Source organism: Lycium ferocissimum, chromosome 5 (assembly GCF_029784015.1).
Source record: "Lycium ferocissimum isolate CSIRO_LF1 chromosome 5, AGI_CSIRO_Lferr_CH_V1, whole genome shotgun sequence".
Classification (NCBI taxonomy): domain Eukaryota; kingdom Viridiplantae; phylum Streptophyta; class Magnoliopsida; order Solanales; family Solanaceae; genus Lycium; species Lycium ferocissimum.
This window is the reverse complement of record NC_081346.1, coordinates 61,689,920-61,762,008: the sequence shown is the minus strand read 5'-3', so window position 1 is coordinate 61,762,008 and position 72,089 is coordinate 61,689,920. Positions and strand designations below refer to the sequence as shown.

General features: G+C 35.9%; 2 protein-coding genes across 2 annotated transcripts; one reads left to right on the top strand and one right to left on the bottom strand.

Moving 5' to 3' along the window:
* The first annotated feature begins 58,563 nt into the window (after window positions 1-58,563).
* On the top strand, window positions 58,564-62,445 carry LOC132057007 (laccase-4-like). Its single transcript, XM_059449437.1, has 6 exons — window positions 58,564-58,756; window positions 59,373-59,524; window positions 60,044-60,288; window positions 60,396-60,524; window positions 60,762-61,706; window positions 62,076-62,445. The coding sequence occupies exons 1-6, from the start codon at window positions 58,667-58,669 to the stop codon at window positions 62,204-62,206; spliced, it is 1,692 nt and encodes a 563-aa protein (XP_059305420.1). The 5' UTR covers window positions 58,564-58,666; the 3' UTR covers window positions 62,207-62,445.
* A 7,545-nt stretch (window positions 62,446-69,990) lies between these two features.
* Window positions 69,991-71,537, bottom strand: LOC132057893 (uncharacterized). The gene is made up of 3 exons (XM_059450482.1): window positions 71,108-71,537; window positions 70,576-70,955; window positions 69,991-70,233 (listed from the first exon to the last, which is right to left on the bottom strand). The coding sequence occupies exons 1-3, from the start codon at window positions 71,535-71,537 to the stop codon at window positions 69,991-69,993; spliced, it is 1,053 nt and encodes a 350-aa protein (XP_059306465.1).
* Between the last annotated feature and the right edge of the window lie 552 nt (window positions 71,538-72,089).

Below are 72,089 nucleotides of genomic sequence, written 5' to 3'. Positions count from 1 at the left end.
AGAGTGTCTTTAAGAGCTAACCTTAGTATGATCCTTTTGATGTAGATCTTGTGAACGTGGAAGAAGAGCGTTAAACGATTAAGGCGACGTTAAGGTATGCTAAGGCTATTCCTTCTTCTTTTGGCATACTCCTATATTATGAGCCAACAAGCGATCAAATGAGCTTCCATATTACTCCACTCTTAGAAGCATTAGGAGTGTGTCAGTCTTTGATGCTCCTATACCCTGTATGATTGTTCCTTCTGTTCATAGGTCTTAAGATTTCCTATATTGATGATGTTAGCTCAAAATATGTTCATCGGAGATAGTACGACCATGCGTCACTCCGAGAGTTTTATGCACTCAGTTTATTCATACATTGCATTCATAAATTCATATACATATTAACCCGTGACCAGAAGGCGTTATATACACGTATATTATATGTACATGGGGTATAGGAAAATGGATAGGCGTTATATACGCATTACCACCTGATCAGCTGGTGCACCTTGATGATGATATATGGATCGGGCCCTACGTTCCTCGGCGTTATGATATGATATATAGATCGGGCCGTACGTTATATCGCACTATTATATGATATGGATCAGGTTGAACGTTCCTCAGCACTATGACCTATATTTATATACATGAGCATGATTATCATTGAGAGTATGCAGATTATGCGCCCACAGAGGCATTGTCAGTACTATGACCTATATTTATATACATGAGCATGATTATCATTGAGAGTATGCAGATTATGCGCCCACAGAGGCATTGTCAGTTATACAGATACTTGTTCATACAAATCTATGCAGACAGTCAGTTTAGCTTTGAGCTCCAGATTTCGTTCATGATTCCCATGTTTATACTTATGTTGCTCTTATGCCTTACATACTCAGTACATTATCCGTACTGACTCCCCTATTGCTCGGGGGGCTGCGTTCATGCCCGCAGGTTCAGGTAGACAGACAGGTGGTCCAGCTCCGTAGGCACTTCACTCAGCAGTAGTTGGTGCGCTCCATCTCATTCCGGAGCTGCAGTCTATTTTGGTATGCCATTCTTTTGGATATGTATATGCACACGGGTATGATGGGACCCTGTCCCGTCCTTTCTACAGTTTTCTATTCCACTAGAGGTTTGTAGACAGATGTATGTGTACGTCAGATGATGTGGCCTTGTCGGCTCCTATTCTTTTGTGTACGATATATGTAGCAGCCTAGTTGGCTTGCACTGTTCTTTCAGCATGTTTATCTATATACAGGTTGTCTAGAGTTCATGATGTCTCCTGTTTATGAGGCAGTATGAGATCAATTTAAGTCACTTTTGGGCCCTTAATATTCAGTAAGGTTCAGATATGAGTACAGGGGTGTTTGGTCGCTAGAGGTCAGACACTCGCGTCACGACTCATCGGGTGCTGACAATTTTGTCTTGCACAATGAATGTTGTAGCACCTAATTTGCTTAGTGGTGTAGTTTATGCCACTGATGCTTGTGATGTATGGGAAGAGTTAAAAGAGAGGTCTGATAAGGTAAATGGTTCAAAAACCATTCAGCTACACAAAGAAATTGCAACCTTGTCACAAGGCACTGCTTCTGTATCTGAGTATTTCACTAGGCTTAAGGGATTGTGGAATGAATTTGAGTCACTTGTACCACCTCCAGCTTGTAATTGTGATAAATCTAAGGAGATTGTTCAGTATCCACAAAGACAGAAGTTGTATTAATTCTTGATGGGGTTAAACGACTCTTATTCATAAGGAAGAAGTTAGATTTTACTGATGTTCCATTATCATCTGTAGGAAAAGCATATGCTACGGTGGTCAATGATAAGGGACAAAAATCTGCCTCATCTTTTACTGGTTTACTTGGGCTGCTCCTCAAGGTCAATATGATCCTGGAGTAGCTTTGTACTCAAAATCATGTTATCATCAACCACAAGGTTATCAGAATCACCAACAACAAGGCTTTCAAAACCAGAAGTTCAAAAAGGACTATAATCTTCAGTGTGATTTCTGTAAACTCAAAGGACGCACTGAGGAAAATTGCTACAAACTAGTGTTGGGTTTTTGGATTTTTCCTTCCTATGTGGATTTGGATTAATAAAACCCAATCCAATTTGGACCAGCCCACTTTTGTCCTAAAATCCACTATATATGTGACCAACTTAGGTCTTATTTTCATAATACAAGAGTGAATTCATAGCAGCCATATAGAGAGAAAAATTAAGAGAGAAGAGGTGATTCTCGGACCAATGAAAATCAGCTATAACAATCCGCTTCAAATTGCATTTTCCGATTCATTAACTGTTGGATCATGCTGAAATTTGAACTGGGGGTTCTCAACATCTGGTTCTTCGATTTCAATGGAGATTGGATTTCGTGGTCTGTAACTCCAGTTATTGAGTGCAAATATTCTCTCGTTTTTTGAGGTGATTTCTCTCTTTACTTCACTTGTTTTGGTGCTATCTTTTATGTATTATTTCTCCGTGTTTGGCGTTGATGTTGTAGCCACTTGGAGAACATTGTTATAACTCTTTTTTTATTATTAGTGGAGCTTTTATGGGCCGGAGGTCCCATGCATTTTTCCTCTTCACCTTGAAGGGTTTTACCACGTAAATTTCGTGTCTCTTGCATTCGATTTATTTTTACTTGATTTGCTATTTTATTATTGGTATAGTTGTTGCCCGATTTTCCATTTGTGGTAGTGTTTATTATCTTCTCTTGGTCCAAATAGTGTGGAAAGTTTTGACTTGGGTATTTCTTCCGCTGTTACCTCATCGTACAATTTGATTGTTGCTTGTTTCTTACCAACAAAGTGGTATCAGAGCTTGTGGTTGTATTTGGTTGTGTTAATTGTCTATTGAATGATGGAGGCAAATATGAGCAAGATGGTTTATTTAAATTGAAGTAATTACCATATTTGGAAAAGTAAGATGAAAGATCTTCTATTTGTCAAGAAATTGCATTTACCTGTGTTTGCTTCTAAGAAACTCGAGTCTATTGAAGATGAGCATTAAGAATTTGAGCACTTACAGTTTTGTGGCTATATTAGGAAATGGGTTGAAGATAATGTTCGAAATCATATTGTGAATGAAACAAATGCTAAAAGCTTGTGGGAAAATCTCGAGACATTTTATGCTTCAAAGACTGGCAATAATAAGTTGTTCTTACTGAAACAATTGATGACTATTAGATACTGTTGATTTGTGAATATCTGATTATGATCATATCTGATTTTGTAAGATCTTAATTAATTTGATAAAATCAGATCTAATATGCTATCAGATGTTTTAGGAAATTAGATCAAATAAAATCATCCCTTGATTATCAAATCTCCTAGAATCAAGGGATTAGATAGCTGTTTGTTTCTACTATAAACTAGTTTCACAAGGCCCGTGCTAAGCCCGGGCCCAAACTCAAAATCTAAAATACATATTTTAATTAAAAAATGATTTATATAACACCTTTTTACTGTATAATAATTAAAATTTCAAATAAGAGTATTTTCAATATATAAAAACAAAACGTTCATTTCACTCCTTTAACATCTTAACCTTTATTTTTAATGAAATTATTTACTTCAAATTAGATGCGAAGCCAAAATACTAAGTTTATGGATCCTGAATTCTAACTTTTTGAGTTACTTTTTCTAAATTAATAATATATACATACTTAATGAACTCTTAAGACAAATAAAGAGTTTAAACCAAAATGCTACCGAATCCAATAAACATGTAACCGACACTTAATTCTGCCCTGCTTCAAACTCATTTTGTGTTTAGCTTGAACTCATTTAAGATTTAATGATATATTCTATTTTCATCCGTATTAGACACTCATATTTCATCTTCTAGAATCATCTAACGCAACAAATTTTTTCAATAACTCTAAATTTATACTCCCTCCGTTTCAATTTATGTGAACTCATTTGACTGAGCACAATATTTAAGAAAGAGTGAAGACTTTTGAAACTTGTGGTTTAAAATAAGTCTTGAATATTTGTGTGGCTGTAAATCATTTCATAAAGTGAATTTGTTTCCAAATTAGGAAAGAGGTCATTCATTTTGGCACGGACTAAAAAGGAAATAGGTTCATATAAATTGAAACAGAGGGAGTACTACAATATATAACCTTAATTTTGAGTTTTTACACAGATTAACCTAATTAATGATCTCACAAAAATATCAACAAATAATAATTTCAATACATTAATAAATTAAAAGATTGTAACATTATACCAAAATATAATTTTAGGAAAAATCTTTATAAGCACATATAAGCTCAGTAAAGAAGTAAAATATTGGAGGTTTAATAAAAATTATAGTATGACCTAATGAATGCTCCAGTTGTAAAAGAAAATTTGGCTTTAAAATTGCATAAATTTTATCATAATGTATAAGCACAAATGATATATTCCCTCCATCCCAAAACATTTGTCACGTTTTCAAAAGACAATTTGACTGATCTTTATAACTAAATTGGATTAGATTAATTCAATATTTTAAAATTAAAATTTTGAAATATTTAAAAACTATATGAAAAATTCTATAAATTGCAATTCTGCTATTAATATAGTGAATTTTTTGGAAAATTATTGATTACTCCCACCGTCCCAATTTAAATGTCATACTTTCCATTCCGATCTGTTCTAAAAAGACTGCCTTTTTCTATATTTAGTAAGTTTTTCAATTCCAAAATCCTACATGACAAGTTTAAGACCACAAGGTTTAAAGGACTACACACATTTTAAATTTAATACTAAAAGATTAAAACGTCTCTTTATTTCTTAAACTTCGGGTCCAGTCAAACTAAGACAATTAAATTGGGACTGAAAGAGTAATACTCCCTCCGGATAAAAAAAAAAGTCCACTTAGCCTTTTTTTCTTGGGTCAAAAAAAGTGTCCACTTAGTAAATCAAGAAACAATTAACATTATCTTTCCAGATTTGCCCTATTAAGTGTTATGTGATCAAATCCCAATGCCTATTTAATTAGGGGTAGTTTGTCAATTTACATATTTTTTTCTTGGAGTGAGTAGTTTCTTAATGGGTGTGCAAAAGGTTAAGTGGACTCTTTTTTTGATCCGGAGGGAGTATTTATTTAGTTTGACCCTCTGGAAGTGAAATTTGATAAATATTTTGAGATAAAGGATTAAAAAATAATTTAATAAGGAGAAAGAGATTTATAAAAAATATTACTATGATATTAATATAGACCAAATACAGGCCCATGTGAAAATGCTTTAAGAAAGAGAAATTTGTATTGTTAAAAAAAACAAAGAAGACAAATTTGTAAGCAAAAAGTAATAGCAACTACGCTTGTGTATTGGTATTACCCAACAACTACCCTTGTGTATTACCCAAAAAAAAAAAAAACTAGCCCTGTGGGGCCCTTTGAGCTGTGAGGACTACAAATTTTGTGGATCCTTGCTTTTATATATATATTTGTACCTCTACAGATGAATAAAGTGTGCAACTTTGGTACCAAAACTTTCACGGTATCATAGCAGTTTTATTCTTGTGTTGCTCATGACTAAAATTGTATTTACTGGGCAACGTCACCCAGCGGCATCAACAGAAGCCGAGAGTTCTGTTAACAAAGTTCCGACTGAGACAACTATGAACCAAGGCGGAGATTCCTCCCATTTTTCTTTTCAGCTTGCTTTTCACAAGCTGAATGGCAAGAATTATTTGGAATGGGTGCAATTTGTTCGTTTGGCTATTGATGGTCAACGAAAACTTGGGCACCTAACTGGAGAGATGAAAAAGCCTGAACCAGGAGACCCGAAAATGAATGCCTGAAGATCAGAAAACTCAATGGTAATTTCTTGTCTACTAAACTCCATGGAACCTACCATAGGTAAACCATATTTGTTTCTTCCCACTGCTGAGGATGTTTGGGAGTCAGTTAGAGAGACTTATTCTGATGTAGAAAATGTTTCTCAGATTTTTGAATTAAAAATTAAATTATGGAAAGCTAGGCAGGGGGAGAGGGGTGTTACTATTTACTATAATGAGATGGTTTCCTTATGTCAAGAATTAGATCAATGCTATAATGATGAATGGGGGTGTCCTAAGGATTATATCTATTTCTAGCAGGATTGAACCAAGAATTTGATAAACTTTGTTCACTAATTCTTGGAAAAAATCCACTGCCCACTTTGAGGGAAACTTTTTCTGAGATTAGGCGAGAAGAAACAAGGAGAATGTTATGCTAAAAATATATTCTAATGTGGAAGGAAAAAATATAGATTCCTCTGCTCTAGTTGCTGCGAAAAATGAAAATGACAAGAAAAAGAAGTTGTGGTGTGATCTTTGCAAAAAATAACTGGCACACTCGTGAGACCTGCTGGAAAATCCATGGGAAAACAGCTAACTGGAAGAAAAAGGGGGCAGACAACTGTGGCAGCCAGGCCTTTCAGAGTTCCAGTGAGGAATCAGGGCTGCAACCTTCTCCAAAAGTGCCACTATTCACCAAGGAGCAATTAGAGCTACTGCACAAACTTCTCCGATCTCAAATCCAAACTAGTAAACCCGATCCTTCCACTCCCACTTATTCTTTTTTCCAAACAGGTACTGTACCATCTATTTTTATGAGTATAAATTCAACAGGTATAAGTTTTTGGATTATAGATTCAGGGGCTAATGATCACATGACATGGAATTCCCATTTTTTCTCGACTTACACTCCTTCTGCAGGAAATAAAAAAGTCAGGGTTGCTGATGGTTCCTTCTCAGCAATTGCTGGAAAAGGTAAAATCAAATTAACCCCTCATTTGACTGTTTTTTATGTCCTTCATGTTCCAAAACTATCCTGCTATCTTGTGTCCATCAGCAAATTGACTCGAAACCTTAATTGTCGTGCTATCTTTGACTCTACTTCATGTATATTTCAGGACAAGATCTCGGGGAGGACGATTGGCAGTGCTAGAGAGTCTGAAGGTCTTTATTTTCTTGAAGATGGTGACAAATCAACAAATTTTAGTTCAACTTGTTTGAATTCTGTTCTAGTTGATAATAAAGTCATGTTATGGCACTATAGACTTGGTCATCCTAGTTTTCATTATTTGAAACTCTTGTTACCTCAGGTATTTATGAATAAAAGTCCATATTCTTTCCAGTGTGAATTTTGTGAAATGGCTAAACACCGACGTTCATCTTTTTCTTCCAAAAAACATCATGCCACAAAACCCTTCGGTTCGTGAGTTTCATAGATGATCACACTAAACTAAGTTGGGTGATTGAAAGACAAAGGGGAAGTAAAACATATGTTTGAGGCCTTTTATGTTATGGTTGAGACACAATTTAATGAGAAGATTCAAATATTTTAGAGTGATAATGGGAGAGAGTTTTTCAATGATCAGCTAGGTGATTTTTCCACTTCCAAGGGAATAGTACACCAAAGTTCTTTTCCTGATACACCCCAACAAAATGGAATAGCCGAGAGAAAAAATAAGCACCTTATGGAAGTAACTAGAGCCTTATTATTCACAAGTGGAGTCCCTAAATTTCTTTGGGGAGAAGCTATTTTGACAGCCAACTATCTTATTGATAGGATGTCTTCCCGTGTTCTAGATTTTAAAACCCCTTTCAATATGTTCACGGCATACTTTCCTACTTCTAGATTGACTGCTGATCTAGCTTTGAGAGTTTTTAGGTGTAGTGTATTTGTTCATGTTCATGATCATAATAGGAGTAAACTTGATCCACGTGCTAAAAAATGTGTTTTCGTTGGCTATGCTCCTAGTCAAAAGGGATACAAGTGTTATGACCCAAATACTAGGAAGATCATTGTCAGAATGGATGGATGTCACCTTTTTTGAATCTCAATTGTTTTTTGGAACTCATTTTCATGGGGAGAAACATAGAAGATTCGAGGGATAATATGGAACCTCTTGACCTTACGTGTGAGAAACAAAATGATCCAGGTTTTATGATAGACACTGGAAATAGTACTTTTGGTAATAACAACCTTGAGAAGGTAAGCGATCACAGCTTAAATAATGAAAATGAAAAAACTGAGACAATAGAGCCTTTTCATGATACAGTTAATGATGAGAACAGGGAACAAACAAGGGAATTACAGGTTTACTCGAGGAGAAACCGGAACTAAGAAAAAGAGATTAAGGATTCTCATCAGAACTAAACGTCCGCCCCACAAGATCTCACTGATATACAAGGTAATTCTGCGGTGTCACGACCCAACCCCGTAGGCCGTGACTAGTGTCCGAGTTGGACACTCATACGCACCTGTCACCCAGAACTAGCATACTAACTCGCATAAATATAAATAATCACATATGATCTCAGATTAGCGCATAATAGCCAACATATGTCACAAAAGCCGGCGAGGCTGTCGTAATGTACATAGCATATCAGAATAAGCATATGCGTGACAAGGCTACCACGGCGGGTAAGACCGCCCCAACATAAAACGTACGAACATATACGTACGGAACAACCATAACCCACATACATGTCTACGGACCTCTAAACGAGTAACGAGAATCATATGACGGGACGGGGCCCGTCGTACCCCCGAATGAATATATACATGTGCAACGAGAAAAGTATATATACCAAAATACGAACTCACGGGCGAAGGAGCACTCCCGGAAAACGAGAATAGTGTGTGTCCTTGGGGTGGATCACCAAGGCGAGAGTCCGTACTGCGGGCATGCACGCAGCCCCCGAAAAAAAGGGGTCAGTACGGAATATGTACTGAGTATGCAAAGCAAGAAATATAGTAACAGAATCATAATCGAACAGAAGATACAGAAAATAAGTACAATATGCATAATGTCAAAAAATATAGTTTAAAAAAAAAACATAATCATGCATAGGCTCTTAGAACGATGGTCGCCAGCCTGTCGATGGCGCCATACCACATCATACTCCAGAAGATTTCATATCTCCGACACCCGACATATCATATCACATCATAACGCCGTAACACCCCATAACGCCAAATATACACGGTACCGGCCAAGGGACTCGGCGTGCCGACACATCATACTCCGGAATATATCAAAGTGCGCACGAACATAACCGGCCCGGGATCCGGCCAAGGAAGTACTAACCATATGCACGAGCGGAGTCGTGAGTAGCAATATGCATAAAATCATAATCATAATCTCATGCACGGCCAACCCTATATACACGGCCTCATCTTCAACTTGGTTTCTATCATGAATTTCTTCCATTTTAGCATACTACAACACATATAAACCATTCATAACACATAAAACAAGATCAAAACTCACCTTTCTTCTTCAACTTCTCACTTGCCTAAAGTTGGTAGATAGAGGAAACGAGTAAGCTATTGAAACGGAAGCTATTGCTCGAAACAACGACTCCACGTTACTAAGCACCCTCCAATTAGCAAGTTTGCTTGAAGAAATTATTTTTTTGATGGCTTGATTTTTGTCTTGAAATTCCAAGCCTTGGCAAAACCCTCTTGTTTTTCTCCTCTCCTTGTTTTCTTAATTTTTCTAGAATTTTTCTAAGTGTTGAAATGGTGTATAAGATGACTAAGTCATCTTTTAAGTAGCCCTACATTGATCATCCATGTGGCCATGGCCCACACCTAAGGTGGCCGGCCACATGGTGCCTTATTTTCTTTTTCTTTTTTGAATTTTCAACTTTCCAAAAATAGAATACTTACTAAAAATGGAATTTGTTCCCAAATGTTTCCTTAACATTTTCATGCCAATAAAATCATACACAACTTAAGCCTTTAAAATATACAAAAGTCTCTACTTCGTCTCTTGGGATAGTCTAGTCCTCAACTTATCGTAATTCACTCATGTTGTCCCATTGTTCAAAATACGGGATATAACATCCTCCCCCCTTTAGAACATTCGTCCTCGAATGTTAAACTAACCTTACGGGTCTTACAAATAATTCGGGGGAGTTCTTTTGTAGCTATTACACACAATTCATTCATTGATCAACATAATCAATTAAGGAATTTAGATTACTGTGTAGGGCACGGAAATAAATGAGGATACTTCTTCTTCATCTGCTCCTCGGCTTCCCAGGTCATTTCCTCCCGATTATTATTCCGCCACAGCACCTTAACAGAGGCCACATCCTTGTTCCGCAACCTTCTTATCTGACGATCCAATATAGCTACAGGCTGCTCTTCATAGGATAGCTCCTCCGTGACCTGGACATCATCTACAGGAAATATTCTGGAAGGGTCACCAATGCACTTACGAGCATAGAAACATGGAATACCCGGGTGCATGCTCCCAAATCGGTTAAGCGCATTCAATTCGTAAGCAACTTTGCCTATTCTCCGAATAACCTGATAAGGCCCAATATATCTTGGACTGAGCTTCCCTTTCTTGCCAAATCTCATAACACCTTTCATAGGTGATACCTTCAGGAATCCCAATCACTAACCTGGAACTCCAAGTGCCGACGTCGATTATCTGCATACGACTTCTGTCGACTCTGGGTCGCTAATAATCTTTCTCGAATAAGCTTCACTTTGTCCACCGCCTGCTGGATCATATCTGGACCAATTAATTTAGTTTCACCAACATCGAACCAGCCAATTGGTGACCTGCATTTTCTGCCATACAATGCCTCGTACGGTGCCATCTGAATACTGGAGTGGTAGCTATTATTATAAGCAAATTCAATCAATGGCAAGTGATCGTCCCAGCTACCTCTGAAATCAATAACACAGGCCCGTAACATATCTTCTAGCGTCTGGATAGTACGCTCGGCCTGTCCATCAGACTGAGGATGAAATGTTGTGCTAAGACTCACCGGGGTCCCCAATCCTTCCCGAAATGATCTCCGAAGTTGGGTCGTAACCGAGCACCTCTGTCGGAGATAATAGATATGGAAACTCCGTGAAGTCTTACTATCTCCTTAATATATAATGGCATAATCCTCAGCCGAATAAGTAGTCCTGACCGGAAGAAAATGGGCTGATTTTGTCAGCCTGTCAACGATAACCCAGATGGAATCATACCTCCGTGGAGTGCGGGGCAAACCTGTGATGAAGTCCATATTAATTATTTCCCACTTCCACGTCGGAATCTCCATTTCCTGTAATAATCCACCGGGCTTCTGGTGCTCGATCTTAACCTGCTGGCAATTTGGGCACTGAGCGACGAATTCTGCTATATCCTTTTTCATACCATCCCACCAGTACAGACATCTGAGATCATGGTACATTTTTGTAGCTCCCGGGTGAACAGAATAACGGGCATAATGTGCCTCGCCCATAACCTGCCGTCGTAACTCTGCAACCTCCGGTACGCACAACGCCCCTGTAATAATACTCCATCCGGTGTAATCTCGAACGGAGTCTTATCCTTTTCACGGGCCGTGTCTCCGTACCGCATCGAACAACAGATCTTCATATTGGCGGCGCTTTATTTCTTCCGGTATAGAAGATTCAAGAACTTCTCGAACGTAAATCCCGATTCCCAGATTCGGCCAAACGGACTCCAAGACTTGCCAGCTGATGAATTTCACGAACCATTTCTTTCTTTCCTGATGGCACGTCCGCTAGGCTGCCCATAGATTTACGGCTGAGAGCATCTGCCACAACATTAGCTTTCCCAGGATGGTATAGAATATCAACATCATAATCTTTCAGCAACTCTAACCACCTTCTCTGCCGCAAATTCAGCTCTTTCTGCTTAAAGATATATTGGAGGCTTTTGTGATCTGTATAGATATCAACATGAACACCATATAAATAGTGTCTCCATATCTTCAGAGCATGAACCACCGTTGCGAGATCCAGATCATGAGTGGGATAATTCTTTTCGTGCTTTTTGAGCTGCCGGGAAGCATAGGCTATAACTCTGCCATGCTGCATTAGTACACAACCCAGTCCCACACCGGATGCATCACAATATATAACATATCCGTCTGGTCCCTCCGGAAGTGTCAAAACTGGAGCTGTAATCAATTTCTCCTTCAAAGAATCGGTAGCTTCGTTCACAGTATCCCCACTGGAACTTGGCTCCCTTCTGAGTTAGCCTTGTTAAAGGCGCTGAAATTGAAGCAAATTTCTCCACAAATCTTCTGTAATAACCAGCCAATCCCAGGAAGCTACGTACCTCAGTAGGCGTCGTAGGTCTGGGCCAATTCTTCACGGCTTCGATCTTCTGGGTATCCACCCGGATGCCGTCAGCTCCAATAATATGTCCCAAGAATGCCACTGATGTCAGCCAGAATTCACATTTAGAAAATTTTGCATATAATTTCGATGTCGAAGTACCCCAAGTACTTGTCCTCGATGATGATCTGCGTGCTCTTCCTCTGACCGAGAATAAACCAGAATATCATCAATAAATACGATCACGAACATATCCAAGAACGGCCTGAATACCCGATTCATTAGATCCATGAATACCGCTGGAGCATTAGTCAGCCCAAAAGACATCACTCTGAATTCATAATGCCCGTACCGGGTCCTGAATGCTGTCTTGGGAATATCTGCCTCTCGTACTCGCACCTGGTGGTAACCGGACCGCAGATCTATCTTTGAAAAACATTTAGCTCCCTGCAACTGGTCAAATAAATCGTCAATCCTGGGGAGGGGGTATTTATTCTTTATAGTTATCTTATTCAGCTGCCGATAATCAATACACATCCGCAGTGAGCCGTCTTTCTTTCTCACAAATAATACCGGCGCTCCCCGTGGTGACGATCGGGTCGGATGAAGCCCTTCTCTCTATAGATCTCTCTCCGCTCTTTCAATTCTTTTAATTCTGCCGGTGCCATTCTGTACGGAGGAATAGATATGGGCTGAGTGTCTGGCAACATATCTATCGTGAATTCTATCTCCCGTTCAGGAGGAAGACTTGGAAGCTCGTCTGGGAATACATCCGGGAATTCACTAACCACTGGAACTGATTGAATAGTCGGTGTTTCAGCTTTTAAATCATGTACGCGAACCAGATGATAAATATAGCCTTTTCTGATCATTTTTCTTGCCTTGAGGTATGAAATAAACTTACCCCTCGGCGATGCTGTATTACCTGCCCACTCTATAACCGGTTCACCTGGGAATTGGAAGCGGACTACTTTCTTTTGACAATCAACATTAGCATAACACGAAGCCAGCCAGTCCATACCCATAATAATATCAAATTCGGTCATATCTAGCTCTATCAAATCTGCCTTAGTGCAATGATCACAGACAATTATCGAACAATCTCTATATACCTGTCTGGCTATAATAGAATCCCCTACCGGAGTGGCTACCTCAAATGGTTCTATTGGTTCAGATTCTATCCCAATTTTATTAGCAACAAGCGGGGAAATATATGATAAAGTAGAACCAGGATCTATCAGTGCATATACAGCTCGAGAGAAAACCAATAATGTACCTGTAACCACGTTGGCGACGCCTCCGGTCCCCGACGGCCGGCCAAAGCATATATGCGGTTCGAAGGACCGCTAGAATCGGACGCCCCGCCACGGCCTCTACCGCGGCTTCGGTGCCGCATACCCTCGCCCCGCGGGCGCACGGCCACCGACGATGACGATGAACCGGACCGAACCCGCGTAGGCCGCGCCGCACCCCCCGCACCGCCCCCCCCGAGCGGGCACTCTCATCACGTGGCCCCCGACGGCCGCGGGTAAACAGCACCGTGGCACGGTAACACTCCCCGCAGGCTTGTCTCCCACAATAAGTACATCGAGGTACGGTGGCCTCAACTTGCCGGAACCTGCCGCCCGTCTCGCGAGCCCGAAGCCCCGGGAGCTCGACCCGCTCCCCGAATATCCAAGACCGTCGGGTCTCACGCCCGTAGGGTCGCGGGGGTGTACCCGGCCGGGCCGGGAGGAACATTCGCCGTGCCGCCGCCGAGGCCGTCTCCGCCGAGAATCTCCGTAATACCCGGCCGACCTAGCCCTCGGGGTCGGCTCCTCGTCATAACTCCCCGTCGGGCTGGCGCCCCCTGTGTCGCTCCTCCATGCCCTGGGCGTACGCCTGTACTCGTGCAATGTCCATGCCGGGCTGAGAAGCCATCGCCATATAGCTGTCAATCAAATAAGTATCCAGCCCCATCACATACTGGTGCACTCGATCCGCCATATCAGCCACAATATGAGGAGCGTATCTGGCCAAAGAATCAAACTCTGTGGCGTACTCCCGACACTCCTACCGCTCTCGCCTCAAATGTAAAAACCTGTGAACCCTGGCTCGTCTAGTCTCTGGGGGTAAAAAATGGCCAAGAAAGGCCTCTGTGAACTCATCCCATACAGCTAGTGGAGCGCCCTCACCTCTGGACAGCCCTCATGACTCATACCAATTGGCTGCTATGTCGTGCAGTTGATACGACGCCAACTCTACCGACTCAGTCTCGGAGGCCCTGACAAGCCGCAGCGTACGCCGCATCCGTCCGATAAACCCCCGAGGGTCCTCCTCGGCTTTGACCCTCGAAGAACTCTGGCGGATTACAGGTCAAGAAATAGCGAGCCCTCTGACTATCACGTCCGCCCGCATGATCATCCTCTGCTCCGTGCCTCTGGACCTCGCCCCCGCGCCCCCGTCAATAATCGAACAGCGTCCCTCATAGCCCGTCCTCCGCCCCCGGCCGAGGAGCCGGAGGCTCGGCACTCGAACCTCGCAGGCGGGCGGTGGAGCCTCCTCCCTCGTCCCGCACTGCCATCGCTCCGTGCCCCTCTGGTGGTGATGGAGTGGCAGAACTGGCCGACCGGGGCACCATCTCCGGCTCGAGCTGAGCACGGGCCCTAGTGACTCTCTGGGCCCGACTGGTCTCTCCCACTGCAAAAGAGACTTGCCCTTCTAGGCAGCTGTCGCCTTTCTCAGAGGCATCGCTGAAAACATAGCAGTTCGTTAGAAAGAAGTCATCCTAATAATACCGCTCTATCGCACGATCTAAGAGCAGAAAGAAAGACAACATCCTAAATGTCCCGTAGCCTCCTATTTATAGATGTGGTGCACAATACACCGATAAACAGGACTCTACTAGACACGGTCTGTAGATATTCCGAGGACGAACCGCTCTGATACCACTTTTGTCATGACCCAACCCCGTAGGCCGTGACTAGTGTCCGAGTTGGACACTCATACGCACCTGTCACCCAGAACTAGCATACTAACTCGCATAAATATAAATAATCACATATGATCTCGCATTAGCGCATAATAGCCAACATATGTCACGAAAGCGGCGAGGTCGTCATAACGTACATAGCATATCGAAATAAGCATATGCAGCCGACAAGGCTACCACGGTGGGTAAGACCGCCCAAACATAAAACGTACGAACATATCTGTACAGGAACAACCATAACCCACATACATGTCTACAGACCTCTAAACAGAGTAACAGAATCATATGACGGGACAGGGCCCCGTCGTACCCCTGAATGAATATATACATGTGCAACAGAAAAGTATATATACCAAAATACAGGCTCCGGGCGAAGGAGCACTCCCAGAAAGCAGAATAGGTGTCCTAGGTGGGTGGATCACCAAGCTGAGCGTATGTACACACGCGGTATGAACGCAAATTTCAAAGAAAGGGGGTCAGTACGGAATATGTACTGAGTATGCAAAGCAAGAAATATAGTAACAGAATCATAATCGAACAGAAGATACAGAAAATAAGTACAATATGCATAATGTCAAAACATATAGTTTAAAAAAAAACATAATCATGCATAGGCTATTAGAACGATGGTCGCCCGCCTGTCGATGGCGCCATACCACATCATACTCCAGAAGATTTCATATCTCCGACACCCGACATATCATATCACATCATAACGCCGTAACACCCCATAACGCCAAATATACACGGTACCCGGCCAAAGGGGACTCGGCGTACCGGACACATCATACTCCGAAATATATCAAAGTGCGCACGAACATAGCCGGCCCGGGATTCGGCGAAGGAAGTACTAACCATATGCACGAGCGGAGTCGTGAGTAGCAATATGCATAAAATCATAATCATAATCTCATTAAATAAATAAGAAATCCATGCTCGGGAGTTAAAGTGAAAGTAATACTAAGTCTTTCCCGAAGGTCATTAAGAACGAACATAGAAAAGTCGCGGGACCCACGGACGGGTGTCAACCCCATCCGAGCCCGCTTATGGAAGTTAGGGGATGTTGTGCCTTATGGAATCCCCTACGAAAGTTGCGGGGCGATCCGAGCTCGTCTACGAAAGTTACGAGCGTTCGTAGTTTCGGAATCTTTAAAAGCAAAATTCTTTACAAAACCTTTGAAACTCAATCAAATGAAAACATAAAGACCTTAGTTAGGCTACATTAAGAGAGTAAATCTTCAGAAATGAATAAGACGCACATATAAGCTCGGATCTCGAGAGTGGAGTTACCCCGAGGTTCGTGTCACAACCTAATTAATTCTAGGACATGCCAAAAGAAAGAAAGAATAGGCTTCGCATACCTTGTCCGCTCTCAAACTAAGCTAGCCCTCAAGCCTCGGGCACTCCAAGACCTACATAACACTAATATACCAAACATTAGCCATAAACATTTACGCATTAGGCATTCAATTCCAAACGGACATCAAATTCTACGGAAATTTCTGCAAAAAGATTTCCCCTATAAATACAACACCCCGAGAATTCAACTCGGCCAAATTCAACAACAACCAACCCAACAACCAAGCTACAACATCAACAATCAATTCAAAAATGCATTCTACATTAAATACACTTCTTTCTACATAACTTCAACAACATTCAAACATTCCAATATACTTACTTCAACTACTTACATTCAAACTAATATCAACATTTATACATTCGATTATTAATCCAAAACCATTTAATCAACATTCAAGCACGTTTCAAACAATTCACACAATTTTCCAAACAACCCAAACAAAGCTCCAACTCACCCGAATTTCTTTCCAAACCCGAGAACAACACCAAACCCATTCTTCTCTTCCAAATTCATAACTTACACCATTAATCCGCACATTAACAATGCAATTCTCATAAATACAAAAATTACATAAAATTCACATTAACTTCCAAACCAACCCATAACCAACACAACATTATTTTGGATCATCAAACTTGCATTTTTCATCATAGGATCCACAACGACGACAACTAAAATACTAACGACGATTTATTCATTCTCAACTACACAAAGGGGACATTTTCGGCCAACACCATACAACCACCCATAGATGATTTTCATTCTTTTCTTCACACTACAACAATCAAAACATGCTAACTATAATTAATACATTGCTTCTAACACAATATACACATGCACGGCCAACCCTATATACACGGCCTCATCTTCAACTTGGTTTCTATCATGAATTTCTTCCATTTTAGCATACTACAACACATATAAACCATTCATAACACATAAAACAAGATCAAAACTCACCTTTCTTCTTCAACTTCTCACTTGCCTAAAGTTGGTAGATAGAGGAAACGAGTAAGCTATTGCTCGAAACAACGACTCCACGTTACTAAGCACCCTCCAATTAGCAAGTTTTCTTGAAGAAATTATTTTTTTGATGGCTTGATTTTTGTCTTGAAATTCCAAGCCTTGGCCGAAACCCTCTTGTTTTTCTCCTCTCCTTGTTTTCTTGATTTTTCTAGAATTTTTCTAAGTGTTGAAATGGTGTATAAGATGACTAAGTCATCTTTTAAGTAGCCCTATATTGATCATCCATGTGGCCATGGCCCACACCTAAGGTGGCCGGCCACATGGTGCCTTATTTATTTATTTTTTTTGAATTTTCAACTTTCCAAAAATAGAATACTTACTAAAAATGGAATTTGTTCCCAAATGTTTCCTTAACATTTTCATGCCAATAAAATCATACACAACTTAAGCCTTTAAAATATACAAAAGTCTCTACTTCGTCTCTTGGGATAGTCTAGTCCTCAACTTATCGTAATTCACTCATGTTGTCCCGTTGTTCAAAATACGGGATATAACATGCAAAACCTAACTCTGATTTGCCCCTTGTTACTTTAGACCTTGATCTTTCGATTGCCAAACGTAAAGGGGTAAGAAAAGTCACCAACCATCCCATGTCAAATTTTGTGTCATATAGAAACTTGTCCCCTTCATATGTAGCTTTTCTTTCTCAATTATCTGGAATGGAGATACCGAGAAATGTGCAGGATGCTTTCAACTTTCCCAAGTGGAAGAAGGCAATTCTAGAGAAGATGAATGCTCTTGAGAGAAATGAAACTTGGAAAATAGCGGAACTGCCACTTGGAAAGAAAATATTGGGCATAAGTGGGTGTTCCATCAAGTTTAAATCAGATGGGTCCCTAAAGAGGTATAAGGCGTGTTCGGTAGCAAAAAGGTTCACTCAAACCTATAGGATTGACTATCTTGAGACGTTTGCTCTAGTTGCCAAATTGAACTCAATCAGGGTTCTTCTAACCATTGCTGCCAACCATGATTGGCCACTTCAACAATTAGATGTGAAGAATGCATTCTTGAATGGAAAACTCGAAGAAGAAGTCTACATGGATCCTCCTCCGGTTTTTGAAGAAAGGTATGGAACTAGAGTGTGCAAACTAAAAAAATCTCTCTACGGGGTCAAACAATCTCCAAGAGCTTGGTTTGAGAGGTTTACTCAGTTTGTGAAAAAACAAGGATACACTCAAGGGCAAGCAAATCATACCATCTTCATTCGACATTCACTTGAGGGAAAGACAACTATCCTAATCGTGTATTGATGATATCATACTTACAGGAGATGACTTTTCAGAAATAAAGAATTTGAAAAATCAGTTGCCCATGAAGTTTGATATCAAAGATTTGGGCCAATTGAAATATTTTCTTCGCATGGAAGTAGCGAGATCAAAAGAAGGCATTATGGTGTCACAAAGGAAGTATGTGCTAGATCTTTTGAAAAAGACAGGGTGAGTAGTTGTCGTCCAAATTAAAACACCTATTGATACAAATATAAAATTTGGATACAAAGAAGGAAATTCAATTGACCAAAGTCAATATCGAGACTAGTGGGAAAGCTGATCTATTTGTCACACACTCGGCCTGATATAGCTTTTGTTGTAAGCTTAGTCAAATTCATGCACTCTTCAAAGGAAGAGCACCAAGAAGCGGTCTATAGGATTCTACGATATCTGAAAAGTTCATCAGGGAACGGATTATTTTTCAAAAAAAAAACCAACAAAGGGGCATTGAAAGCTTTACAGAGGCGGATTTGGTAGGTTCTACTACTGACAGGAGGTCTACGTTTGGATATTGTACATTTATATAGGGAAATCTCGTGACTTGAAAGAGTAAAAAGCAGAATGTCGTAGCCCGTAGCAGTGCTGAAGCTGCATACCGATTTATGGCTCATGGGATCTATGAGATGATTTGGCTCAAGAAGATGATGGAAGATCAAAAAAACTGTTTGCACTACCAATGAAGTTGTACTATGACAACAAAGCCACCATAAGTATTGCTCACAATCTAGTTCAACATGATAGAACAAAGCATGTTGAAGCGGGTAGGCACTTCGTAAAAGAGAAGATTGAAAAAGGAAGTATTTGCATGCCTTTTGTCCCAACAAATCAACAAATTGCAGATATTTTCACAAAAGGACTGTTTAAACCAAAATTTGAAATTCTTGTAAGCAAGTTAGGCATGACAGATATTTACATGCCAACTTGAGGGGGAGTGTTGATTTGTGAATATTTGATTATGATCCATCCGATTTTGTAAGAGCTTTAATTGATCCGATAAAATCAGATCCGATATGCTATTAGATGTTTTAGGAAATTAGATCAAATAAAATCATCCCTTGATTATCAAATCTCCTAGAATCAAGGGATCAGATAGCAAGTTTGTTTGTTTCGTTTCTACTATAAATTTGTACCTCTACAGATGAATAAACTGTCCAACTTTGATACCAAAACTTTCAGATACAAAGAGAGCAGTCCTATTTTGATCATATAAATGATTTTCAGGGTGTCCTTGATCAAATTTCTGGAATGGGTGTCAAGTTTGATGAAGAAATACAAGGACTTTGGCTTCTTAATACCGCGTATTTTGGGGAAACTCTTTGAGTTTTTTTGACTAATTTTGTTCCCAGTGATGGTGTAACTATGGAATATGCTAAGAGTGGTGTTTTTAATGAAGAGATGAGAAGAAGATCTCAAGCTTCGTCTTCTTCAACTTGTCGCTCCGATGTTTTGGTTACTGAAGACAGGGGGAGAAGCAATTTCCGAGGTCAAAATGACTAAGAGTGGTGTTTTGAATGAAGAGATGAGAAGAAGATCTCAAGCCTCGTCTTCTTCAACTTCACACTCCGATGTTTTGGTTGCTGAAGACAGGGGGAGAAGCAATTTCAGAGGTCAAAATGACGGAGGCAAAAGTAGAAGCAAGTCAAGATCCTCCAGGTACAAGAATCTTACATGTGACTACTGTCACTTGCAAGGGCACATCAAGAAACATTGCTACAGGTTTAAGAGAGACTAGAAAAAGCAAAAATAAAAATCTGGCGATAATGAAAATCATGTTGCTGTTGGTGCTGAAAATGAGCTTCTTGATGCTTGTGTAAAAATGATATCAATCTTGTTTATGATGAGTCTACCTGGTTTGTGGATTCAGGTGCCACTTCTCATATCACACAAAAGAAGGAATTATTTTCTTCTTATACTTCAGGTAATTTTGGAATGTTACAAATGGGCAATGATAGTGAGGTTGAGGTATTTGGCATTGGCACAGTTTGCTTGAAAAGTAAGAATGGTCCGAGATTGGTTCTTAACAATGTCAAGCATGCTCCAGATGTTCATCTGAATTTAATTTCTGTAGGAAAGCTTGATGGTGAGGGTTATGATCAAACCGTTAGTGGTGGCCAGTGGAAGATTCTTAGAGTTTCACTGATTGTGGCTCAAGGCAACAAGATATCTGACTTGTACTTATTTCAGGGCTCCATTTATAATGACTCAGTAAATTTTGGTGGAGAATGATAATTCATCAGAGTTATGGCATAGAAGGTTGAGTCAAATGAGCAAGAAGGAGATTGATAATTTGGCTAAGGAGAAGTTTCTTTCTGGAGTGAAACAAGCAAAGTTAAAGAGATGTGCTCATTACTTAGCCGGGAAACAGAAAAGAGTTTTTTTTCAGAGTCATTCGCCTTCAACAAAGCTGATTTGCTGGAGTTGATACATTCTGGTTAGTGTGATCCTTTTAAAGTAAGCTCTCGTGGTGGTGCACTTTACGTTGTGACTTTTATTGGTGATCATTCTCGCAAACTTTGGGTATTTTCTTTGAAGTCCAAGGATCAAGTACTTGATGTGTTCAAGACTTTTCAGGCCTTGGTTGAGATATCGAGAGAGAAGAAACTAAAATGTATCCGCTCAGACAACAGTGGTGAATACATTGGTCCTTTTGATAATTATTACAGACAGCAAGGTATTCGGCATTAGAAAACTCCTCCAAAGACTCCTCAGTTAAATGGTTTAGCAAAGAGGATGAACAGAACTCTAGTTGAGAGGGTTAGTTGTCTGCTTTCAGATGCTAAGTTGCCATATTCATTTTGGGCAGAAGCACTCAATACTCTTGCTGATGTGATCAATTTATCTCCTACTGTTGTTTTGGATGGTGATGTCCGTGATAGAGTTTGGTTTGATAAGGATGTCTTTTATGCTCATCTGAAAGTCTTCGGGTGTAAGGCTTTTATGCATGTTCTTAAGGATGAGAGGTCAAAGCTGGAAGTTAAAACTAGGTAATGTATCTTTATTGGTTATGGTCATGACGAATTTGGCTATCGTTTCTATGATGCAGTTGAGAAGAAACTTGTTAGAAGCCGTGATGTTGTGTTCTTTGAAGACCAGACAATTGAAGATTTTGACAAAGTTGAGAAGGTTGATTCTCAGAGCAGTGAGAGCTTAGTTGATGTTGATCTAGTTCCTGTGACTATTACACCTGAAGAAAATCTTCAAAACAATGAAGATCAAGTTGAAGATAGTGATCATATTCACAATGACCAGCATGATGTTGTTGATGCTCCAGTGAAAGATAATGTGCTTGGCCAGCAACCAGCAGCTATTGATGCTCCAGAGAGTTCTCTCAGAAGATCTACTAGAAAGAAAGTACCTTCATCTCGTTATTCTCCCAATGAGTTTGTACTCGACTTATTGGGGAGAACCTAAAAGTTTTGATAAGGCCGTGGATAGTGAAAAAAAAAGTGATTTGATGCTATGCAAGATGAGATTAAATCCTTGCATTATAACCATACATTTGATCTGGTTAAGCTTCCTAAAGACAAAAGCTTTGAAAAATAGTGGGTTTTCAAGGTGAAACATGAAGATGGTAACCCAGTTCCATGATACAAGGCTAGATTGGTTGTCAAGGGATTTAATCAAACGAATGGAGTTGATTTTTATGAAATCTTTTCTCCAGTTGTGAAGATGTCATCCATTCGAGTTGTTCTAGGCTTGGTTGTAAGTCTAGATTTAGAGGTTGAGCAAATGGATGTTAAAACTGCTTTTCTCCATGGTGACTTAGATGAAGAAATTTATATGGAGCAGCCAGAAGGTTTTGAAGTCGAGGGTATAGAGGATTATGTTTGTAAATTGAAGAAGATCTTGTATACATTTTCTCCTATAATCAAAATAGTAACTGTAAGAACTGTGCTTAGTATAGCAGCTTCAAGGCAATGGCACATCCACCAAATAAATGTGTACAATGGTTTTTTCCTAGGTGACTTGACTGATGAAATTTACATCGATTTACCAAACGAATTTGGGAGCCAGGGGGAATCTAAACCAGTATGTAGACTCATCAAATTCCTTTATGGGCTAAAACAAGCACCAAGGCAATGGAATGCCAAGTTGACAGAAGCATTGATCAATCTGATGTTTAGAAAAAGTCAATATGATCACTCATTATTTGTAAGGAAGACTGACCATGGCACTGTGATGATTTTAGTGTATGTGGATGACATGTTACCTACTGGGGACAGTCTAAAGATGATTAAGGAAGCTAAGAAATCACTCCAACAGGTGCTCAAGATGAAATATTTAGGTGACTTGAAGTATTTCCTTGGTTTAGAGTTCGCAAGATCCAATCTGGGCATCTTGATGCATCGGAGGAAATACTGTTCGGAACTGATTTCTGAACTTGGACTTTCATTATCCAAACCAGCTTCAACTCCTAGTGATACTAATATAAAGGTAACAACAAAGGAGTATGATGATCACACAATCATAATCACAAACACAAACAGCTCAGAAGATCAGCTACTTACAGATTGGACCATACCAAAGACTAATTAGGAAGTTGTTATATTTGACCATTACAAGACCAGATATAGCATCCAGTGTACAGACATTGAGTCAATACTTACAGCAACCTAAAACGTCATGTATGGAAGCAGCCTTGAGAATGGTAAAATATGTCAAGACTCAACCTGGACAAGGGATCTTAATATCAAGCAGAGACATTCAAACAGTCACAGCGATGCTGATTGGGCAGCCTGTGCTTATTCTAGAAGATTAGTATCAGCGTTCTTAATCAAACTAGGAGAATCACTAGTCTCTTGGAAATCAAAAAAGCAAACTAATATCTCAAAGAGTTCTGCAGAAGCAGAATACAGGAGTATGGAATCTACAGTTTCTGAACTGGTTTGTCTACTTGGCTTACTAGACGAATTGGAAATCAAGATTACTTTGCCTATTACTATTTTCAATGATAGCAAATCAGCTATCCAAATAGCTACAAATCCAGTCTTCCATGAGAGGACAAAGCACATTGAAATAGATTGCCATTTTATTAGGGAGAAGATTCAGCAAAGGAAAGTGAAGTCTCAATATATATCAACTAGAGATCAACCTGCAGACATTTTGACAAAAGGATTGACTAAGGTGCAACATCAATATCTCAATACCAAGTTAGGTGTTCTCAACATTTTCACCACCTAACATGAGGGGGAGTGTTGAATGATAGGTTGATTAGTAGGATTATAAGTTAGCTTAGTCAGTTAACCAAGTTGCTAATCACAATTAACAGTTTTCTAACCTAGTGGCATTTCTGTAATTACTGCATTTCACAGAATTAGTTATTTTCACAGTTAGGTAGTTATACTAAGTTAGTTGATCAGTGGTTAATGATCTGATTAGTTAAGCTTTAATCCTGGGTATATATATACACATGTATACCATTTGTATATGGTTAACACATTATTGATGAATAACATATTTCATCCTTTTTTCTTCTTCTTCTCCAAATAGTTCTTCTTACTTCTTTAATGTTGATCATATGAATTGATCTGAATTACTTGATTATGACATAGCTAATATATCAAATAAAAAATTAATAAATATTTAAAAAATTTGTATAGGTCAAATTGGCTACATATTTACTCCAAATCAGATGTGTTGACTTGAGATATGACTAGATTGACCTGTCATGAAAAAATGTGATCCAACCCAACCATAACCATCGGCCTATTACCGTATCCTAAAAGAAAAAAGTGTCCTCAACATTTAAATAGAAATTCAAATTCGAGCTTTGCGAATGATCCTAAAAGAGATTGTCTTTCTTGTTAATACACCTTATGCAATGTGAAATCAAATTAGTTAGTTCAGTAGATCTCGATTATCGGATGCATACAGAAGAAAGTAGTGCATTACTATTTCTCTTCGAAGTCACGACTATTGATTTACGTTGTTTTTACTAGAGGTAGGCGTTCGGGTAGTTCGGATTGGATATGAAACTCCGATTTGGATTTTCGATTTAAACAAGCCGGGGTTGAGTTGGATTTTAAGATCGATTTAGATTAGTCAAATTAATTATTTTGAATATTCAAGCCTATATATAAGTTGAGCTTCTTCTTATTCTTAGAAAAATGAATATCCAAATAAAGTATTCATGCCACCAATGAAATCATTATCAAAGAAATTTCTAGAAATAAAAGCACTAAAGCATGAGAATTAATGAGTCTAGATATACTAAAATCGTACCCAAATACAATAGTTCATATTCAAATCAATCTCTACTGAATTCTTATAGACTCTGCAATTTAAACAAATACGAAGATGCTTGAAGAATCTTTACCGTGTTCCTTAATTATTCCAATCATCTCACTAGTGAACCTGCAAATTTTGCATCTTAACATAGGCAACATGATAATTAACTAATCCATGATCGACGATAAGCTTATACCTCTCAAATACATTCTGAAATATAGAGCGTATTGGACTTAATATTGACTACATAGGCTAATGTTTAATGAGTAGATCAAACTTCAGGTACAAAACTTTTAAATTTTCAGATATTGGATATTTGAAATTTCAAATTTGAAATTCAACCCGAAATTTGAAATTATTAAAAATTAAAGGGCAATTTGCACAATTGCCCTTAATCTGGGGTGGTCTTTAATTTTTGCCCCTCAAATTGGTGGTCTTTAATTTTTTCCCTTCGCTAAAACCCCTTGGTTCCAGGTTCGGACCCCTGCTCAATCCAAAAAAAAAATGCAAGGTAGAGTTTGACTGCCTTCCGGCAGAATTTCAAACTCTACATGATCAGGTAGAGTTTGACTCAAACTCTGCCTGATCAGGTAGAGTTTGTCTGCAAACTCTGGTTAAGACACAGTTTTGCCTTCGGGCATAAGGCAAAACTCTACCTTAAGGTAGAGGTTTGCATTAAAACAATTTTTTTTATTATTACTCAATTGAAATTTTGTAAGACTCTGCCTCATGGCCTAACTTTAGCCCGAATAGGCCTAATTTTCTACGAAACTGTGCCTTGCAATTTTTATTTTTTTTACTGAACCAAGGTTCGAACCCCAAACCTCATGGTATTAAGCAAAGGACAAAAATTAAAGACAAGCAATTTGAGGGACAAAAATTAGAGATCAATGCATTTGAAGGCAATCCGCACAAAAAAAATGAAAATTAAATTCGAAATTTTAAAAAAAAAAAAAAAATCGATTTCAATTCGGACTTCAGGCCCAAAGTCCCAAACTATGTCCGCCTCCAGTTTTCACTCAAACATAGTGCTGTTACTATTCATTTAAAATCCATTTATTATAGAGCTTAAAGTATATATTCTGTCGGTTATAAATAATATTACATCACTAAATTATTTAAAAATATTCATAGATAATTATCTATAATAAAGATGAATTGGTGACTCAAAAATTAAGAGAAGTACGACTTGTTTCAACCAGTTAAATTGACGTAATTGTGAAAACATTTTATAAAATTTTCACAAACAGCTACCTTTTAACTCTTTCTAACAACCTATAACTACATATTCTATATTTACAATTCGTAACTAGATGACCCTATATTTATATAATAGTCGGGTATACCAAAATATAGCATAAATATAGCATAAATACGACGCGAGTTTAATCGATGTTTATATTTATGGAAACAAAATCGTTTCAATTTTAATTAGAATCGGTTATATTGTTCCCCGATTCACGCAAATATCCTCCCATTCCATATCTGATTCCATATCTCATTCAAACAGCTAACAAATTCAAAAAAAAATTGAATTCAAACACTACAATCATATTTTTAACCAAAAATAAAAAGGTTGAAAAATAAAAAATATCAAAACAGTGAACATAGCTTGATTATCATGACGGATATATATTTGATTTCATCAAGTTGAGTTCATAATTGAGGTAACGATTTTTTCACTGCAAACTTTTTTTTTTGTTCGTCTTTTCCGAAATTGTTTTAGCTAAATTGAATTTAACACATTGCTGTATTCGAAAACAACAGGATAATGACAAGCGTAACTGCGTTGATCCGTCATTCTGGTTTTTGGAATGATCAGAACTGTTTTGTGAATTACAAAATTGATGTTGTTGTGTTCATTGATAATTGCAATTACGATAAGTTAGTTTGTACGATTATAAATCAATTAGGCGTGGATACTGTTAGGAAAACTATTTCAATAAAATATCTTTGTTGAAGGCGATTTTCAACCAATTGAAATACACAACGATACGGGAGTTCGTGTGTACGTTGAGCTTAAGAGAGAAAACAGTTTTGGGGGATGTATCCAATGTGCGTTAGTATTCATGATTTGGATATTGAGGATTGTGCAACCGTAATCGTATTATTGGAGATGATGTCGCTAAAATTGGATATAGCGAGAATCGGGATGGTATGAAAGTTTGTGATTCTACCGTAAACACCGTTGTTTTGTTTGGGAATGATAACAATTTGATAATTTCGAAAACCGGAAGCGAAAGGAGTTTTTGTCGATCAAATTTACCAGGATAAGGAAACTTTGAAAATTGCGATGACGAAATACGCAATTCGTGAAAGATTCAATTTCAAAACAGAGAGATCGAATGCTATAAGGTATGATTTTCTAAATGTATTCTGGTAACAGAAAGTGCAGATGTATTTTTGTTATATTTGTACTGTATTGATATGATCTGTTAACTTATTTAGCACACTGTTAATTTTAAAAATGTTTGATGCAATATATTCTGATATATTTTTTTATATATTTATACTGTATTTAATTGATTCAATATGTACTATTTGAATTGTATTATGTAGCTACACTCGTATCTTGGTCGCCGAATGTAAATGGAAATTCGCAGCGTCGAGAATTGGGGATTCGAAATGTTCGTGGTTAGAGCTTTCGATGACGAACATACATGTCCGTTGAAGGACAAGGTGTATTCACAAAGGTAGGCAACAAGTTGGTTTATTGGAGAAGCGGTTGTGAAGGCGAAAATAACTAACCATAAAAGGAAGGTCACACACGGGGATATAATAGATGATGTTAAGAATGAATTCGGCGTAGATGTTTCTTATATGATGGCATGGAGAGCTAGAGAGAAGGCTATAAAAGATTTCGTAGGTGATCCAATTGATTCATACAAGAAGTTGCCGGCATATATATACATACTTGATAAAACGTATCTGGATCGCTCGTTAAAATGCATAAATCACCGTAAAATGAGTTTATGTATTTGTTTGTAGCACTCAAAGCATTCATAAAGGGATTCGAGTGTTGTAGACCAATAGTTGTAGTGGATGGTGCACACCTTAAATCAACGTATAATGGTACATTTGTGTCGACAAGTACTTTGGATGGAGCAGGTATGTGTAATTCTATTCTACGAATGTTTTTTTTATAAATACAACATTATGCATATTGATTTGCAAATAAAGTCGCTAAAAACATACTCTGGATGTATTCTTGGTGTAAATTTGTGAATATTATATGATGAAATACATCAGAAATATGAGGTAAATATATTGTAAATATATACCGTTGTTTTATAAATGATGGTGCTAAAAATACAAAGTGTGAGATCAAATTCGGTTGAAATATGTGTTGAATATATTATAAATATAAACTGATTTTTGTAGGTAATATCCTACCACTAGCGTATGGTGTGATAGATTAAAGAATAATAAGTTGTGGATGTGGTTCTTTGAACTTGTTCAAGTAGGCTTATGGTGTTAGGCAAAATATGTGTGTCGTGTCCGATAGACATGAAAGCATAATACACGCGATTTCTAAGGTGTATCCTCATCTGTTCCTCATTTGGCTTGTGTATGGCATTTGTGGAAAAATGTGACAAAGCAATACACAACAAACGGTGAGGTGTTGAGTCCTATATTTTATTCACTAGCGAAAGCATACGTACCCGATGAGTTCGATAAATTGATGGAGAAGATTGGGAATGTTAATATTCGGGTAAAAAGATACCTAGAAGATGTTTGGAAGAGATAAATGGTCTAGGCTTTATTCACTGTTAATAGAGGATGGACAATGACTTCGAATATAGCCGAATGTATTAATGGAAAATCAAGTTGTCGCAAGAGAGTTACATATTTTTGATTTCCTTGAAGAAGTGAGGAAGATGTTTGGTAGATGGAATTGCACAAATAGAAAAAATGGTACCTATACATTCACAACACTGATGAGGCGGTATCAAGAGATGTTGTCGATCAACGAGTACAAATCAATACGAATGAGGGTATCTTTGTTTGCAACACAAAAATTTAATCTACATTTTTACTATATGTAATGTATATTTATATATATTCCTAATATGGTAAACCGCTCGGGTAATGCTTGTTTATTTGTTAAATGGTTCTCGGGTTGAAGCGTCAACCGAATATGTTTACACAAAAGGAATGATGGACCGAGGCGTTTCATAATAGATTTGAAGAAGAAAACTTGCAAAATTTTAGGATGTTCCAACTAGACGAGATACCGTGTTCTCGGGCATGGGCGATTAAGAATAAAAATTTGATTTGTGATTTATATTGTTCGGATTTTTTCAAGCCGGAAACAAGCTTGTGAACACATATGATGTGCCAGTTGATCCTCTTCCCGATTAGACCGAGTGGAATGTTCCTAAAAGTATATTAGATGAAGTTGTTATGCCACCGATCTATAAGAGACCCCCCCGGGAGGCCAAAAAAGAAGAGGGACAAGCCATTACGGGAGTTGATGATTGGTAAACGCGTAAATTCGTCTTGTAAATGTGGACGTCTTGGTCATAATAGGCGTTCGTGTGATAATCCGCCGCTCAATAAGAAGAATAAATAAGTCCATTTTGATTTTATTTGTTAAGACAATTCTACTTTAAATTTCGATTAAAAATAAAAAATGAATTCATCTTGAATTCATATTGTTCTAGTATGATTGTATTTCACATCGTTGAACATCCGATGTTTTTCAATGTAATGCTATATTGGTGGTTAAATGGTATTTGGAAAGTCTACTCTATGTTAACCGATTAGACCTTTTGTTTTGGATTTATGATTTAATAGTTGTATTTCGTATATATTTTGGCTATATTTTAGTTGTATTTTGTATGATCCGGTAGATAATACTTATTCTCAAGCTTTCTCGTTAACTATATTTGATATATATTTTACATATATTTGAAGTGTATTTAGATGAAATTTTAAATTTTGTAACAAACTGTAATTTTAAAAATGATCTTATGGAATATATTTGAGTTATATTTTCTATATATATCGACTGTATTTAAATGGTTATATATACTACTTTGTTAAATGAATACATTTCACAGATAATGAAAAATGGAATTTATGCATTGAAAAGATAACATACTTGAAAGAAACAACAATATAAAAACCATAAGGTGGTATTCAATATTAATCATCCTAAAAAGATTCGCACATGAAACAATATGTCCAAAATGAAAAAACAGCAACAAAAGTCGCAACCAACTATGCTATTGTTCAACATGAAAATCAAAAACACAAATGAATTGGTGGCCTAATCAAGATCCTCTTTATCAACCGCATCGTAATCAACCGCCGGTCTAATTGGTCTTGAGGCCGCTCGTTATCACTTGACGCATTGTTGTTTGACTTATCCCATGCATAGTCGCATAAAAGGGCGCCGTATCTTATACGGAGTAACTTTGCATCGAATTCGGTTGGGATGACTGCACTTGAGCTCAAGTATTCAGCGAAGGCGGCCACATACACACCACAATCCCTGGAACAAAAAATGATCAAAAAATTTACTTATCAAAAAACCACGAAAAAAAAGATGTATTTATTGTGTTTTTTATTGGAAGAGATTCTTACATGCTAGATGGAGCTTGTTGCGGGAGATTGTCTACATTCACAATGTCAAAGTTGTCGGTTTGTTCTCTATTTCTCGTAAGAAGGATGTGTGGCAAAATCTATATACGCCTTCTTCTCATAGAAATCATCATTTGTAGATCGTGTGTCACTAGAGTAGCCAACATTTTCACTCCGACTCTAACGACGCATCATGCCCCGTGACTCGGTATGAGTTGTATACGTAGATGGACACGTTTGTAAAAAGAAAATATAAGAAAAAAACAAACATATAAAATTTGTAGAAAAATGAATGATCTTTTCATTGGATGAGAGCGGAACTGCGTGAATGATATCACAACCAAAATCCGGTGATTTTCCTCTTTTATGTTGACAGAATTAGTACGTTGTCAACAGTATACCATGGTACATTAGCCAACAGCCTGTGCCCGTTAATGTACTCACACAGTTCATCTTCCTTACTGGCAACACATGTGGATGAATCAGGGTTTTCCCAAGATTTGTAAATTTCAGCAACTAAAGTGTGAAAAATACAGCTGGCAGTGGTGAATCTATAGTTGCTGTTATTGTGATACTTCCCCTTCTTGCGTAGGTAGTAGAAAATAACATCAATATGCTGTAAAAACATCAATTCAAAGACTATAATCAACACTATGTTCAAAACAAATATTGCTTTGTATATATTGTAAATATAGTGCAATATACTCTTATATATAGTAAAAATACAATTTCGTATACCCGACAAGATCTGTGTCAACTAGTAAATTAATGTCTCAGATATTAAATATAGTGCAAGTATAATGATGACAATATTCTATAAATACAAGTTGTGACAATAAGTACCTCAACCTACTCCCTCAACCTAAAACAATAAAAACATGGTTCAAATGAATTTAAAGGCATCGAAAAATAGATACACATATACACATATATAGTACAAATTTTAAAAGTTAAAAGTTTCGCTTAAATATAGAGAAAATATATGGTAAATATGCAGAAATATATTTTTTACAATATATGTCAAATATTGTAAAAAATATACTCTAGATACATCACATTGTAATTCTATTATAAAACATAAAAAAATTAGATAACAAGAGAAGATATCAAAACCTCATCACCAAAGTTGTCCATCCATAGATAACAAGTAGAACCGCTTTTTTTGTCGGCTACACCGTAATGCCTAAATGAAACCGAAGTTCGGCATCCGCAAGATCGAGTCCTTCCTTGTTCTTTCGTAATGATTTTCATTTGGCTTCCGTATATCAACAATGGAAAGAACATACGTTAAGTTTATTGATAATTGAATTCGGCAAAATAAAAAACAAGTTGTGACAATAAGTACCTTTTGTCATGCGATTTCAATAGATCCTTCTCGAGCCACTTTTGATATTCTTGAAGAAACGAAGTATCTAACGGGGCATTTATAGGGTGGTCAACAAATGGGTGTTTTTTCCGATAAATGCAAGGACTGATATTTTTGCGAAGAACCCGCCGAGCTAAAATTGGGACAATAAGGGGACAGTTATATTTGCTTGGTTTCCTTTCTCGGGCGGTACTCGGATGGACAATGATCCGTTTTTCGTAGTTTGAAAAGCTGTGCGGCCTCACCACTTGAGCTTTGGCCCGCATTTGGTTGTACGGAACTTGTTGTCCGCCATCACTTGAACCGTGGCCAACTATCGGTTGTACTCCAACTTCTTTGTTCGGCTCATTAGTTGAACTTTGTCCTATTGTTGGTTGTACTCCAAGTTGGATTGGTATCCGAGAATCGAGAATCATCCACCGAGACATGGTTACCGGTTATTGTCCACATTACGAGGAGTCCTTAAACTTGACAAATCGGTTTGATCATCGCGTGGTACTGGAGGAGGACCGAAAGGAATAACACATGCTAAAGGGCAGTTGATTAGCAAGTCCGCTACCATTTCCTCTGATGCGGTAAATTCAGCATTAGCATTCTCCATATCGCCGATTTGCTGAGATTCCTGAAATAAAAAACAAGAAAAAAATGACTGGTGTTTGTCAATTATTGCTTATCAAAAAGACATTTCAGTACTTAAAAGCCACATTTCGATTTCTTACATCAAAATTTAAATGGATTGGTGTTATGGGCACTCCATCCGTTTGTGCATCACTTTTAACTCCGCTTTATCCACATCAACAACAAACCGATCATTAATTGGCAACCCAACTCCCTCAACCTAAAACAATAAAAACATGGTTCAAATGAATTTAAAGGCATCAAAGAAAGATACACATATACACATATATAGTAATCGCTTTAAAAGTTAAAAGTTTCGCTTAAATATAGAGAAAATATATGGTAAATATGTCCGAAATATAGTAAACGAAACGAATAAGTAACGATGAACATAATAATCAAAATACAATTAAAAAAACAACAGCCACAACATATATGAAAAACTAATATTAAAATATCAATCCAAAACAAATATAGCACTGCTAGTATATATAAACACAATCATAACAAAAATAGCACAAATAGATACATCAAAAAGGACACTACTAACAAATCACCATGTGAAAACTATATATGTAAATACACTATAGGTAATACAAAACACAGATAAAAATCCAATATTTTCACTTTGAATAATATACTCGCAAATATAGAAAAGTGAAAGAAAAAATGAGTACCACCGGATGACTCTCTGCGCGGAAGTGGCACCACCACCTTGATTCTCTCTTTGGTTGAAAGCTTTCTTGTACCGCCACTTTGATTGCCTTGATAAATCCCACCATCACTATGTAAGTCGACTTTTAACATTGTGTCGCCGACCTTTAAAATTTTCCAAAAGAAAATATAAAGTCTTCCAATAAATATATCAAAATAACTTAAAAAGTAAATAATTTCCATTTTTAGTGTTGATTTTTACCTTATCTGGTGTTTGATTGCCTTTTATTGCATCTAACAACTTTTTGAAGTAGTTATCCATGTAGTCAAACACCTACAGTTTTGAAAGATAAAAAATAGAATTAGAATCGTTAATTACTTGACACAAGCAATATGAAGTAAAAAAAACATATTGAAAACAAAACGCCTACTTCTTTCTTGAAAATCCGAATCTCTTCCCTTATCAGATTAAACTCATCTGTTCGGGGTGCTGTAGGTGCATCTTGTTTCCTTGTCCCTTTTATCCCAGATTCCTTCCGTGATGGTTGTTTCTCGAAAGGAGGAACGGAACCGGAAACCGCGTCCGTTTCTTGCCTCGCGGGGAATCGAATGGCACTCCTTTGTTGCTGTTTGCCACCGGACAGAATCGCGGTGGTGTGGTACTAAAATCATCGTAATCATCGTCTATCAAATCGCATCATGTACACCATCAACTCCATGTTTGACGTCCGGTATGTCATGTGCAACAGAGGCAATTTAAGAGTTTCCAACTCATGAGGTGTTGGCACAACTTCCTCAAATCTACAGGACTGTGAACAACAAAATATAGAAACTATATTACCGTATATATCTACATTGGTAACATACTAAAAATATGAGGAAACTATAGTCAAAATATATTGATCACAAATTACTTATTTCATAAATATAGACAAAATATAGCATGTAAAACAAACATATTAAAACAGTTAAAAGGTAAAAGACACAAAACTGTTAAAAGACTGTTTTACCGGATTTTTATCGTCTCTGAACATGCCATCCATCAATTTCTTGAATTCGGTTTTCCTTCCGTAGTCCGCCAGCTCAAAATTCTAGAATTAAATTCCCCGTCTTAACTGCAATGGTGGACGGGACTTTTGAGCAACATTCATACAACCATACTTGTATAGCAAGCGGCAAACCATGAATCCTATAATATTTCTTAAAACCAGCATATTTCTGCCCGATGCTTATAACCAACTCTCTAAACGAATCTTTACCCCAAGGATACTCATTATATCTCCCGTCCTCTACAACATCAAAATGGATCCTTGGTATGTTTGTTGAGTTCGGCTCACCACAATGTACTCACGTATTTATGAAATACAATATTGCCATCTTGATCGCGTCATCCCCTTTATCATCCCGCATGATCCTTGTTGAAACACTCAATAAGCTCGTGTCTTTTAACCGGCAATTGATTCTCCCGATTTCTACCAAAATACTCCACCATAAGCCTATTCGGTTTTGAGTTATCATAAACAAAATCATTTTCATCGTATACACAATCTAGCCCGGTGGATCGCTGCAAATTCTCTAAGGCCAAAACGCAGAACTTTACCATTTATTTCAAATGTAAAGCACCTATATGTCTCGCCCCTAAGTTCTTTGACCATAAAGCACCGAAAAATGCGTGCTTGTACATCCAATTGCCGCATTCGAGATATTTACCAAAACAAGAATTCCTAAACATATTCATCTCAGGATCGCTAGTTTGCCTCTAATATCTTGCATTACATTAACATTCGTGTATCTACACATAGATGGTGCCACAAACAGGTGCTTGGTAACCAAAAATTTAGATACCTCGAAACAACATGCCAAAAAACACGTATGATTAACATATATCGACTAAATGTACTTAAAAATATACACAAAATAATCGTCAACAAAATAATAATGAATGTACTTAAAAATCTTAAAAATCACCGTAATAATCACAACAAAATATACACAAAAATAACCGAATGTACTTAAAAATCTTAAAAATCACAGCTATGGTGAAGAAAAATACGCACGAAATAACCGAAGAAACAAGTGTAAAAAAAAACACGAAAAATATACTTAAAATGCACACAAAATATAGATCTCGTTTAATTCATAGATCTGTAATAACTGAACAAAAAAAAAAGAACTAAATATACTGAAAATACAACAAAAATATACCTCTTCATCATTATCCTCATCCACATTACGTTTGGCTTTAGCAATTTTCTTGCCCTTAACATTAACAACATTGTCACCAGCCTTTCTCTTCTTTTGTTTCTCCATTTGAGAAACATTTTTCAATTTTTCTTGTTGTTTACTCTTCGAATCAACATATTCCTTATAACGCCTAGGATCGTTAATTCTTTTGAACGATTCTCTCGATAAGAGCCTGCAATGGCAGTTTCATGTTGAGAAATTCCCAAAGAAAAATTAGGAATCGCACATTCGGGTTCTATACCTGTATTTCTCATCGGAGTAGCAGCTTTCTTAGTCATTCCAATTGAATCTAAGAAAAAACAACCAAGAACAAACACTGATAGTTACTTACTTAGACTTGCATTCCCGATTCAAACGAAAAAAAAAACACCCAAAATATAGGTTAAATACACGGTAAAAAATAAAAATTTGTATAGAATCTTACTTTATTTTGGGAATTAGATTTGAAACGTGAGAGAAATCAATGAGTAGTTAATTAGAGATAAAAAAGGAAGTTGAATAATTGAAAAACTGATTTGAAATTGGATGAAAGTAATGGATATGGTGAATAATGGGGTCTATTTAGGATGAAGGAGAGAGACACGTTTTTTTTTTTTGCTTAAATTTAGGGGAGTGGGAAGTTATCAGATGAGTGGTAAAAACATGATAGCTATGTGAAGTAAATATGATATATTTTAGCTACTAAATATAATTATTGAAAAGTTTAGTTATGTTCCATAAATAGGTAATAATGGAACCTATGCCAAGTAAATTTTTCAAACATTTTTCACTGTTAGTGTATCAATTATATTCCAACTGTGTATAGTAAGCGTGAGTATATATATTACTGGCAAATCTAACCGTGCGAAAAATCTCTTTAGCTTTACAAACTAAATTATTATATGCAAAAAATTAAAAATACTTTAAAATATTCTTTTTTAAGTCTTAAACTGTTTTATTATTACCACTTTCTTTTAAAAGAAAATTTCTCTGACATTTTATCACCTAAGACTTGGTCCTTAGATAATTAGATCTATCCAAAAAGGAAAAAAAAAAAAAAAAAAAAAAAGATCCCTTAATGGGTAAAAAACATTTTTTCTCTCTAATTTTGCTATAAAATCAAATACCTTTCCCAATTTTGAAGAATTGATATTTTTTCCTCCTATCCTATGCAATGTCTATTTTGCCTTCATCATTACAATTTCATTTACTATTTGTATTTTGTTAACGCCTACCAATCGTGAGAAAGATAAGAAAATAACAAAATCAGAGAGAAGAGATTTACTCTGGCATTTAGTAGGCAAAACCGAAACACAAATTCAAGAAAAACATAAAAAATATTGAAGAACAAAAGAAGAATTTTGCTTGTGATGAGGGAAAGAAGAAGAGGAAAAGAGGAAGGCTCTATAAGCAGAACGGAAAGAGCCGTAATTAAGAAGCTTTCAGAAGTGAAGATTTTATGTAAGAAAATAAACATACGGATATCTAATTTAACACCAATCCGAGTCAAGTATCAAAACAATAAGATTACCAGGTTGTTTAGGAATCCTTTAATAGAAAATTTGTACCGTATATATAGCTCAATTCAGGAATAGGTTTTCATTTTTTCATATTTTTATGTTTTCCCTTAAATTTTCAGTCTTAAATTTTAGAAAGTGGTGGACGGGTGTCCCTGAGATTATTTTGGTAACTCTTACTAAACATGGTTAATGTACACGTATAAAGATGTAGAATAGAAAATGAAATAGAGAGGACAAACAAGAAAAGGAGAAAGAAATTGCGGTACAAAGAATAAAAAGAAAAATATTAATTTAATCATAAAGAAAACGAAAATAAAAATAACATGGGAAAAAATATGAGCTGAATCTGAATTGACATTAGGACTGGGTCACTATTAGTGATACGACAAGAAAAGGATACTGCAACCTTTTTGTTTTATATGCTAAAAGTAAACTGTTTTAGAAATTGAAAGGCTTTAGTCTTTTCATCTTTCATTTTCTTTAATGTGTTTCAATTCTTCATTAATCTTAACGGATGTATTAAAATTTAGCTGTAGGTGCATTCATTTTTTTCAATCATTTACCTGATTTTTATGTAGAAAAAACTCATAAAAATCCAAAAAAAAAGGAAAAAAAAAATATTTGGCAATGGAAATCATAGAGATGTGTCACATAAAATTATTTATGCCTAACTTTATATTATTTATTGATTTGTATATTTAGCTAACGATTATAATTATTTTTGATCGAGCTGTAGAATGTGTTCAAAATTTGTAATTAATATTCTACCTTACTTTAATACACATGAGGTAATTGGTCTGACATATCGATCTCTTCTTTCTTTGGTACTTGTTGGTCATGAATGTAGTGTAGATATTTCTCCATGGGCACATACTTTTTCTTTTTCTTTTTTTCTCGGCACACACTTCAATCCATAATAATTGATCAGTCAGTGTCTTCTCATTTTTGAGCCATTATTATTGATCAATCATATCCCAATCTCTGCTTGGTCTTTGTATCTGTCTTTCTAATTGATCTTTTTTCTGTTTTAAGGCAGACTTCTTTCCCCTTTGGGGATTTGAGAGGTTACAATCAATAAATAGCAGAGTTAATTTCCTGAACCATTTCGGATTTAAAAATGGACTTTAATTTCTCGGATAGGATAAATGACCCCGTTTATATCAAGATTAACTGTCAAAACATGATACCCCTCCCTCTCAAATTATCCGTCGCTTTTTGGTTTCACACGATTCCTAAAAAATATTAATTAGGAGCGGTATTTGACTATTTTTACCCTTATTTATGTTTAATTTAAACATTAAATATTTACTCTATTTATGTATCATCTTCATTCATGATAAAATTCTATTAAGGGTAAATTGGGCAAAAAATAATTAATTGTACCTTGAACTTCTAAAATGACAAATAATTTAAGACAACTATTTTTAGTAACTATTTACCCCAAAAAAGGTACAGTTACATTTGTTAGTGGCTTAAAGGATACGTGGAATTGATTTGTTATAAGTAAGAATTAATAATAAGTGGCAAAGTAATTAAATCAGGTAAATATAAAGGAATAATGAAGTAAAATAAGCCTGGGCCGTATGAGCTCGGAGGATTTTCCCAATAAGGATGACACCGGATGAACAATTTAGCATTTTATGAACACTTTGAGTCCGGAACAACAAATAAATTAGAATGAATTTAATTTGCTTTGATGTGTAAGTATAAAATATTAAGCTAGAATTGGATGTCCCTTTTCATTGGGCTGGGCTCCTTTTATAGGTGGTAATCATCAACAAGCTGTAAATTCAACCTCATAATGAGTAATAATTATAAATAAATACTAATTAATTACAGAATTATAACTTTTGGCTTCATATCCGGGCTGGTTATGTAACGTCGATTCCCATTAAATGACCCGTGACAATTGGTTCGTAACATTTGCTCCAAGTCTGTGCAAAATCACCATCTTCGTTTTCTGCCACAAAACACGTCATCGCTCGTTCTCATTTGTCATGTGTCTACTACATGCTATGCCACGTGTAACGTACAATTTTCTTGTATACAGATAGTCCCCCCACTTTCTGGTGAAATGTCAAAATGTGATCGGGAAGTGGATTTGAAACAATTTGAAAACATCAATCTTGATGCCAGGGAACTATAACGTCCCGACGGAACCGTCGAATCTTAATTCAATGCTTCTACTGCCAATCGTCGGCAAGCTTTCAATCACGTCGATTGACATAAAGCTGTCACTTATGAAAATTCTTGACTTAGTGCATTCCGATCATCATGCTCATTCTCGCGTTGTATAAATAAGGACAATATCTTGCTCCAAATATAACCAAAGCTCTCTTTCATTACACTGAAGATTTCTTCTAAACCTACTCTGCATATATTCTTCTACTTGTCGATTTGCAAGAAAAATCCTTCATGTCAACTTCATCATCTCCTCCTTCTCCAATTCATTCTTCAGAAGGCCGATCCAACAATGATACTCTCACTACTGTTCGCCGCTTAGGAGAAGCTCTTGTTTCTTCTCAAGTCAAGAAGTTGATTTGCATTCTCGTGCCACCAACGTACTACCTTCAGGGTTTAAGTACCATGAAGATTTTCGTGTTGATGAACACCATGAATCTGTTGATGAAATTAGTTCATCGATTATTGTAGATATTCTCCCTCAAGTTCATGTGGATTACAATTTTGGCCCTGAAATCAATATTATCGTTGTTGGTTCTGAGGCCAGAATGAATCATCATGTTAAAGCCCTTTTATGGTTTATACCTATCTCTTCACAATTGGTTTCAAACTACCGGTCCCCAAAATTATTGAAGATTTTTTTCGCCGCTACCGGGTGTGTATAGTCGAAGTGGCTCCACAAATTTGGCGTAAAAATTATTGCCTCCAAATCTTAGCTGATCGAGCCGAAATTGCATTCTCGCTTGACCAATTAATGTCCTTATACTCGCCCCGATTATTCCGAGGATGAATAATTCACTTATTTCCTCGAGGGAAACGAGGTCTAATCAATCCTGAGGATGATTTTGATCGAGGATGGTTGAACAGATTAGTGATGATTCGGACCGATCAATTGCACCGATCGTTGCCTGAACCGTTCCTCGAGACATGGAACATTACTCGTAAGCATTTTTCAAAGATCTTGTTGTTATTTCTTTTTGTTATCCATTTCATTTAAACACACCTTATGCTTTTGCACTTCATAGCAGTTTCTATTGAAGCTGAACTCATCGTTGGGATCTTTGAATGGGTAGTTGATCTTTGTGTGCCTTTCTCGATATGATCCGGACTTGGAACAAAGATGACTTTCAATTGGTGGAAGGGGAAAAGCCATGGTAAGCAAAAAAATTCTTTTTAAACTATATATAACCCAAGATCTCATGCGCTCCACTTTTATATACTTCTTTTCAGGTCTCTCTGCGAGAAGGTTCGCCTCCCAGAGGGTCCCTACCCTGATGTGGCTTTGACCAACATCATTCAAGCCACCACCAACAGCCGTATGCGCCGACCACGAGATACTACTAACTCACCCCCAATGCAAATCAATGATGATGAAGAACAGAATAAGGTCGGTGGGCCCGAAGGTCATTTACCTGATAATTCTAGCAAGGCTTCCGGTGAAGTCAGAGCTCCTCCTTCCGGAATTCACCCAGATGGTCCTGCTGCTCCGATTTTCCAACCGTCAAGAGAAAATGTTATTCCACCTTTTAGTGTAGAAGATGGTACATCAGCCTCATCACCTTGTCCCAAAATCCAAGTCGCAAGCTTTGAATCATCTCTCATTAATTTAGCCAACTTATTCCTCCAAGTAACCGTGCTAACTATTTACACAAGTCCCCTGGTCTTTCAATTCACATTGTGCTTTCCTTCTCAAGGTCATATGGCCACTACGTCTACTACGGAATTAGCTAGAACGTGGAGAGGAGAAACTTCAAATGGATAACCGACGTCTCAAAGCTGAAATGGAAAGACTTCAAGTTGAAGTTTGGGATTTGGATTCCCTTCAAGCTTCGCTCAGGATGCATTTGGAAGATGTGACTAACTCCCTTAGGGATCAGGAGAATTCATTGCAGATTCTAACTTCAACATATGTGGGTCTTCAAAACAAGGCAACCAAGTTGGAAATTGACTTGAACAATGCTCATGGGCAAGTGTCGAAGTTTCTCGTGATCGCCTCCGAGCCAGATGCCAAAAATTAAGGCTCCGTCGGGATTTGGCAATTTTGAAGACCCAAAGGTACACCCTTGAAGAAGCGAGCACTAGCAATTTTGACACTCCTTCAGCGTTACTTGATGTGCAGACTAATTTAGAAGCCGCTGAGTTAGCCATAGAGGATATCCAAGGTGCTGAAGGAAACGACTTGGGAAGCGAGGATTCTGATGGTCCACCTGTTGCGGGAGATGCTTCATTTGCTTAGCGCCTTATTTGTTTTAAACCCTTTTTATCTTAATGCTGGTTTTTGTGATAAACTATCTTTATTCTTGACTAAGCCCCGGCGGACCATGGGACTAGACATGCCGGTCTCTTTCACAGGCATTTTTTTTAATAAAAAAAAGGTCAACTTTAGGATCTAGGACGTGCTTTTGTTTCGCTTCATCGAATAAAATTTACTTTGCGCTTCTTGACACTCTTTATTGTTTTCATGAAAGTCCAATATTAAATTAATTTTTCATAATCCAACTAGGCTATTAATGATTCAAACTTATGTAGAGTAAACATTTTGCCTTCCCTTTGCGATAGTTATTTGATTGATCATGCCGAAACAATTAAGCTTTAACCTTTAAATAAGGATGCTTTATTTTTCATAAATATGAAATTACCAACAGTTGTCTTTTTGTGAGCAAGCCTTCAAAAGAGTATTTTAACTCTAATAACCTTATAGTTTCACGAATATTTTTCTGTGTCTACAAATAATACCTTTCCGCTACAGTAAAAGGTATGTTCTGTAATGATTGATTAGACAAAAAATTAATTTATTCTTGGCTTAAGATAAGATGGATATATTTATTTTTAACTTTATTCAGGTAGCGTTCTTCCGAATCGTACATTCTCTTTAATTTTATTCGGGTAAAGTTTTTTCGAATATATATTTTCTTAACTTTATTCGGTTGAATTTCTTGGGAATATAAATATTTTTGTTAACTGATTTTTACTTTAATCGGGCGAACTGATTTTTACTTTAATCGGGCAAAATCCTTCCGACTTAATCATTTCTAATAAAGGCCTTGTATATGCTTATGAATAGGACGTCTCCAATTCATCTTTGGCATATTTGTTGGAAGTGAATTCTTATTTTTAATAGTCACTCTTGTCGCATTTCCAAATGCACAACCAAGTGGAATTAATATCGAAACAAATTATTTGTGGAGAAGCAGTCTATCTATATTGACTAATGAATCTCTCCTTGATGCTATACAATTATGAACGGATTAAAATAAGGGGTTGTCTCGACTTCTCCGGATTATTTATCTTTCGACAGGTTTTGAATTTCACAATAGTCCCCAGTATTCTAAGAAACATTTACAATTTCATTACCGCAAGAATTCTCCCCAATGTTTGAGTATGACGTATGAAGATTCAGGGATTGCTTATCATTTCCTCTGATAGTCCCCAATATATTGCCATGGGCACAGCTTCCTAATTCTAGATTTGACAGCAAATGAGCAATCATCACTCCACTTGATCGGTCATCGACTTCTTCTCCACTGACCCTTGCTTGAAATTCACCCTTTTTTATTTTGATCAAATTATTTATCCGTTCTTATCAAAGTAACATGTTTTATGTTGCCGCCTCATTAAAAACATTGCCGGAAAAACTCTTTTTAGGATAAAATCGATATAAGGGGAAAAAAGTGCATCACGTGTTTTCAGTAATTCGCGAACGATCTTCAAATGTTTCTTCTTCTCTTCTATAAAAAGACGAAACCATCTTTTCCCTACAAAAAATTAGTGTACAAATAGTAAAAACTTATGTAAAATTAAAAACATACCTTAAACAGGAATTCCGCTTCAGACGGTCGGTGCTCTCATTGCTAAATAACTGGGCTTCGTCTTCACCCTCCAATTGAAATGAACTTCCTATTAAAAGTTTTACAATCTGGTAAGATTTACCCTTCCCAGCCTTAACTTCCACGAGTTTTAAGTCTCTGTTATTATGGGCAGTTTATTAGCAGGATCTAATCTTCTATTTTGGGAACATCAGATAACTCAAACCGGTATAACACCAGACAACTTGAGACAACTATTTTTTTGTTTTTTTTAAAAAAGGTAACCCTTCACATTTCCCGAGTATACTATCTTTTCTCTATTTGGAGCTATTACCCTAGATACAACCAACTCCATCCTACGCAGGAAATTCTAGCATCTTGTGCAATGTCAAAGGCATCGCCTTCATATCATGAATCCAAGGTCTACCAAAGATAGCATTGTATCTGATGCTACCGTTTACGACATAAAACCTTATTTGCTTGATAATTCCTCCTGCGTTAACTGACGACATGATATGTCCTTTCACTTTTTCACTTGACATATTGAATCCATTAATCACCCTTGGGGATGATGTTAGCTCACCCATCATTGCCAATTGCTCAATGATTCTTCACTAAATGATTTTGACCGAACTACCTGGATCAACCAAAACACGCTTAACCTGAAAATAATTAACTATAACAAAAATGAGCAATGCATCATTGTGAGGCGAGATCTTGTATTTCGCATCTTCATCGGTGAACACTATTACTACATCTCACACGAAGTCTCGTGACCTTCTTTCCCTTGTTACAGGCAACTTGTTGTTCTTCGTTGCAAAAGGTGTCCCTGCAACTTTAGGTCCACCTATTATCACGTTAATCACATGACGTGGCTCAACCTGAACCTCCAGTTTGCTTGAATCCTTGTTCTTGCCGTAATTCTCTTTTACTCTATCACTCAAGAACTCTCTTAGATGACCATTGTTTAATAATTGTGCAACTTCATCCCGAAGATGGTAGCAATCAGCGATCTGATACCCATAAGTCTTGTGATAATCACAAAATAGATTTGGGTCCCTCTAACTAGGATCCAAAAGTATCAGTTTGGGCCATTTTATGTCTTCAACTTTTCTAATTGTTGCGACTACCCAGCCATATCGATACTGAAGTTATACTCTAACAACCTCAGGTTTTCAACGTTGTTGGATGCTAAATCCCCTGACAGACTGCGCTTGCAGACCTCTTCTACCTTGACTCCGGCCACTCTGTTTGTCGAAACATGACTTCTAGTCTTGGCTATTGCGACTTCATTCTGATCTCGAATGAGACCTTTTTTGTGGCCCATAAGGTTGATACCTATCCTTCCATGATCTTGAATCAGAGTCGGTACCTCTTTTTGGTTTATTATGATACCGATTCTGACCCATCGATCTAGCCAGTGGTCCCAACTGGTCATCTTTCACCTGTACTCTCGACTCATATCTCTTGTGAACATCAGCTCACATTGTCACAGGAAATTTCAGTAAGTTCTCCTTCAACTTTAATGAAGCACTCGAACTCGTCGGTGAATGCCTCTGCTGCCCACTCATCCGGTACTGATGGTAGTAACATACGTTCCTTTTTGGAATGTTATCACGAATTCCCATAGTAATTCCATATCTTCCTGAGCTATTTTAAAAATATTCACCTTTCTTGCTGACACCTTATTTGCTCCAGTATGTGCCATGATGAAAGCATCTGCAAGCATTTCAAAGGAATTAATTGAATAACAAGGAAATAAAGAGTACCATGTCATTGCCCCTTTGGAGAATGTTTCATCGAATTTCCTGAGCAAACCGATTCAATTTCATCTGGTTGCATGTCATTGCCCTTGACCACACAAGTGTACGATGTCACATGCTCTTGAGGGCATGTGGTTCCATCATATTTCGGTAGATAAGGCATTTTGAACCTCTTTGGGATTAATGTACGTTTTGTACTACGTGCGAATGGCAATCGTATGTATCTCTTTGAATCTAGGCCCCTCAGTACTGGTGGCGTACAGGGAATCTTATCTATCCATGAATTAAGCGCCTTGAACTCCTTCTCATTCCGGTCCAATCGGCTATTCAATTCCTTTTCGTTCTTTTCTAGTCACTTGTACAAAGCTTTGAGGTACTGCATGACTTTCAGTGCCACGTTATTGCCGGAACCATTTCCACTACACTCTTCTTGATCCATTGTTGTGTTCATCTGATCCGCATCAACACCTCTTTTATTCATTTTTAGGTCAGCAATCGCCTTCTGTTACTTTTCCAGTATATCAAAAAATTTAGCTACTTTTCCAAAGATATCAAAAATCTTAGCTAGACCCGATCCGACGAGCCATGCTTCGCCTTTACTGTCGTCATCATCATTCAGGAATAAATTATTCCCTGTGTACTTGGACCCCTGAGGCCAAATCATAGGCTCATCATTTCTTGCCCTGACTTCTTCTGTAACCGGATCAATCTCCTGAGTAGTTGCATTGTTCAACTACTAATTAGCAGTATTGAATTGATTTCCAGTGTTTGCCTTGATTCTCAGTTACCTGAATACACAGAATTTCAACTGATTAGTAAGACAATTAGAGCAACAAAACAATAACACAATTATCCTTAGCCCCATGGTAGGCACCAATCTATTTACCCCAAAAAAGGTACAGTTGAATTTGTTAGTGATTTAAAGGATACGTGAATTGATTTGTTATAAGTAAAAATTAATAATAAGTGACAAAGTAATAAAATCAGGTAAATATAAAGGAATAGTGAAGTAAAATAAGCCTGGGCCGTATGAGCTCGAAGGAGTTTCCTAATAAGGATGACACTGGATGCCCCTTTTCATTGAGACTGGGCTCCTTTTATAGGTGGTAATTATCACTGACAAGCTGTAAATTGAACCTCATAATGAATAATAATAATAATAATAATAATAATAATAATAATAATCAATAAATATTACTTAATTATAGAATTATAACACTTGGCTTCATATCTGGGCTGTTAGGTAATGTTCGGTTCCCATTAAATGACTCGTGACAATTGCTTCGTAACCTTTGCTCCGAGTCTGTGCGAAATCACAATCTTCGGGTTCTGCCACAAAATACGTCATCTCTCATTCTCATTTGCCGTGTGTCTACTACATCCTATGCCACGTGTAACGTACTATTTTCACTGTATACAGTAAACACGATAAATAATTTAAGGAGGAGGAAGTAATCATTATTGAAAATTTCTAAAGGTAGCTTAAAGATTATTCTAATTTTTAGTGTGAGCATAATTAGGATATTTTTGTCATTATTATTGTTGGTGTTATGATTTTTTATGGTTTCTTGAGCTCGGAAAGGGAAGTGTAAATTTTTTACTAGATATCCTATTTGGACATTATATTTTAACATGTATTCAATCTTTCATGTCTATCTACTTTGGGATAATTTTAGTCAATGATTGTCTGAAGTTTTGTACGGTTGGAGTTCATGCTTTTTTATCTTGAAATTTAAGCAAAAAATATTGAACGTCAGTCATATGTGCATGAACTTCAGATAAGAATGCTTGAATTTCAGGTAAAATTGATTGAAGTCGGGTAAACTGAACTTAAGCCACATATGGTTGAAGTTCAAAAAAAATGATTGAACTTGGCAAAAATGCCTAAGTTTAAGTTGTATTTCGGAGATTTTATCAAAAGTTAGTCGTTCTCAAGCTTAATTGCAAATACCTCATATATGAAATTATTCCGAAATAAGTAAAAGTGTAAGAATTTATAAATTTAGGACATAACTTAAATAATGGCACCAATTCCAAAATCGATATTTGCGCTTTTTGCCATAGCCAATGCTTTTGTAGAATCTAAAGTTTAGCCATGATAAATTAGATTTTGGTCAAGATTACACGAGGTCAACGTAAGTAGGTAAAATAACATAAATTAATTCCGATGCTTGTGAAATTTAGTCAGAAAAAGTAGAGAAACATAATAACACCCGGTTCTAGAAGATTGGATTATTTATTGATATGTTTCATTCTCAATCGCAAAGTTTTCAATATTCTATTTGTATCTAGAGTCTTTATAAGGTAGAAAGTTGAATCAACACTAAGCTTTCAGATACTAATTGTTTGTGATACTTTAAAAACATAGTAAGTTCAGAATTGACAAGAAAAAGAAATAAATTGTCCATGTAGTACCGATCTAATATAAACAATAAAACAAACATTGATTTTCTATCTATTTTATAAATTAAATTTATACGTGTAAAATCACATGAGAGTACCTTCTATAAGTCACAACTTTTTAAATTAGAAATAATAAAAGAATGTTTCAAAAATTTAATGAAAGAAAAAATTATTGCACTCTTTAAATAAAGATGATGCTATATAATAATAAAGGGGCATTTGGTATTTAATTTCCGTAAGTGATTAGTTGTTCCTAATAACAATGTTAGGTAAGTCCTCATAAGCTATATTTGTGCGGCTATGATCAAATTAGGTTTCAGTATCATAATTAGGTCGTCGTACAATATAATATAGAATCCCAGATCTTTATCTTACACCTATTTACAGATTATATTTCTGTTATTAAAGTTCCAGCTTCTCAATATATAAAGTCATCCATGAGGTACTTGAACTATTTCATTTTAATTAAATAGAAAGAATTGAAACAAAGTGACAATAGAATATATACCTTAATTATTATTCTTTTGATTTAATTATTATTCTTTTGATTTTTTTTTCTTTCTTTTCAGGTCACATTTTACATGCAACCATCATGAAATATATCGAAAACAATTTGGTGCCTTTATCTTATAGAATTTGGTCTATTCAACGCGAAAGTGAAATTTAATCTACCATGCTTTAGTAGATGAACTTCCTGCCGAAACAAGAGGTTAAGGTAGTTGATCACCAAGTCGTCCTAACACTCCTAAAAGTGATGATTAATATACTTTAATAAATTTCTTTCTTTATAATCTTCCTTTTTCCTTTTGGTAATGTCACCCCCAAACACTATTCTTGAGTTAACCCTAAACTAACTAGCTGAAGGTCTGAGCAAAACGTGATGAAATTTAAATGGACACTAATAAAGTCTTTAAAATTTAATAGTCTGAAGGTGAATAGTAAATCAACGCTAAAATATCATAAAGGTAAAATTCACTAGTAAGTCATGATCCTCTGAGTGATGTTTGAATACATAATTCTACGGGGCATTATCCAAAGATAATAATACTATCTGGAGATAATAAAAGTATGAAAAGGGCTGGAATGAAATCAACAGAGAGCCTATCAGTTGAGCCCAAGAGATTTGCCTCTAGCCATGGTTTCATCACTTATGCACTCAACACCTGCTGGCCACACGACATGACAGGCCCAACTGTACCCAAAGAATTCTTGTTTACCATGTCCTCTAAACAGAGGAATACAATCTTTCTAGACTAAGAAGTTATAATAAGAATGTTATAATCAAAACTAAGCAATTTAATAAATCAAACTGAAATTTGAAAACTGAACTAAAATAGGAAACCTGAGTTAAGTTCGGATGACTAAATATAGCTGAGTTTCTTATTCGAACAACTTTATCTAACAAACAATGGCACTTGCGAGTGTTAGGGTGGTTGCCCCATTCCTCGACGCTTTTGACTTTTACACTCGAGGAGGTTGGCTACTTCTTCCCAAACACACAACTATGAAGACGTGGTGCACCTACAAGTTTTAGATAGCTAACCCTGGCCACCGTGACTCTCACACTTTGAGAGGTTGACTACTTCGTTCAAAAGGCATATGATCACATATATCTAATCTGAACTGAATCTGAATAAATGTAAGCAATGGCATTACATCAATCAAATCAAATAAGAGATCGATATACTTCTGATATTCTGAACTAGCTGAGCTATCAAGCAAGGCAATTCAATTTTTGTGAGATAATTATTATCGTGAACTACTGATAGATTCATAATAGCCTTTTTAAAAAAAAAAAAAAACTTAAAGAACAGAAAAAGAATTAAAACTCTCTCTCTCTCTCTCTTTCTAATGGTGCCGGCTCACTTTAGTTAACGTGCGCAGGAGAGTCAATCCATGGTGAGGGGGAAGGCAAAAGGTAGAGAACAAGCTACAAATTCAGTACAAGTGCAAGGACGAGGATGGGGACGACCTCGAAAAGTACCGCTTGCAACTTTCATCAACTTTGTAGAAGCAAAAAATGCACAATCCCCAGTAGATATTGTAGAGAACCTATATCTAGATGTTCAAAAGGCGAATATGGTAGCTGGTCCTTCAACGAGTAGAACTAAAGTGGCTAAGAAGCTGATTCTCAGCCCTAAAACCCTAGAGATCTGGTACCAGTGAGTGGATCTGCAGGCCGGGTGAAGAAAGAAACAGCGTAGTCATCGCAGCAGATGGTAGTAATTCAGAACGTTGACCCATTTGGTTCTTCTATGAATGAGCGGGAGGAAGATTAACTAGATGACAAATTGGTGAATCTCTTAAAAAATAACAGGGTGGCATCGCACAATATGAAATTATAGTATATTCCTCCTTTAATTGTTGATGGTGAAACTATAGTGCAACTGCTAGAAGAGGATACGAAGGTGGAAGAGGATAAATAGAGATGTGCTTTAATAGCCTACTTCTTTGGGGGGAAATCAGGATATAATATTATGTCTTAATATATTTCCCAGAATTGGTCTGATGTTGCTGATCTTATTCTATATCTTCATGAGGATGGGTACTACATTATTAAATATTTAACTATTGAAGATATGCACGAGGTATTATATGCAGCGTTGTACACTATTAACAATAAACCTATAGTTTTGAAACCCTGGACTAAACACTTTGATTTGAGTACTGAATTCATGATTAAGATTCCCCTATGGGTCAATTTTCAAAAGCTCCCACTGAATTGTTGGGGATATGGTTCATCAGGTCGAATTGCTAGCACTATTGGCTCCTTTTTATTTGCTGATGAATGTACAATGCAACAATCTAGGATCTATTGTGCTCGTATTCTTGTAGAGGTTAATCTCACAAAACCCCTTCCATTTATAGTTAAGGTTTGGGACCCTTTTGGAGAGCTGATATGTTAAGATGTAGTATACGAATGGAAACAAAAAATTGTCCCAACATGCCAACGAGTCAGGCACACTTGCAAAGAACAACCTCTTGTACAACAAACCAAACCAGTTATGAAGAGAAGGCATGGGAAGAATGTTACTCAAGCACGGAAATCCAAAGGGGTGAGTATCCCTGAGGAATAACCAAAGATCACTAATGTTCCTAGTGCTTCTCGGGTGAGTGAGAGTATTGAGGTGCAGCCATTGGCACGAGAAAGGACACAAACTAAACAGTGTTCAACTAGTATTGCTACAGGAAGAGAAGAGAAACAAACTCCTAGGAAATCTCCTCAACAAAGCACTGTTTTAACTAGCCCAGAACTGAACCTTGCTAACTTCCCAACTCTGCCAAGTGACTACAAAAAATAGGTTTGAGGTGATAAGGGAAATAGTGATGTTACAGTGTTGCCTCTTGGTAGAGGTGGAACTCCTCCAACAATACAATGACTTGGTTGTTTTGAAATATTAGAGGTATAAATAACAGGTATAAGCAAAAAGAGTTTAAACAGTACCTCAATAATAAAAAAATCACGTTAGGTGGTATTGTAGAGACTAGAGTAAAGGAACAAAACATGATAAAGAGACTTAACACTATTGCACCAAGTTGGGATATTCATGCTAACTACCAGATTGTTGTAAATGGTAGGATTTGGTTCATTTAGGATCCCAACTAGTTTGAGGTTACCTTTAAACTCAGCACTGCCCAACTTGTGCATTGCTTGGTTAGAGACAAGGCTAATTATAACAATTTCCTCATAACTGTCATCTATGAATTCAATACTAAGGAGCAAAGAAGGCAATTATGGAATGATTTGATTCTGTTAAGCCAATGTGTTTCACAACCTTGGCTATTAGCTGGTGATTTTAATGCAGTCCTGACACCACAAGATAGGTTGTGTGGTAGCCCAATCACACTTGCTGAAGTACAAGATTTTACATAATGCATACAACAAGTTGCTCTTTATGAATTACCTTGTTGGGGGTAATACTACACTTGGTCAAACAAATAGCAGGGTGGAGATAGAATCACTAGCAGAATTGATAGGGCCTTTGGCAATTCTGAATGGTTGGTAACTTGGGGTCAAGTAGTAACCTTGTATGAACTGCCTTATATTTATGATCATGCTCCAATAGTAATCAAGTTACAAGCTCATCTGGGCCCTAAGAAAATTCCAATCAGGTTCTTCAATGTGTGGGTTGACCATGGGAATTTCATACACATTGTGGAAAACACCTGGAAGCAAAGAATGGATAAACACAGAATGAAGGATGTGTGGAAGAAATTGCAAAAGCTGAAACCTGCCTTGAGACCCTCAACAATATAGAGTTCAAGTTCATTAAAGCTAAGATTGAAATTGCAAGACAAGATTTAATCAATGTTCAGGAACAACTAACTTCTCATCCTAGTGATGCTCTGATAAGTCAAGAGAAAAATATTCTCATTAATCTTGAGAAGTGGTCTTTGTTGGAGGAAATGGCCCTTAAGCAGAAATCTAGGGCTAGATGGATCAAGCTTGGTGATGCAAACAATAAAAAAATTTCAACTGTGAGCAAAGAGAGAAGTCATAGGAAGCAGATCATAGAGATCACCTCTCTAACAAGAAAGTGGATTGGCAACAGGTCGGTACGAAGTGATTGATCGTGCTCAAACATGAGCCGATCGCCGTTAGGGACAGTTTATAGATCATTAAATTCCCACAAATGGAATGAAAAGTGGGTCCATGTAAATGATCAAAACCTCGCAAACAACAACATCCAGAGCAAATCAAAGAGGAGTTTGTCAATTTTTATAAAAGTCTTATAGGTACAAATACAACATTGCACATTGTTAACGAACATATCATGAAGAATGAGCCAATACTGAACCAGAATAAGAATTTAGGCTATGTGCAAAGATAAAGACTGAAGAAATTTATGATGCATTGCAGAGTATTGGAGATGAAAAGGCCCCAGTTATTGATGGTTATAATGCTTATTTCTTTTTTTTAAAAAAATGGCATATTATTAAAGATGATATCTCTGCAGCAGTCCTTGAATTTTTTGCTACTGCCATCCTCCATAAATCAATGAACCGTACTATAGTCTCCTTAGTCCCTAAAACCAATTATCCTACTACTGTTAAAGAGTTTAGACCCATTGCCTGCTGCTTAGTTATATATAAGATTATCTCTAAAATCTTAGCCAGTAGACTTCATGAGGTGATAGACTCTATCATATGTGGGTCTTAGCCAGTAGACTTCATGAGGTGAGACTCTATCATATGTGAGCCCGAAGCAAGGTTCATACCTGGTAGGAGGATTTCCGATAATATCATTCTATCTCATGAGCTAGTTAAGGCTTATAGCAGGAAAATACATATGATTAAGATTGATTTGCAAAAATCTTATGACTCTATTGAATGGTGTTTCTAGAACAAGTTATAGTGGAATTAGGGTTCCCGTAAGTTTTTATCAGTTGGGTAATGGCCGGTGTCAAAACAAAAGAAGTTACTCTATCATTGTGAATGGTGATTATACATCAACTTTTGAAGCTACTAAGGGCCTAATACAAGGGGACCCAATGTCTCCCTTTTTATTTGGTATTGCCATGGAATAGCTTAGCAGAAATCTCAATGAGTTGAAAAATTTACTGAATTTAGATTTCACCCTCAATGTGCCAAGCTTGGTGTCAATTTATTGCAATTCTGTAAGGGTGACCTAAAGTTAATCAACGCTATGCAAGACTACTTCCAAGTGTTTTCTAATGCCTCTGGCCTCCAGGCAAACCTAAGGAAGAGTTTTATATATTGCGGTGGGGTAAAACCTGAGATACAGAATGCCATTGTTCAGCAACTAGGTTATAGTATTGGGGCCTTACCTTTTAATATCTAGGCATACCACTCTCCACAAAGAAACTAACCACTGCTCAATGGTTTCCCCTCATACAGGAAATTACTGTAAAAATATCCACCTAGACAGCAAAGAAACTATCATATGAGGGCAGAGTGCAATTGGTCCAATCAGTATTATTTGGTGTTCAAGCCTACTAGGGTCAACTGTTCCTTATACACTCAAAAGTTTTGAAATTGATAGATGGTTATTGTAGAAGTTACATTTGGTCAGGACAGGGGATTATTACAAAGAAGTATCTTGTGGCATGGGAAATAATGTGTTCTCCTGTCTCAGCTGGGAGTTTAAATTTAGTTAATCAATAGAAGTGGAATCAGGCAGCAGTGGTAAGACTTTGCTGGGATTTGGCTCATAAAGTTGATAAATTATGGATCAAATGGATCCACGCTTACTATAGCAAGGACCAGCAGTTGAAGGATTGTGTAATACCTCAACAAACATAATGCTGCAGCTAAATGATCCACCCAACCAAGCTAAGAACTTGATCAAGAAAGTCTACTTACAACTACTGGGTGATCTGCCAAGGGTGTAGCGGAAATGCTTGATGTTCTGTAACAAAGCTAGACCAAAAGCCTATTTTACAATTTGGTTGATTCTGCAGCAGAGGTTGCTAACATCTGATAGGTTGATTAAATGGGGAATTGAGGCTTCTCCAACATGTAGCCTGTGTCAGCAAGACCCTGAGTCTCATGAGCATATCTTGGTCCACTGCCCAGTAGCTAAGGCACTATGGGCTCAAACCTTGCGATGGATCAACTTTCCAGCATGCAATGCTACATCATAAGAGGAGTTTATCCAATGGGGTATCAGACTTGCAAAGGGAAAAACTCAGTCTGCTCAGTTGTTCAAGATAATCTTTTCCAAATGCTCCTACACAATATGGATTGAGCGCAACCAGAGAGTATTTGACAATAAGAGGAAGGAAGTGGAAGCATTGGCCTAGGACTTAGCTTTCTCATGCACTATGCGGGCACCAGTTGGGCTACAATAGCTAGTTTATAATTTAAAGTTCTGAATGTTAGCTTGGTCCTGATTCTTGTAATGGTGTTGATGTGATTTGATAGACCTTAGCAAGCTGTGTGGGCTTTGCTAAATTTGTAATGTTTCACTAGTGATGAATAAAAGCTTGTTAGTTACCAAAAAAAAAAGGGGGGGTTTTCAAACAAACAATCTAAATATTTACACTCAAGAACATTCAAGTACTTTCACACAATTTTCTTATTAAGCATCTTCTTGTCAAGCCCCCAATTTAGGGAAGTGTAACTTCAACTTATCTCGATTTCGAGCTATAACTGGACTTCATCCTCCCTTCAAGCTAGCTTTCCATTTCCAGCAATGATCTACAAGCAAGGCTCAGGCTTATAAATTCTTATTTCTAAATTTTTTGACTTTTAACTAAAACTAGGCTCCAATCCTCCAAGCACTCAATTTATTCATTCAAGAAAGTTCCTTCCAAATCTTTGGTGTTAGGAATATTAGTTTACTCCAATCGGTGCCTTAATCCATTATCAATTAAAAAAAATCTCACTGCTTTAGCAGCATCTCAAAATCCTAGAAGGCTTGTTATGACATTCTATCACATATATGTCAAACCCAAAGCAAAAGACTACCTTTTAAAAAATTTCTCTCAATATCACTTATTGAGTACTCTTGAAGAATTTCTAGAAATCTATAAAGATTAATTACCTTCGGTGTTAAATCTGGGAAAAGGGAAGTGATAATATCTCAAAATCATTGTAAAAGGTTTACCTTTGGATCACCAAGGGTTTGGGGGCGTTCCTTTCTCTCAAACTTAATTATGAGAATAATGTGAAACTATAACCCTAGAGCTCCTTTTGTCCTACATAAAAACGCTAGCTATTTACAGGTGCAGATCATTGCGCCTAACTTTTGCTCGCTGCTATGCTCAACTCTATTTTGGGCTGCCAACAATTATTATTTGGAGTGGTTGCAGTGCCCAATTTTCTGCTGCGACGCTCGAGACTGTTTTCTGTAAAATATTCATTTTGTTCCTAACTTGCTCCAATCCACTTCTCAGTTCTCACCAATTTCAAACACTTATATTCATGTTTTTAGTATACCACCTTCATTGTGTGACATTAATTAGTCCAAATTAAAGTCAAAAAAAACGGGACGTTAAAAGTATTTTTTTTTTCTCTTTATTTGATTATCTTGTTGGACAAGGGTGAAACAGCTTTGATTATGCAAGTTTGCTCCTATTATAGATCTATTTCATATTCGGATAAACGATAGGTTGACAGACAGTGTAAACTAGTAATATTATGGATTCAAAATCCTCACAATACAATTATGATCATATATAACCATAGGTGGCCACAAATTAATTAACCTAATTTTAGTAACCCGTTCAAGTTTAAACGTATTGGATCTACAATCCATTTGTTGAATCGGAAATGACTCATCAAACTATTTAGTCTTAACAAGTCAAAGTAATATAGCCCGATAGGTCAAAATGCAACCCAATTACAAACATACAAATCAAAAAATGTAAATTGGAAATTAATTAAATTTTGAATTTTTGGCAACGATCCGTTTATTCATTTTACCCGTTCTAATTGACCTAACCCATCCATTTAATTTACTATCTCTATAATATAATCGACTTCTAATCTATTTAATTTTGAGGTGGAGTTATTCTTAGTTAGAGGGTAGAGGGGTGGGTAGGAGGTGGAGCAAAAGGGGGATTGACAACTAATAAGTGGTTAAAACCCACGGTTGGCTTAATCTTTGCTTTGAAACAATGTTTAATGGCTTAAGTCTTACAGATAACAAAGTGTAAAATGATGCAAACCCATGATAACAATTTAACAACCATAATTTACTAGATTTAGCAAGTACGAGTCATAATCTGTTATCTTTTAATTTCGATTCTCAGGTTCTAACAATAGTATGATTACTCTTCACCATGACAGCCCAAAAAAGAAATTTCCTAAAGCTATTTCCTCCCTGTTTTTTTGGTAGAAAATAATCTTCTTCTATATGGCATAGTGGCTACAGATTTTAATTTGATTAAGGCAAAAAATATAAGAAAGTCCCAAGTTAAATAAACAAACTAAGTTATTATATAGTCCTATTTATTGAGATTCTGTATATATTTAGTTTAAACACTACTTTGTCCAGTTCAAAATAAGTGTCCCTTTAGCTTAAAGACACCCCTTAAAAAATACTAACTTCTAGACAAAAATAGTTATTTTGACTAAACAACGCTTAACTAAAATTTGCATATTACTATTAACTTGACACATTGGGATTTGGTCACTTAGTACTTAATAAGGGCAAAATCTGAAAAATAAAGTTAATTCCTTTTTTATTATGTGAGTGAACACTTATTTTGAATCGAAATAAAAAGGCTAAACGGACGCTTAATATGAAGGGAGTAATATACCGGTAATTCATCAAACATACCATTATCGTGGCGACTTTATGAAGGAAACATAAAAAATAAAAATAAAAAGGAGTTGTTTTAGTCCTTTTAATGTCGACACGGATAAATAAGCTATAGCAAAGTGATTTGATAAGGAAACACCTGTGAGAGTTAAATAGTAGTACCAGTAATTATGGTACTACACCCTAATTTTTTTTGCGCGGATTTCCTTCAAAGCCATTAGTCTTTAATTTTTTGCCCTCAAATTGTTGATCATTAATTTTTGCTCTTCACTTAAAAAAGTAACTGAAAATATCCTGAGTTTCCGAGTTCGAACAGGGCGGCTCAATGTACTAGGGGGCCTAAAGCCAAATTTTATAAAAGGCCCTTATGTATTTGAAAAACTTTTATATAATTCATTTGAAGTTTATCCCTACAACTTCTTAAAATGTAAAGCAGTTAATTATATTTGTGTAATCATTTTCTTAATTCACAACATATAGTTAATTTCTTTAGTCTTATTTGAAAAATTCTTGCTATTAGGTGAGTTTTTGTTGATTTTAGTCTTTAAATTTTTTTTTTTTCCAACTGCTGCAACTAATATAGATTAACCTTAAAGTTATTCTATAAGCAATTAAATATTCTTAAAAAGATTTAACACTTCTTAAGTATGCCAATTAAAGTACTTTTTACTTGTACAATTTCTCGTAGCACTTTTAATTTTATAAATAAGTTGAAATCAATAATAACATAACTACTAGTATGCTTCATGGAACGCTCAAGGTTAAGAGAAAGAATTCTAGTCATTAATAATCTAATTAGCTTGAAAAATGTTTACTAAGGAACCCAAAGAATTAAAGAAAAAATAGTAGAAATTAAGCTAATCTTGCGAAGAAGATTAATTCAACTTGGAGTGAATTAAGACATGTAGCAGAGAGCAACTACAATTTTTATTGTATCTAGCATCTAAAACACTATCAATTGTAATTACTTCAACCTAACAATAATTAAAACATATTTATCATTAATAATAAGTAAATAATTATTTAGATTATATATATAGTATTTGCAATTCTGGGGCTCTCATTTTTGGGGGCCCAAAGCCATTGCTTTGGTGGCTTTGGGGTCAAGCCGGCACTAGGTTCGATCCCCGCTCAGTTAAAATTAAAAAAAATTGCAAGGCAGAGGTTGCCTTATGCCTGCCTTAAGGTAGAGTTTGCAGGCACACTGTCTGCCTTGCGAATCTAAACTCTGTCTTGCGAATTTTTTTAAAATTTTTGACTTAGCGAAGTTCAAACCCGGAACCCAAGAATTTTTAGGCGAAGAGAAAAAATTAAAGACCAGCAATTTGAGGGGCAAAAAATAAAGACCACCCCCTGAATAAGTGCAATCGTTCAAATTGCCACTTTGAATTACTCAGTTTAGCTAATTCCTTTTTAAGAATCTATAACTTCTTTCTGGATGTACTTTTTTAACATCTTTATGCTTGTACGAAAAATAAAAATAAAATCTACAGTGGTGATGATGGATTGACATTTATATTCTTTTTGCTAGCTATTGATTTATTTATTTTAGCTTTTATGTTGGATTGACTCTTTCTGCAATCATTCATTCGCTTTATAATTCTACCAGTCCTTATATTGTAGTATATCAAACTTAGATCGAAAACTTTAATTTTTTTTTGATAGTTTGAGTTTGATAATTTTTCTGAATCTTTGTTTTGTTAGGTTTTAAATATCCATAGAAAATTAAGCATAAAATTACTTGGGACTTTCAAAGCCTTGAACTAATTGATCTGTTGCATGTGGGGACATGAAGACCCCCAATTAGCATCATAGATTGCTTTCAGAGAATTCAATCCATTACGCCTTAAATTCTAAATTAGTAGACATCAACCTTTAGATAATTATGAATTTAAATTACTTAGATAACTAAAACTTAATTGCATCAAGAAAATAACCTCTTCATAAATGCAAAAAAGGCTACCTTTTAAATCAACTAATGAAGACAATAATCAAATCCAAAAATGGGAATTTTGTTTTTCACCAAAACAAACTACTAATAATATAGCTTAACTTGCAAATTTAAGTTGGTCCAAGAGTTTTTAAACTTTATGTAACATGCAAGGAATGATCTGTGAAGAAGACCACAAAAACATCCATCTCACCTAACTGAAGAAAATGATAACACAACTGCAAATTGAAGGCATTCTCACATATATATATATATATATATATATATATATATATATATATATATATATATATATATATATATATATATGAGTTGGAAGGTCATTTCTTGAATACAACAAGATTACAACACATCAGAACTAAAAAAAGAAATTCAGTTCTCTAAGTACTTAAATTGCAAAGAGAAGTTGTTTGAAGAAAGTTCAATAAACAGACAAAAATGAACTCTTGGATTTGCCTTTTCATCCTATTGGCAATTTGCCTTTTTCCTCTTGTCGTTGAATGCAGGGTTCGACATTACAAGTTCAATGTAAGTACTATTATTAGTACTACTTATTTGTATGCATATTTAGTTAGTCATAAGTTTACCTTTTTGCATCAATAATTTAAATAACAATGTAAATGTTAGTTATATAGTTAGGATTATATATGGGAGTTGGTTACTATTAGTCAAAAAGACATATGTTCTAAGAACATGTTCTAAGAACATAGTTTCTTTTTCCATTTTTCACTACCAATTGTTTTTTAACAATAAACAGCTACATTTTTTTTATTTATTTTTTTTACATTTAATGTGCTAGCCGAGTGAAGATATCATCATCAGTTATAAAATTCTTGAAATAATTTGTATCAACATGCATGATCATATTTGTTTCTAGAGGAAAAGATTCTTCTCTCTCTGTGTCTTTCCATGAATAATAAGGAAAACAATTCGGTGATTTCATGCACTATAAACGAAGAACTTTCACAAAGTTTATTAAGAAGGTAACAAAATTGAGTAATTAAGAAGATGGTTTGTCAAATTATTTGACCCAAGACAAGCAAAATCATTACTTTTTAAACCAGATGGTCGATCACAATAATTTGTCTACTATACATCAATGAATGAGCCAATGTTTTACTCCAAATTATTGCATTAATTGCAGGTGGTAATGACGAATACAACTCGGCTTTGTGCATCGAAGCCCATTGCTACTGTGAATGGGAAATTTCCAGGACCTACAATCTATGCTAGGGAAGGAGACAATGTACTTGTCAAAGTTGTTAATCATGTTAAGTATAATGTCTCTATCCATTGGTAAGTCATCTACTAATATTTAATTAGAGCTAATTAACTTTCTTGTATGCGCTGTAAAAGACTTTCACGCGTATCAGTAATGGCGGAGCCAGTAATTCTAATAAGAGGAAATTCAAAATATGCAGAAATGCTACCCTTGAAATTTGCCACTATACTAGTATCTTTTTCTTTGTGAAGAGGGTTCAACAATTTATATATATGGAATTTGATTCCTGTCCCTACTTGTGCAATATACTTTTTCTGAAGAAGAGAATTCAGTTACATCCTTTCTTCAACCTAGCTCCACCCCTGCCAATCAGGTCATCATTTGAAAGATAACTACAAGTAATAATCTGTAAAAAATTAAATAAGTAACCTGAAAAATAAGACACGGTATCTGCTAAAATATAGTAATAATTTACACTTTCAATGTATCTTAAATCTAATATTTTAGCATACTATACAACTAGCCTAAATGTCTAGATTTTATATCTTTGTGGATAAGTTACTTATTTTATTGGGGTCTTTTTTAATTTACAGGCATGGTATTAGACAACTTAGAACAGGTTGGGCAGATGGACCAGCGTATATTGCACAATGTCCAATTCAGCCAGGGCAACACTATATGTACAACTTCACCATCACAGGCCAAAGGGGTACACTATTTTGGCATGCTCATATTTTGTGGCTAAGGGCCACTGTTCATGGTGCAATTGTCATCTTGCCTAAACTTGGAGTTCCTTATCCATTCCCAAAACCCAACCATGAAGCTGTTGTTGTCCTAGGTGAACAACTTTAAATTTTTTGGAATATTAAGATTGAAAGTACTTTAATGTGCTTAATTAATTAGGAAAATTAATGAGTAGATATTGATGATGTTGTTATTGTGCAGCTGAATGGTGGAAATCTGATACTGAAGCCGTGATTAATGAAGCTCTAAAATCAGGATTGGCCCCTAATGTTTCTGATACTCACACTATTAATGGTCATCCCGGACCTGTTTCAAATTGTTCATCACAAGGTCAAAATCCGACGAGTTTATCTTCTATACACTGTCACAAAATATGTGTAACAACTAATAACAAGTGAAACTATTAACCTGAAAATTACACTAATTACACTGTCAGTATATATACATATAAGTTAAATCTCTGACTTATTAACTCTCGCGTGTGCTAGGGTTGATCCCCTGCATGAAATACTTTACAAACTATGGTAAAGTGGAAAAATGACATCTTCTGGACCATATGATATGCAGGTGGATACAAGTTGAATGTTGAACCAGGAAAAACCTACATGTTACGAGTCATCAATGCTGCACTCAACGAAGAAGTCTTCTTCAAGATTGCCGGCCACATAATGACAGTAGTTGAAGTCGATGCCACCTACGTTAAACCCTTCAAAACAGACACAATTGTAATCGCCCCTGGCCAAACGACCAACGTACTTATCAATGCCAATAAAAATTCTGGCAAGTACATGGTTGCTGCTTCACCTTTTATGGATGCACCTATTGCTGTTGACAATGTTACAGCAATAGCCACTTTACATTACCCTGCCACACTTGGTGGAAATAACCCCACTACTACACTTACTAGTACAAGTACACCCCCAAAAAATGCCACCCCTGTAGCCAACAATTTTCTTGATTCTCTAAGAAGCCTGAATTCCCAAAAATACCCTGCTAAAGTTCCACTAAATATTGATCATTCCTTGTTATTTACAGTAGGTCTAGGTGTTAACCCATGCCCAACTTGCAAACAAGGCAATGGAAGCAGAGTTGTGGCTAGTATAAACAATGTTACATTTACTATGCCAACAACTGCACTTTTACAAGCACATTATTTTGGAATCAAAGGAGTTTTCACGACAGATTTTCCAGCGAACCCACCGGTTGTTTTCAACTACACTAGCACAACAGTACCACCGGCGAATATGGGCACGACGAATGGGACTAAGGTTTATAGGTTGCCTTATAATGCAACAGTTCAATTAGTTTTGCAAGATACTGGACTTATAGCCCCTGAAAACCATCCACTTCATTTGCATGGGTTCAATTTCTATCAAGTGGGAAAAGGACTAGGCAATTATAATTCAAAAACTGATCCTAAGAATTTTAATCTTGTGGATCCTGTTGAGAGGAATACAGTTGGTGTTCCAGCTGGAGGATGGGTTGCTATAAGATTCCGTGCTGACAATCCAGGTATGATACATACATCTTTTTTTGTTAATCTCGACTTAAATACGTTGACAGTCTAAAGATTTTTGTACACTATCATGTATTTTCACCTGTTATAACAAGTAATCTACCTAATTTTTTAAGTTAATAATCTACTTTTTATGGACGGTTATCTGCCGTTATATCTTACGTGACCTGATACTATGATTTGTTGCTCCATTAGTGTTATAAAAATTAAACTTTTTTTAGTTGCTTTATGGAGTCACTAAACTACAAGTCCAAAACCAATTCATTTTTCATTTTATATTACCCTCTGCCATATTTTTTGCTACTTTTCAAAAGTGACATGGCATTTTATTGTATAATAATTGATTAACTATATTGACATTGCAGGAGTTTGGTTTATGCATTGCCATCTAGAGGTACACACAACATGGGGATTGAAAATGGCATTCCTTGTAGATAATGGCAAAGGTCCAAATGAGTCACTTTTACCACCTCCAAAGGATCTTCCAAAATGCTAAAAATGCATGAAGGCCCTTTTGAAAGGAGTTAAATTGACATATACGAATTTTCATACTACCATGAGAAACAAAGAAGAAAGGAGAGACAATAAGAAATAGCATTCATGTTTTGAGTGAAAGAGGAAGACACTTTTTTCGATCAAGCAATTCTTAATAATTATGTGAATATGCGAGTATTCTTCAATGTACTCATTCTTTTGTCATTGTTAATGAAAGTTTGAAAAGTTTGTTTTGTGTTACCTCTCTTTTTTTATGATTACTCTTAGCTTGTTGCATATTCTCTATAAGACTATAATCAAGAAAAAAGTGTATCGTCAGTGTATAAATATTTACACAATTGGATCACTTACAATTGGTAATTACATGTAAATTTATATGATTAGGTAATAATAATACACATTAAAAATGATAATTGACATACTTTCACAAGTTAAACTATATGTATAACCAACTTAGATTCTGAAATAGAATAGACAAATCTGTAAAAATGCAAGATAACTATTACCACTAAAAACATTTGTAACTGAAATCACCTTCAAATTCGAATTTGGTTTACAGGACAACTCATGTTCATCACATAGCTAGAGTAAATCCGGATTCAGTCCAACGCAACTTTTCGAAGTAATTGCACAGTTTTCCCTTCAAATGTATTGGTCTTTAATTTTTGCCCTTCAAATAGACTGGTCTATAATTTTTGTCCTTAAAAATCGAACTTATGCCTAGCGGGGCATAAGTTCTTTAAAGATACTGCCATAACTTGTGAATATTTTGATATGTAGGCATTGTCTTTTTTTCAAAGCGTAAGTTCGATTTTTAAAAATTAAAAATTAAAGACCAGCCCATTTGAAGGATAAAAATTGAAGACCATCACAAAATAGGAACAAAAGTACAAATGACCCCGACTTCTCAGTAGAGATTTTTACGTTTAAGAGCAGTAATTAATAGTTGGTAGCACAAATGACATAATTTTTTGCATCTTAACATAATCACTTTTAGCACATGCATATAAATTTGTACCGTTATTTACTTAAATAAATATATTAAATAAGGTCCCAAAAATTACGGACTTGTATTTATACCTTTTTTTTGTTCCAAATTTCTCTCTCCTATAATTAATATCAATTCCTTTATCAAACAAATCTGTAATGTTATTTACTCAAATAAATGTATTAAATGAGGTCCCACATAATTAGGGACTCATATTTATGAGAGTTGCTAAATGGTCACATCAATTTGACCCAAATTTGGCCACACTTATATAAAAATCATCATAACCTCTATTGTACAATTTTAAATTAACATAAACTTTAAGAAGAAAAGATATAAATGACATTAAGGAAGGTTAAATTATTAATTTATCCTAAATAATCATATGAATTTATCCCATTTGGGTCATTGTGGCCAAAATAGTGTGGCCAAAAGACCTTATTGCATATTTATACCCCTTTTGTGTTCCAGTTTCTCTTTCCTATAATTGATATTGATTCCTTCATCTTGCATATATATATATTTACCTTTTTTCTATTCATTCTGATTTTTTTTTTTGTTTATTAATACTATATTTTGATATAATAGTATGAATTTAGTAGCTCAGTTGGTTGGATACCTATGTAATAAAAAAATTAATTTTTTTTATTTTGATATAATATAAGTATCTTTCCCTAATATGTATATAATATAAATATCTTTTTTGAGTATGGCATATATATATATATATATATATATATATATATATATATATATATATATATATATATATATATATATATATATATATATATATATATATATATATATATATAAGATCTCGAAGTTTTGTAGTCCTCACGTAAACTTTTTGTCTCTTTTTACCCCTAATTGAAGTATTAATTACTTTGCAAATCCTGACACATTTTAGTAAATTTTAAGAATTTTAAGGACTTTCGCCATGCCACTAAAGATGATGATGCCGTAGAAAAGTTTGTGCTCCCACAAAGCACTCTCAAACATATTTAAATCTTTTATGTGATTACGATTTAAACTTATTTTAAATTATATTTTCCCTTAAGAATTTATTATAGACACATGATAAATTATCATGCCATTTAAATTCTATCTTAATATAGGCTCAATTATTGAGTTAAAATGTTATTCTTATAATATTATTTATTATTTATTAATATTATTTACCATTTATCATTTGCATTTAGTTTTACGCATTTAATAATGTTACGCATTTAGTTTTTTTTTTTTTTTTTTTTTGAAATTTTGTCTTCTTACTCGAGCAATTTATTTCCAATTAGTAAATGTATATTTTATCAAATAATAATATAACATAATAAAAATAAATAAGAAAAATGTATCATACATAATGTTACCCCTTTTTTTTTTTTTTTGAAATTCTGTCTTCTTACTCGAGCAATTTATTTCCATTCAGTAAATGTATATTATATCAAATAATAATATAATATAATAAAAACAAATAAGAAAAATGTATCATACATAAATATAAATATCATAATAGACATAATCTACACTTGATTGAAATTTTGTCTTCTTATTCGATCAATTTATTTCCAATTAGTAAATGTATATTATATCAAATAATGAATTGTACAAATATAATATAATAAAAAATAAATAAGAAAAATGTATCATACATAAATATAATAGTAGACATAATCATAATCATAATCATATATATATATATATATATATATATTTTGGATCTTCTTAGACCATCTTTTCTTGAGGCCCAATAATCAGGGACTAGTTGGGCAGAATGTCCTTATCATAGAAATAATTTGGATCTTTTGCTGTGTTAAGCCCAATAAGTTGGACGTTTTCTTCTCCGTGGACTTCAGCTTTTCTTTAGCTAATTGTTTTTACGGAAAAGGCTCAAATATGTCATCCAACTATTGAAAATGGCTCATTTATGCCACTAGTCTATAGTTTGGCTCATTTATGCCATCGAACTATAGGAAATGGTTATTTATGCCATCGAATTATAGGAAATGACTCAGTTATGCCACTCATCAATAGTTTGACTCATTTATACCATCGCCTATTACCAAAATGACTCATCCATGCCCTTTTTCATTAACGCCGATTTTACAATACCAGATATGACACGTGGCCTCCAATTAGAGGTCTATGTCGTTTAATTAAATCAGCTCAATTTTAAATAACAAATTAATAAAAAATCCGATCCATACACCTTACCCACTCACAACCATAATCTAGTTGGAGGCTACGTGTCATGTATGGTATTGTAAAACCAGCTTTAATGAAATATGACATGAACGAGTCATTTTGATAACAGGTGATGGTATAAATGAGTCAAACTATTGATGAGTGGCATAAATGAGTCATTTCCTATAGTTCGATGGTAAAAATGAGCCATTTCCTATAGTTCAATGGCATAAATGAGCCAAACTATTAACGAGTGACATAAATGAACCATTTCTGATAGTTGGATGGCATATTTGAGCATTTTCCGTTGTTTTTACATATATTGTATTTGGACACCGCTATTTAATAGATATTTTCACGGGCAGTTTGCAGGATTGTCCTTCGCTTGGGGTAGTATTTAATTTTTGCTCCTCAATTTGGTGGTCTTTAATTTTTGTCTTCATTTTGCAAATTCTGCTTGAAAAAATTAAAGACCACCCCAAAATGAAGGACAATCCGTGCAAAAAAAAAATTTATTTTCACACTATATAGTGTGCACTAGGGGTGGGTGTTCGGGCCACCGAATTGGATATGAAAATTTTGATTTGAATTTTTGGTTTTCGAATTCAAGATAGTACAATCCAAATTCAATCGGATTGGATTTTTTTAAGTTCGGTTTCTGGTTAATCAGTTTGAATTTTCGATTTTGATTTTTGAGCCTTTAAAGTAAGATTATTAGGAATAAAATTCATGTGCCCCAGTTACCAAGTTACAGGTTTTAGCATAATGTGAAGCCAAATATGTGAATTCAACAAAGAGTTGTTACCACTAAACTAAAAGATATCAAGTCACATAGTTCAGTTCTACAGTATTCTCTCTGTTTCATTGGAAAGCTGCCTTATTATTAAAGTAGTGAAGTAAACTCTAGCTTTTTGCAGGCTATATTATATTTAATTAGGTAGAAAATTATATATTAGACTAAATATTATATTGGGTAGGGTACTAGTCTGTTGGATCTTTGAACTAAGTTGTATTAGACACATATAATATGGGTAGGGTTAAATGTAAGGTATAAAAATTTCAAATTTGCGGATATCCAAAAGTCCGAAGTATTAAATCCGATATCCAATCCGAAATCAAAAAATTTTAAAAATAAAATCCAAAGTTCAATCCATAATCCAAAAATCCATATCAAATGTTCAAAAAATCGGATTTCGATTTGAATTTCGGATTTGCCCAAATTATGTCCACCCCTAGTGTGCACCAATATCATAGCCAGACAAATGTATATTGTGTGTATAATATACAAAAATATACATAATAATGTATATTTTTAAAATATACCCAATTGTACATTAGTACTGTTTAAGATTTTTATTAAATTTTGACTACTTTTACATTGATCGTTACCTGCTGAAATTCTTCTCTATTTTAACTTCATTCGTACTATTTTTACTTTCCTGAAGTATGTGTTGGAAATTTGAGAGGCAAGACAACACAAATAACACTCAAAAACTCACTAGAAGAGAAATGGAGGAAAAATGATTTTCTATTCAACTTGACCTAATTATCTGGCCTAGCATGCATGTATTACTATTAATAATTTCACACTTCACATCCTCCAAGTACATGAATAAGAACTCACTAGACTAATCTCGAATTTAATTCCACCAATTCATGTATCTCCTAATACATTAATCTACTAGTTCATGAACTAAATTAAATATAATGTGAACAAATTAAACGGAAAAGGCTCATAAATACCCCTAACGTATGGGAAAAGGCTCAGAAATACCCTCTATCCACCTTTGGGTCTAAAAATACCCTTAAGTTTTATTTTTGGATCAAATATACCCCTCAAACTAACGGATGAACTTAGGTCAGACTTGACACTTTTAAAAAGCCATGTGGCATTTTCTTATTGGCCCGCTTTTTTAATTTCGAAATAATTAAAATCCACCCGTTTTTCTTAAATTAAACAATACTTACAATCTTTTCTCCCTAATTAGAAATTAGAATCTAGAGTTCTGCTGCTCCTGTGAGTCTCTTCTTCTCCATTCAAGAAAATTTCCTTCTTCCTCTTTTGTTTTGTTTTTTTTTTTTTTAACTGCTTTTCCTTATCAAAATCCTCTATTAAAGTTTGCATAAAGATTTGTTATTTGTCCATCAGTGAACGTATTTCTTTTGTGTTCGAATGGCTCAAAATTTGGTGTCTTTTTGAAGCTTAGCCCAGTCGTGCAGATATGATTATGGACTGATTGCGGACCAATTGACAACCAAAAGTCTTAATGTTGGACTTACGTGTTGGTGTAAGTAATAATTTTTGCCAAGAAACTTAATAGTTTAACTTCCTTTTTTTCGGATATATTCACTGAAATTATATATGAAAGTTTGAATATTATGTTTTTTTAAGGTTTCCTCTGATGGACATTTGGGTGAAGTGGCTTAATGGGTATCGGAGATGAGAGATTAACGGATGAATTCACAAACAAAGGAGTTTAATTCTCCTTGCTTGATATATCAGATTCAAAAGAACATTTTAGTGAAGAAAAATCTTCACAATCTCCCATTATCAAAGGCAGCATTGTTCCATATCTGAAAATCTGTTGGGTCAATCCCTTCTGGGTATCGTAAAACACTCATTTTTTCTCAAATGGGTATCAAATAACAAATCTTTATGCACACTTTAATGGAGGATTTTGATAAACAAAAGCAGTAAAAAAAAAAAAGGAAGAAAGAAATTTTCTTGAATGGAGAAGAAGAGACTCACCGGATATGCAGAACTCAAGAATACGTTCTATTTCTAATTAGGAAGTAAAGATCGTATAATTTAAGAAAAACGGGTCGGTTTTAATTATTTCGAAATTTAAAAAGTGGGCCAATCAGAAAATGCCACGTGGCTTTTTAAAAGTGTCAAATCTGACCTGAGTTCATTCGTTAGTTTGAGCGGAATATTTGATCCAAAAACAAACCTTAAGGGTAATTTTAGACCCAAAGGTGGATGGAGGGTATTTATGAGTCATTTCCCATACGTTAAGGGTACTTATGAGCCTTTTCCGCAAATTAAATAATGTGAATAAGTTTATTTTTTCAACATCCCCCCTTAAACTTGATTCACTACTCCAAGAGCCATCCGCAGCTTCTGAAAAATATCAATCTTCAACGGCTTGGTGAAAAAGTCCGCAACTTGGTCTTGAGATTTCACAAACTCAAGTTCTACGTCCTTCTTCGATATGCAATCTCTAATGAAATGATACTCTGTATCAATATGTTTGCTCCTTTCATGAAACACCGGGTTCTTGGCCAGCACAATGGCCGATTTGTTATCAACACAAATCTTAGTTGCATCTTCTTGTGGTTGGTGAAGTTCTTCCAACAAGCTCCTTAGCCAAATTGCATGACAAACACAAGAAGAAGCTGCTACATACTCCGCTTCACATGTTGACAAAGTCACAATTGGTTGCTTCTTGGAATTCCATGTAAATGTAGAATTTCCAAAAAGGAAAATAAACCCGGTAGTACTTTTCCGGTCATCAACATCACCAAAATTTCAATCACTATCACAATAGCCAACAAGCTTGAAGTCTTTGGAAGATGAATAAAAAATTCCATAATCAAGTGTACCTTTGGTGTACCGGAGTATTCTTTTGGCTCCTTTTAAATAAGAAGCTGTTGGAGTTTCCATAAAGTGACTGACAAGTCCAACACCAAAAGAATATCGGGTCTCGTACAAATTAAATATCTTAAGCTTCTAGCAAGACTCTTGAAATATGTGGGATTGATATTTTCTCCATCTTCATGCTTGGACAATTTAACTCCACAGTCCATGGGGGTGTTAACAGGCTTGTAATTCTCCATCTCAAATTTCTTGAGAATCTCCTTTGCATATTCTCCTTTGGAACTTTTCTTTAGCTTGTAAACCCATTTGACTCCAATGGTGCTTTTTCCTTTTGGAAGTTTTGCCAACTCCCAAGTGTCATTCTTCTTGATTACCCCGATTTCTTCATCCATCGCATCTCTCCATTTTGGATTACGGGCAGCATCTTCATAACTTACAGGCTCGTTGTCCACCAATGAACAAAAGTGAGTTAAATCACTTAAATTTTCTGTTACCTCTTCAGTTGCGTCATACAAGTCTCGAAGACTTCTAGACTTTCGAGGTACACTGCTAGAATTTGATTCCCCAACTTCTTGAACTTGTGGTAGAGGTATTACAGGTGGTGTAGTAGGCTACTCCATAACTTCTTCTTCATGTTCATCATTAAGAAATGGACTAAAAGAGTAATCTTGCTCTTTAGATTTCCATTCGCAAGCACTATCTTCATCAACTTCAACATCTCTGCTTATGGTAACCTTGCCATTTGTCGGGTTATATAACTTATAACCTTTAGATATTTACGCATAACCAACGAAAAAATACCTCTCACTTTTTCATCAAACTTAGATCTCTTCTCATCCGACACATATGCATAAGCAATGCTTCCAAACACTCGCAAGTGAGCAACTTTTGGTTTGAAATCACTCCAAGCCTCTTGCGGTGTTTTCCCACGAACACTTTTGGTGCGACGTCGATTTGATAAATACACCGCACAAGCAACTGCTTCAGCCCAAAACTCGTTTGGCATATTTTTCCTCTACAACATACTTCTTGCCATGTTGAGAATAGTCCGATTCTTCCTCTCCACCACGCCATTTTGTTGAGGCGATCTTGGAATGGTAAAAAAATGACGAATTCCAGTTTTTCCACAAAAAGCCTTGAATTCATTTGAAGTGAATTCTGCACCATTATCGGACCGAAGTGACTTTATTTGGTAGCCACTTTGTTTCTCCACCATGCTCTTAAAATTCTTGAAGTTTTCAAAAACCTCAGATTTTTCCTTCAAAAAATACACCCAAGTTTTTCGAGAATAATAATTAATAAAGAGAAGGAAATAATTAGTTTTACCAAGTGAAGCTCGCTTGATAGGTCCGCACACATCCATATGAATCAACTCTAGAGGACACCGTGATCTTGTCAATGACTCTTTGGGAAAGCTTTTTCTTGACTGCTTTCCAAAAAGACATCCTTCTCAAAGCTGATTAGGATGGTTAATGATTGGCAACCCTTTCACCATATTTTCCTTTTTCATCAACCTTACACTATCAAAATTCAAATGGTCAAATCACATATGTCAAAGCTAAGATGAATCTTTGACACATGAAAATAAGCACCTTGGTACATCACTTTGAAGATTCAAAACAAACATTTTATTTTTAGCCATAGGAACTTTGGCTAACAATCTCCCATTTTCATCTTTCATAGTCAACTTTTTATCTTTCAAATGAATGTCATAATTTTTCTCCAAAAGCTGTCCCAAACTCAGAATATTACTTTCCATTTTCGGTATATACATGACATTAGAGATAAATTGATGACTTCCATCTTTCAAACGAATTAAAATCGTACATTTTCCTTTGATTTGAACTTTTGAAGAGTCTCCAAGAGTGATGTTGCCACCATTAAATTCCTCAAACTCTGCAAATAAATGCTTCTTCCCGCAAATATGGTTGCTTGCACGGGAACCAATGTACCATTTATTTCTTTCTACATTTTCTTCTTCTTTACATGCCATGAGTAAAGTGTCATCTTTATCTTATTCTTTCTCTCCACATTATTTTTACATTCCCAGGAAAAATGACCATATTTATGACGAGTATAACATTCAATATTTGATTTGTCATACCTTCCTTTATTTGACCTCCATCCTCTACCTCTTATGCGGCCTCTTCCTTGGTTGGAGTCTTGAGTTCTATTTTCTTTGGTCGGAGGTTGACTACCATCTCTTCCTCCTCTACCACGACCTCTTCCAAGCCCAGGACCTCTTTGTTGTGAGCCACGCCTTTCATATTTCGCCTTCGAAGAAAGTTTTGCTTGCAAAGCTTGTTCAACCGACTCTTGTTTCAGTTTCTTCAATTTTTCTTCATGTGCTTGCAAAGAACCCATGAGTTCTACTATGGTCATGGTGTCCAAGTCCTTGGACTCTTCAATGGCAACAACAATATAATTAAATTTTGAATCTAGGGATCGTAATATTTTTGCAACCACCCTATCATCATTCAACTCTTCACCATATCTCTTTATTTGATTGACAACCGCCAAGACTCTTGAAATATAATCCGAAACTGATTTGGAATCCTTCATTTACAGCGATTCAAATTCTCCTCTTAAGGTTTGGAGACGAATCTTTTTCAGCTTGTCCAAACCTTGAAAGGAAGCTTGAAGAATATCCTAAGCTTGCTTGGAGTTGGTTGTATTTGCAACCTTCACGAACATCTTTTCATCCAAACTTTGATGGATAAGTGTGAGTGCCTTTTGGTCTGATCTTTCTTCTTTGTGGCAGCGGCATCATCTTCTTCATCAACACTGCTCTCCATAATTTCCCAAACATCATAGGCTCCAAGCAAAGCCTTCATTCGGATGCACCAACTTCCATAATTTTCTTTAGTGAGCATTGGAAATTGGAATGCAGTTCCATTAGTGTTAGTCATTTTTTCTCTACGTTTTGTTGTCTCTCAAATACACCGGCTCTGATACCAAATGTTGAAAATTTAGGAGAGCAAGACAACACAAATAACACTCAAAAACTCACTAGAAGAGAAATGGAGGAAAGATGATTTTCTATTCAACTTGACTTAATCCAAATGGCTAGATTACATGACTATTTATAGGTGAATTCATCCATGTATCTAGCCT

Excerpts from the sequence above, each read along its gene's own strand:
- LOC132057007 (XM_059449437.1), top strand. The coding sequence starts at position 58,667 with ATGAACTCTTGGATTTGCCTTTTCATCCTATTGGCAATTTGCCTTTTT. Across the intron at positions 59,525-60,043 it reads TATAATGTCTCTATCCATTG|GCATGGTATTAGACAACTTA; the intron begins GTAAGTCATCTA and ends TTTAATTTACAG. Across the intron at positions 60,289-60,395 it reads TGAAGCTGTTGTTGTCCTAG|CTGAATGGTGGAAATCTGAT; the intron begins GTGAACAACTTT and ends GTTATTGTGCAG.
- LOC132057893 (XM_059450482.1), bottom strand. The coding sequence starts at position 71,537 with ATGAAGGATTCCAAATCAGTTTCGGATTATATTTCAAGAGTCTTGGCG. Across the intron at positions 70,956-71,107 it reads AGGAAGAGGCCGCATAAGAG|AAGAAGAAAATGTAGAAAGA; the intron begins GTAGAGGATGGA and ends TGGCATGTAAAG. Across the intron at positions 70,234-70,575 it reads TTTTGAATCTTCAAAGTGAT|GAAAAATCTGAGGTTTTTGA; the intron begins GTACCAAGGTGC and ends TATTTTTTGAAG.